The sequence below is a fragment of the Mytilus edulis genome, chromosome 10 (genome assembly GCF_963676685.1).
Source record: "Mytilus edulis chromosome 10, xbMytEdul2.2, whole genome shotgun sequence".
Lineage (NCBI taxonomy): Eukaryota > Metazoa > Mollusca > Bivalvia > Mytilida > Mytilidae > Mytilus > Mytilus edulis.
The window spans coordinates 2686470-2758558 of NC_092353.1; the positions used below are offsets into that span (position 1 = coordinate 2686470).

General features: G+C 31.9%; 3 protein-coding genes and 2 long non-coding RNA genes across 5 annotated transcripts; 1 reads left to right on the forward strand and 4 right to left on the reverse strand.

Annotated features, from left to right (window-relative positions):
- The first annotated feature begins 2058 nt into the window (after positions 1 to 2058).
- Positions 2059 to 21718, forward strand: LOC139492151 (uncharacterized). The gene is made up of 20 exons (XM_071280292.1): positions 2059 to 2083; positions 5028 to 5147; positions 5525 to 5560; positions 6094 to 6234; positions 6698 to 6823; positions 7742 to 7792; positions 9003 to 9161; positions 9902 to 10048; positions 11116 to 11256; positions 12062 to 12109; positions 13131 to 13283; positions 14941 to 14982; positions 15139 to 15291; positions 16041 to 16121; positions 16566 to 16823; positions 17738 to 18001; positions 19103 to 19372; positions 19810 to 19944; positions 20991 to 21012; positions 21527 to 21718. Exons 1-20 carry the CDS (start codon positions 2059 to 2061, stop codon positions 21561 to 21563), a joined length of 2409 nt encoding a protein of 802 aa, XP_071136393.1. The 3' UTR covers positions 21564 to 21718.
- Positions 21719 to 22108: 390 nt separating this feature from the next.
- Positions 22109 to 33695, reverse strand: LOC139492152 (uncharacterized). The gene is made up of 5 exons (XM_071280293.1): positions 33689 to 33695; positions 33185 to 33384; positions 31671 to 31866; positions 31091 to 31193; positions 22109 to 22238 (listed from the first exon to the last, which is right to left on the reverse strand). The coding sequence occupies exons 1-5, from the start codon at positions 33693 to 33695 to the stop codon at positions 22109 to 22111; spliced, it is 636 nt and encodes a 211-aa protein (XP_071136394.1).
- Positions 33696 to 34057: 362 nt separating this feature from the next.
- LOC139492312 (uncharacterized) lies at positions 34058 to 37437 on the reverse strand. Its single transcript, XR_011656786.1, has 3 exons — positions 37059 to 37437; positions 35595 to 35846; positions 34058 to 34339 (listed from the first exon to the last, which is right to left on the reverse strand). It is a non-coding gene; the product is annotated as an uncharacterized lncRNA (long non-coding RNA).
- Positions 37438 to 39908: 2471 nt separating this feature from the next.
- Positions 39909 to 41772, reverse strand: LOC139493148 (uncharacterized). Its single transcript, XR_011656925.1, has 3 exons — positions 41630 to 41772; positions 40979 to 41069; positions 39909 to 40170 (listed from the first exon to the last, which is right to left on the reverse strand). It is a non-coding gene; the product is annotated as an uncharacterized lncRNA (long non-coding RNA).
- A 2246-nt stretch (positions 41773 to 44018) lies between these two features.
- Positions 44019 to 44621, reverse strand: LOC139492153 (uncharacterized). The gene has a single exon (XM_071280294.1). It carries the CDS (start codon positions 44619 to 44621, stop codon positions 44019 to 44021), a length of 603 nt encoding a protein of 200 aa, XP_071136395.1.
- Positions 44622 to 72089: the final 27468 nt, after the last annotated feature.

Consider the following 72089-nt stretch of genomic DNA (forward strand, 5'->3'; position numbering starts at 1 on the left):
GATTACTGTAAATAAAGAATTTGAACAAAACCGATGACATATGCATATATGGGTCATTTTCAAAAAATGTCGAATTTTCAGTACACCCATGCTAAATTTTTTATTTCTAATGGAAATTTCAGTTGTAATGGTTTAAATGAAAGCTTGTCGGATTTGTGATTCAGAACATTAATAATAAACACACCTTACATCTATTTTGATCAGATTAAACTGCATTTAAGACCGATTTTAGGGGTATTTGTCTGCGTACATTGTCAGAAAAACACATTTCAAATGATTTTTTTGCAATTTTCTGATCGCCTTGATATCTGCAAAAGGGACTTTTTAAGAACGTTAAATATTACACTAACGAAAAATCGTAGCTTCTTTATCATTGTATGTAACATATTATCTACAAACTAAATTGAATCAGCGTACAGGAGGTTCATGTCTTTCCTGTTACCGCTACTTAAATCAGCCATTAAATTATTCTCCCTATGAATATTGAATCAGTCAGTGTTGATCTCAAAAGTGCAAAGTAATCTTTACATTTAAAACGCCTCTTTTCTTGAACGGCATTGTAGAGAAAAGAAATTTCAAGACATTAAGTCAAAAAAATAGAGCGTACTTTTTTTCATGTCTATGCTGTTACCACCAATTTTGATTAGTTACACCAACATTATACTTGTAAAAAGTGCAATTACGTGCTGGAAACCAAATTCACAATAGAAAAACATAATCACTTCACCAAAGGGAGTAGTTATTTCACAACAGCAATCAAAAACGAAGAAATTTGTCTATCCTGTTACTATGGTTGCTATGGTTACAGTAACAGGATAGACAATTGTAGACAAAAACGTCGTTAATTTCTTTATCTTAACATATAGCTGCAAAACGAATGAAATATTTCGTTGTTTGAACTCATCTTAAGGTTATAACGTCTTAATCTTCCCAATTAAGCATTCGCAGGTGCAATATTGATATCGGTAACAGGATAGACAAAAAGGTAACAGGATAGACTTTTGTATAGTGATATATCAGAAACGTACGTTCCTGTTACCAATGAAATAAAGAGAAAAGTAAACTAATTTATGAAAGATTTACCTGATGTTGGGTTTATTTGAAAGGGTGAAAAAATGCCGAACAATATAAATTGCTATCTTAGACTTGCATTACTTGTGGTAATTTTTACAACCTTTGAAAACCAATTTTTAGAGGCATTTTTCAGTACAACCTGGAAAATTGGCAAATAATCTATTATATTACAGACTGAATATATATATAAGTTTATTCTCTTGAAAACCATCTAATAGACTACGTAAAACAAGCTTAACATTTGATCTAAACCTTTTCTTAATAACCCAAAATATCTTTTGAAAATGGTAACAGGATAGACAAAATAATGTACCACCGATCAAAAAATGTTTCAAGATATTCTTGTATGACATCATTAAGATTGCATCTTTTAATATGTTGTTCTTAAAGTACTGTTTGTTTTGATTTGCTTATGTAGAGGGTTGTTTGAATAAGTAACTTTTAATAATTTTTTCAATTTCAAAATTCGACATTTTTTGAAAATGACCCATATATGCTTCTTCAAAATGGAAAAAACAATCAAACAACTCATGTATACTGTTCCTATCAGTAATTATCATCTTTTATTTAAATATTTGACATTAGTTATTCTACAAATATAGTTTAACCATACACTGAAAGGAACTAAAGGGAATTAATTGTCATAAGGGCATTCCATAAACAATTAAAAATAGTCCCATCTCAAAACTAATACAAACCATACATACGATCGCATCTTCCATTTTAAGAAATTCGAAAAACAAGAAGATTAATTATTGTAGTTATTAAAGAAAAAAAAAGAAAAATTAAAACCTATTGACAGGTACTATTTCAATGATATATCATTTTTGAAAATTACGGAGACCAGTCAGAGCCATTAATCACAACATTATCAAGCCAGTACGAGTTTGTCAGCAAGGAGTTAAAACTTAAAGGGGGATACCCTCGAATATCACAAAATCGAAATGACCTGTTGCCGGCTGGCCAAACTAAGAGATTCTCAACATGGACCATTATACCAGAGAGAGAGGTAGACATAGCCTTTAAAATGGCCTATAGCACTTATGCCCTTGACCCGTACGATTTTGTCAGCAAGAGATTAAAAGGGGGAGGTGGTACCTCTGTTTACAACGAAGTCGAAATGAACTGTTGCCGGCTGCCCAAACTAAGAGATTCTCAACGTGGACCATAATACCAGAGAGAGAGGTGGACATAACCTTTAAAATGGCCTATAGCACTTATACCCTAGACCCCTTCGAGTTTGTCAGCAGAGGGTTAAAAGAGGGATATGGTATCCTGGTTTACAACGAAGTCGAACTGAACTATTGCCGGTTGGCCAAACTAAGAGATTCTCCACATCAACCATTAAACCAGAGGTAGAGGTGTGTATTGCCTCTAAAATGGCCCATAGCACTTATCCCCTAGACCCGTACGAGTTAGTCAGGAAAGGGTAAGGTGGGTACCTTGGTATATCACAAATTCGAAATGAACTATTGCTGGCTGGCCAAACTAAGAGATTCTCCACGTGGGCCATGATACCAGAGGTAGAGGTACTCATTGCCTTTGAAATGGTCCATAGCACTTGTAATGTCTCGTTAAATTTCTATATATTTTTTTAATTTGTTATTGCTTAGTTTACATTATTTCTCTTATCACAGAATGTAATAGACCATAACTTTGTTTTATATTTATGGAAGCATTAACATTGTTTTTATTACATTTACAATGTTGTTTAAAGACGCAGAAGACCCAAAGTTGATTAAGTAAACGCGGACCTCGAAGAAGACACCCATCGACATGCCTGTTTGAAGCAATATCAAATATAAATGGGAACGTTATTTAATCATAATGATCGTTCATAGATTCTAACAACACTTCTTCGAACGCAAGTCATCTCATGAATATTATTGACGGCTCATGAATATTATTGAAGGCTGGCCTCATGAATATTAACGCCGGCTGCTATCGACAACTAGCTTCACACTAGTGTTTATGCTAAATAAACGTGAGTTGCATTTTTGAAATGTTGGAGAACAGTTAATAAACTGAAAAAATAAAAACAGCATTTACAGCGATTTCGAAGTTTAACACATGTTTCCATCCAAGAGGCATAATGAGAGGTGTTCGAAGGGTTTACATGGTTTATTCACGATTATCTTCGATAATGCATTACACCACGAACGCACTGTTGTTTTCTTTATTCACGCATTTACCATGTTAATCTTATGTACATGTCAGTGTATATATATCATTGTAATTTTATAATTGTATATCAAACAGAGATTAGGGGGATCTTTGTTTGTTTTGTTTATCTGATATAACTTTAAATCAATCAGAAAATATTGTGTATACAAAGTATGTGTAGAAGTATTTTTGTAGGTGGACTTTTATTTATGGTAAGATAAACATTCCGTCACACATCTTTTTGCTATTCTCGAAAAATAAGTATAATTGGTCAGATTTGGAAGGAGAAAGGGGTATTTTCCTTATCCTACAAAACCAATCAATTTCACAATATCACGTCTTCATCTTTGCACTCTAAATGTCTGAAAGCATCATGTTATTAATCATTATGTTGTACTAATCATCTTTATACGAACTATATTTTCATGTATGGACCTTTTATAGCCGACTATAGAGACAGTATGGGCATTTCATATTGTTGAAGGCTGTACACACAGTTGACTATAATTGTCAACATCAACTTGCCACATCTCCTTATTACTATATAGGACATTATCAAATTAAAGTAAATAAATGCTTTGGGTTTTTGTGTCAGCTACAAGTCCATTAATTTTCGTTCTATAGCTTCCAATTATTAACAACACAAAAAGTGCATGTCAAAGTTGCTTTGTTTTATCATTTTTTCTTATTATATATTCTGTATTTACTGTTAAACTCTCTAATAATTTCAAATTGATCTCAGAATTGATGGCTATTTGTTTCAAAGGTCATCGGAAAGGAGATAATCCGAAAGGGTAATAGGTATATGTGATGTGATACACATGTACTCCTGTAGTATCGTTTGTTGTCTAAATAATTATGAAATTTGCATTTAATTTTATCATTGTCATATTCCCAAATATAACTTTTACACTGATTGTGACTTTGCTATTGCGGAGTTTTGCGGTGTTTAGTACATCCAATACTCATGTATTTTTTTATGTTTCCGTTATGGTTTCGTTTGGATGATCTGTTATGTCGTATCATTTGTAGTCTTAATAATTATAAAATTGCCTTCCCTGCCATCATTGTCATGTAAACTGTTTGGACAAATTCGATTATTGTGAAATATTGTATGAAATTCAAAATTGCATGCAAGTTACGAAAGCGCGTGACTGTTTTGATATTCTTTTGTTTTTGTCATTGATAGAATATGATTGTTGTTTTGCGGTTTGCATATTGTGCCGAATATCATATTATTTGTTTGTGCATTTCTTTGTTATGAATGTTCTTGCGTGTGTCTGTGCTGTATTTCTTACATGCACGTAGATTTTTAACGATATTCTGTAATATTGTTATTAAGCGGGTATTTTGGCCCTGAAATCAAGATAAATCCACCATTTTTTCTAAAAGTGTCCTGCACCAAGACAGAAATATGGCAGTTGTTATGAAATGGTCGTTTCTATGTGTTTTGGTGTTTGTTTTTGTTGCACTTCAGTGTTCCTGTTCATTTATTTTCCTCTTATAGTGCTGTAACATGTATTCCCTCGGTGTTGGGTTTTTGACCTGGATTTATTTTATCTCAATCGATAATATGACTTTTGAACACCGGTATACTACTATTGCCATTATATACATTTGTTTTTATGATTTAATAATTTCTATTTTTTTCAGTACGCCTATACACAAGGTAGGAAGTCTAAGTTTTGTTATATAAAATAATCTTTAGCATATGAATGTCATGAGAATAACTCATCTGTTTGTGGATAATAATGAGTCATTTAATTTAACTTACTAATATAATATTATAGACTCAGCTAGAATGTATGAAAAAAGAAGATATAGACGTGAAGTAAATATGAATGATTCAAAATTAACAGACAAACCAAATGTTTTCCCAAGTAAAGAGAATTTTTTACAAGAGCGATGTCGTATGTAGACGAAACGCGCGTCTGGCGTACAAAATTATAATCCTGGTACTTTTGATAACTATTTACACCACTGCGTCGATGCTACTTTATAAATGTTTTGATATGAGCGTCATTGATGAGTCTGATATAGTCGAAACGCTCTTCTGGCATACTAAATTATAATCCTAGTACCTTAGATAACTATTGAACACTTAAAAAATCTAGAATTAATAATTAAAGAAGCACACTGTCAGACATAAACATAGACGCCACTTTCGATTAACATGACAGACAGTTATTCAAAGTTACACCGAGGTTGGGAATATGTGATCATAACACCATATGGTTCTTGTTTCACATTGATTGAACACCTTTAAATTTTATCTTTATTTTTACAGTTACAGATTGTAAATCAACTATACCTCCTAAATCCAGTAAGTAGTCAAAGATGGTTGATGTTTTATCTATTTGTCAATATTCTCGCGCCGTGGCTAAAGTAATATAAGTTAATATATTTTTATTAAAAAAAAACAGTAATGTTTGCATTTTTTTTGACATATGAAAGATTTTTAGTACATTTTTTCCGTATATATATGTACATATATTTAGAAATATTTGATATACTTAATATAGTTCTCTGATGTATTTTCATTTCCACTGATATAGTGCTTCAACTAACGACATGTGATAATATCTGAACCCATTGGTGATTGTGATATTCATTTTATCCAAATGTTTTGATTTTCGTATTTCTCACATTAATTATAGAGATGCAACTATGTCCAATCATATATTATCGTTAAAAATTTTGTTACTGATTTTTTTTGCAATTGAATGCTATATACATTCAAATAAACACATACTTGTACTTTCGAATTTGACAAACTATTTACCGAAATGAAAAAAGATATATAACTGACTGAAACACTGTTACAAGATTTATATGTGAGCTCATTTCCCAATACAGATATAAAGCTTGGTGGTCTATGTACGGAACTAAATGATCACTGCTCAGATACTGATGCTAAATGTGTTGACGATGGCGGAGGATTCTTTACATGCCGGTGTAAGCCCGACTTTCGTCAAATAAATGGAACATGTATTCATCGTAAGTGTTTTATTAAGATAGAATGTGTTGATAAGCACCACACCCCACTAGTTATAAACAGAAAAACTCGCAAACACAAAAAAAAGAATAAAAAACAAAATGAGGAAACATATATACTAGCAATAAAAAGAAAAGAAAAAACAACAAAAGAAATCACACTATCAAATATACACGCTAAATGTAGACTATTAAAGAGTAAAGTAAAAAATCACATTATCAGATAAGAACAGCGCGTGTTCCAAAGGAGATCACAGAAAATAATGTCAGAAATAGATAGGCAACATTCACACTATTACAAATATATTGAAATTTTCTGGTTAAAATATGCGTGTTCATCAACAATAAGTAAGTAGTAAATGATAAGATTTCAAATTCGCGATGATGGTTACTCAGCATAATGCATCTTTGTATCTTTAAACAAAGGTCAAACGTACAATATACAATTATCTGTTATATGTTTCAGTGATTCCTATTGGTGGTCTGTGTATGGGATTTAAGTATCTGTGTGAAGATATAAATGCACACTGTATTGCCGATGGTGGAGGTGTTTTCACGTGTCAATGCAAAGAAACGTTCCAGCCCTCCAATGGTAACTGTTTTCACAGAAGATTATATCTTGTATAGAATATAAGAACCAGAACAACAGACACATTATACCCTTATTGTTTTTAAACCTATAGAATGTATATGTACTTTAGAGTAACAAAAGTACCGAATGCCAAGGGAAATTAAAAGGACCAAGTCCATAAAAACTGACAAACCCATACGCTATCAATCAACACAACACAAGTGAAAATAAACTGCTATATTTCTGACATGAATAATACCTTATAATATCACATCTTCTTTTTCTATTTAGATTATTCATAGTTTATTCTGCTTTTCTGCATTTCTCATTACCTATGGTAGCATGCAACTGCCCCTTTTTAGCGTTTTTTTGTAGATATCTAGATATATTGTGATTGACTTGAAGCATATGTAATGATTTTATAGTTTTCCACTACAATATGAATCCTTTAGACTTTACTTGAGAAATTTCAAAACTCTCCCGAATGTGACCTATCGAATTAGAATTATTACTGGGATTGTACTTGTTAACATGGACATAACGACTTGAGTGTATGTGGAGCAGGGTCTGCTTTCCCTTGGAAAGCACTTGAGATTAAACCCAGTGTTTGTTGTGGTTCGCGTTGCTCAGACTGTATTTTTCTATTTTGAGTATTGTGTACAATTGTTTGTCAGGTTTTTTTTGTTTTTTTTTAGCCATTTCGTTGTCAGTTAAATTTCGATTAATGAGTTTGAATGTTCCTTTGGTATCTTTCGCCTCACACTTTCAAATATGCAATATAATTTGCATGCAGACTGTTATGCATGGATCCAAATCCAACAAAGATTTTATTCGGAATTGCTTACAGATTGGTTTCATACATAACAATGGTAAAACGACGCTAGAGAAAGTTAGAATTGGTTTAACTTATCTTTTAAGTTTTTCTTTTATTATTTCCAGATCCAGCAATATGTACAAGTTCTCAATCAAAACTGCGGCACAATTCAACACGTAAGTTTCACTCAATATGACAGTAATACATAAACATGCAAATTGACGTCCGTTGTATCGGAAGAGTTACTATCTTACATGATGAAATGAAATTATTTGTATTGCTTGTTAGTCATGTTAGTAGTTTCCATTACTTTCCACCTATTATGATATACCTGAGGATTTTATTTCCAAGCTCTTCTCATCTTGATATTTTATTGTAATTGCTTCCATTAAAACAAGAGTACCTTGTTGACATTGTCTTTAAAGATTTTAAGACAATGTCATGTCTAGTTTGATTTTGCAAACTTTTACCGTATTTAAAGATATAGAGGTGAAATTCGATCTAAACAAGACACTTTTACCATTAAAGTTAGGCTACGGAGAGTTAAATGTAATCGTAATTGTATTTCAGAAAATGTATTTTACAATTGGTTAATTAATGGTGCCTGCTAAAGCCAACCACTATAAAATATGTTTTATTTATTTGTGAAATTAACGATATGAGCAAATTTTGTGCTGCACATTTTCAGCCAGTTGAAAATCTTATTATGTTCTGTAGAATAAACAATCAAACAAATTTTGCGAATGATCACTAGCTTCTTTTTTAAAAGGATTAGGTTCAGTAAGACCCCTTTTTGGCCCCAAAATATAGCAGTTTTACAAAATTGTGAAAATGTAATCTTTTAGCTATTTACTGGAAAGTAGAATGCTTCTGTAACATAAATATGATCTGTTTTTGATAATACATTGCACATGTATCGGGTACTAGCATTATAAAGTCATGCTAAATTACAGAAATCTTTACAATGTAGCATTTCAGTTAATTTTAGACGGTTTCCGTCTTAAATGAAAGTGGCCGCATTCGTGTTCATTCATAATATTGAAATGTAAGTTGTATTTGATGATAATACATAACATATATAAAGGTTGAGGATGAACACAGATGCGGCCACTTTCGTTTTTGACAGAAACCATCCCAAAAGTGACGTTTTTTGGCATATTTGATAGATTTTTCATATTTAAGCTTGAATCGGAGCGTTTTTAATGACTAAATCAGTTAAAATCTTTCACATAAATTTATTGAATCGATTGAAATAGACACTTAAGTGTTTAAAAAGTGTCCAAAATCTTTCGTTAGATGAACCTGAAATTTGAGGCCAAAATCGGCCCTTACCGGACCTACTCCTTTAAATTTCACATTTCAATATCCACTTGTTTCCTGATCCAGATATACCACTCTATGGTGAATGTTCTCATTCAAATGACACCTGTGCCGATAGTGATGCTGTATGTATAAATGAAGATGACGATCCTCATGGCGGTGAACACAATTATATGTGTCAGTGTAAATACGACTTTATAGAAATAAAAGGAACTTGTGTTAAATGTAAGATTTATTGCAATATCATGTTTTCTAGATCCGCTGGAAAGTAGAAAACACATAATAAAAAAGACTTTAAACATATAACCATCATTCCCCAAAACCCCGAATTACGATAGACAAACAAAAAAGAATAACTGAGATAAAAACTCTCATAACTAACAAAATATATAAAAACAAACCAAACATTAAGTGGACTATAAAAATATCATGACACTATGAAAACAACCAAACAGATTTTTTTACGTATATCACATGAAACTGAATAACATTAACATACCAGCAAAATAAAATTGAGAACGGAAATGTTGAATGTGTTAAAGAGACAACAACCCGACCATAGAGCAAACAACAGCAGAAGACCACCAATGGGTCTTCAATGTAGCGAGAAACTTCACACCCGGAGGAGTCCTTCAGCTGGCCCCTACAAATATATGTAGAAAGGTTATTTATTACATTCTAAGATATAGGTGTTGTGTTTCGATTGTGGAGACTTATATTTGTATAAAATATGAGAAATGAAAAGTATAATTCAATGCATAGAACTGTCGCATGACTAATTTGAAAAGCTTCTTCGGGATCGTCAGGAATATGACAGTTCTTGTCCATTCGTTTTTGATGCGTTTCAGTTCAGTATTTTTGTGATCTTACTTTTTATTTCACCATGCTTCCATATATGTTATCTATTTCAGTTATTCCTATTGATGGTCTGTGTTTAGGATTTGAGAATCTGATTTGTATTTCAGTGATCCCTATTGATGGTTTGTGTTTAGGATTTGAGAATCTCGGGCTCTGTGCCGATAGTAATGCCCATTGTACAGATGATGGTGGAGGGAGTTTGACATGTCAGTGTAGAAAACCATTTGTACCTGCCAATGGTAAATGTAAACAAAGTAAGATAATGTTCTGAACAAAACCTCTTTTTCTATTGAATATATATCATTAAAACAACCGTTTGTAGTTTATTTTACAATTCGTATTATACCAGCATTTGAACAACTCTTCTGACCATTGTTTTCTTCTCCAAACATCTATATATTGTGTAACCGGCTGACAATAACTTGAATCATGTGATGAGCATTATAAGTTTCTTATTCTCATGAACTTTTATCCGGGTAACATAATTTTCAGACTGTTTCATAGCAAAGTGACTAAACTTATCTAGAGTCCTATTTTAAAGAGTTGATAAGATTTTTTTCAAGCATCATTGCTCCGTCCACGTTGGTCAGGACATCGCACATAACAATTGTTTTAATTGATCCTTAATAGAAGTAACAATGATTTTGGTTGCTGTCAGGGTTCGATTTATATCTTTCCGGAATGAAAATGGAAAATGAGTCATTAAATTGAGAAAGGAAATGGGGAATGAATCAAAGCGACAACAACCCGACCATAGAGCAGACAGCAGCAGAAGTCCACCAATGAGTCTTCAACGTAGCGAGAAACTCCCGCACCCGGAGGCGTCCCTCAGCTGGCCACTTAAAAATGTATACTAGTTCAGTGATAATGGAAGTCATACTAAACTAAAAATTATACACAAGAAACTAAAATTAAAAATCACAAGACTAACAAAGGCCAGTGTAGTGTAGAACGACTCACGTGTGTCTTTTTTTTCTTCAGTTTGGTTTCGAGCTTCAATTCAGCATTCCACAACTTTTTAAGTGTTTTTCACAGTAATTGCTTTCAACTTTTTGTTTACCGAATACTTATATATTCGTACATATATTGATGATTGATGAAAGTTTCGTCTTTTTTGTCTGAGAAACAATAAATCAGAGCTTCCTGGAATCAGTATCACGCTGCTTTTAAATGTTTGTTACATCGTATGAGGCGTTGTCACACTCACGACTTTCTATATTCCGAAAATATATTCTTACACATACTGAACATCTATAAAATTAATGATTGCAGTATCTCATTGAAAAGCAAAATAACGGTACATATCTATACGATATTTCAGTTATTCCTGTTGGTGATCGTTGTATAGGATTAGAGCCTCTCTGTGCCGATAGTAACGCCCATTGTGTGTATGATGGCGGAGCGGGGTTGAAGTGTAAGTGTAGAGATCCATTTACACCTGCGAATGGTACTTGTATTCAAGGTAAGACAGTTGTCTGTAAAGAGAATAAGTTAATCGGAACAATTAAAAGAGGTCATTCAAGTGAGAGGTTTAGCTAGTTAGTTACTTGTTCGCCGATTTTTGTTTTTCTCCTATGATGCAGACTTCGTATAGGGCTTCTCTCGGCTAGCATTATCTTTAAAATTTAATATTTAAACAAACCCGATTTATGGCTCCTTCATATGCATTTTATTACAAACGATAACGTTCTGATAGTATTGATAAAAAAGTAAACAAAATAGATTTCGACTATAAGTAAAAAATGTTATTCTCTGTCGAATTAATCGATAAGTTAACTTGTTTTTTTTCTCTTCTTTACTTACTCAGCATAATTAAGATGACAAAGCACTCCTGTATCATAAAATATTAGTGATACGTCATTTTTGTAATTTTTAGGTGCATAAACATACAAATAATCGTTCGAAATTCTAAGGTTTTTCTACCCAGGCAAAGATAGCCGTAGTCTTATTGTGCACTTTGTAAAATATTTTGTTATGACAGCTCTATAACTTCGATATTGATCTGGCTGCCATTCCTATTATAGGATTGTTCTTTAGTAGAAGAAACACCTGTCTTGCACGTAATATATAAAAACTCCTTCGAACTTACACGTATACTAGTAATATGATACATGTATTAACTGAAAATGCTTAAATTAAATTTAGAAATGTTTACTGTTAAAAAGTGCATTACTTCAAAATAGAGTAGTATTCTTTTCACTTCCTATCATCTAAATCAGTTTCAAATATCAAAAGTTAAATCGAAGTTGTATTTATTCTACTTTCAGTCGTCAGCACAACGACAATGAAGACGACACAACCAACAACAATAACATGTACGTATGTTAGTATTCATGTGATGTACGATGGTCAAAATTCAATAGCTTATACTGAAAATCCAAGATATGTAAGAATAACAATAGAACCGAACCTATTATGTCTGTTTGTTAAATCACACAACGGAATTGTATGCGACTGTCGTACAAGTGAGAGGTTTAGCTAGCTATAAAACCAGGTTTAATCCACCAGTTTCCGCATAAGAAAATGCCAGACTAAATCAGGAGTATGATAATGTTATCCATTCATTTGATATGTATAGATTTTTGACATTTGGTTTTCAACTTTCCGAGTTTTTTGTTAGTCTTATGCTGGTTTGTGCTTTGTTATAAGATGAATGAATCACTAATGAGTGGTACAAGATATGTATGAATGAATCACTAATGAGTGGCACACGATATGTATGAATGAATCACTAATGAGTGGCACACGATATGTATGAATGAATCACTAATGAGTGGCACACGATATGTATGAATGAATCACTAATGAGTGGCACACGATTTGTATGAATGAATCACAAATGAGTGGCACACGATATGTTAAAGGAATATTCAAACTTATAGACCGAAAACAAACTAACAATAGCAAAAACGGAAAACAACGAAAAAACAAGCAGCAATACACAAAATACAGGATAGAAAAAATGACTGAACTTCTCAAACCAAACTAACAACATGAGGTGATTTACTAATGGTACCCATCGTGTTACTCATATAAGTACTAACTCGGTGATAAGTCTGATTCTGAAGGTCACATTGAGTTTCGAGGTGAAGAGGACGGGATTGAGATAATGGCAAATGAAACATATCCGTCGTCAATCAACTCGAGTGTAAAATTTTCTGAGGAATGATTACAACTTCTCAACTTCAAACTCTTGGATCAATAGAATAAATCAAACTGGTTCAATATATTATATCAAATTGGTTGAATAGATTATTTCAAATTGGTTCAATGGATTATTTCAAATTGGATTAATAGATTTAATCAAACATATGCTCTTTTATTTTTTTGATCCAGTAATTCTATTGGGCGAATTTTGTTACCCGGGATGGTCATCTGGAGTGTGTTCCGATCCGAATTCTCGTTGCTTAGGATCAGGAGAGGAAGTGTATTTCTGCTCATGTATTTCTGGATACCATGGCGTAAATGGAACTTGTGTTTTAAATCAAGGTATTTCATTTGGCAATATATTGCATGTAAATGATTATTAAAGAATGATAGCATTGTCATTGTGACTTATCGTACTGCAAACTTCCATTGAAATCAAAAGAGCAGGTTTTAAATCTAATTTTTTTAGTAAAGGATTTTTGCGAAATTTGTTCTTGTTTAAAATATTTCCAAAACATGATGTCATGTTAATGTTGCTAGTTTGTTTTCCTTGCTAAGTATTAGTTGTTAGTTTAATAAAAACAAATAAAGAATACGTATCCGTCAATGACAGAAAATCAGTTCTTGTTTATATTTACTCGAGTATACAAAGTATTCACCTGACTTCTTATCTTCTAAATAAGTTAAGTTTTCGTCTGACTTCTCATATTCAAAATAAGTTTAGTTTTAGTCTGATTTCGTATCTTCTAAATAAGTTTAGTATTCGTCTGACTTTTATCTTTTAATTAAGTTTAGTATTCGTCTGACTTTTATCTTCTAAATAAGTTTAGTTTTCGTCTGACTTTTGTCTTTTAATTAAGTTTAGTATTCATCTGACTGCTTATCTTCTAAATAAGTTTAGTTTTCGTCTGACTTTTATGTTCTAAATAAGTTTAGTATTCGTCTGACTTCTTATCTTTTAATTAAGTTTAGTATTCGTCTGACTTTTATCTTCTAAATAAGTTTAGTATTCGTCTGACTTTTATCTTCTAAATAAGTTTAGTTTTCGTCTGACTTTTTTCTTCTAAATAAGTTTAGTATTCGTCTGACTTCTTATCTTTTAATTAAGTTTAGTATTCGTCTGACTTTTATCTGCTAAATAAGTTTAGTATTCGTCTGACTTTTATCTGCTAAATAAGTTTAGTATTCGTCTGACTTAAATCTGCTAAATAAGTTTAGTATTCGTCTGACTTTTATCTGCTAAATAAGTTTAGTTTTCGTCTGACTTTTATCTTCTAAATAAGTTTAGTATTCGTCTGACTTAAATCTGCTAAATAAGTTTAGTATTCGTCTGACTTTTATCTGCTAAATAAGTTTAGTATTCGTCTGACTTCTTATCTTCTTAATAAGTTTAGTATTCGTCTGACTTCTTATCTTCTTAATAAGTTTAGTATTCGTCTGACTTTTATCTTTTAATTAAGTTTAGTATTCGTCTGACTTTTATCTTCTAAATAAGTTTAGTATTCGTCTGACTTTTATCTGCTAAATAAGTTTAGTTTTCGTCTGATTTTTATCCTCTAAATAAGTTTAGTATTCGTCTGACTTTTATCTTCTAAATAAGTTTAGTTTTCGTCTGACTTCTATCTTTTAATTAAGTTTAGTATTCGTTTGACTTTTATCTTCTAAATAAGTTTAGTTTTTCGTCTGACTTTTATCTTTTAATTAAGTTTAGTATTCGTCTGACTTCTTATCTGCTAAATAAGTTTAGTTTTCGTCTGACTTTTATCTTCTAAATAAGCTTAGTATTCGTCTGACTTCTTATCTTCTAAATAAGTTTAGTAATCGTCTGACTCTTATCTTCTAAATAAGTTTAGTATTCGTCTGACTTTTATCTTTTAATTAAGTTTAGTATTCGTCTGACTTTATCTTCTTAATAAGTTTAGTATTCGTCTAACTTTTATCTTCTAAATACGTTTCAATTGTCAATAGATAAACCCATATTGATTTATTCTTCTTTCAGACGTTACGACAATGAAAACGCCACTATCAACAACAGTAACATGTACGTATTTTGGTTTCCAGATCAAGCAAGATGCAAAATAGAGTTATACAAACAATACCTGAAAAAACTCATTTTCAACATTTAATTGTCAATCTAAATACAGATAGTTACTACAATGAATGAAAAATAAAATGTTCTTTTTGATGTTTGTTCCAGTAATTCCATTGGACGGATTTTGTTACCCGGATTTGTCAACTGGAAATTGTTCTGATGCGCATTCCCGCTGCGTGGATGGAGGAGAGGAAATATTCATCTGTTCATGTTTATCGGGATATCATGACATAAATGGAACTTGTGTTGTAGTTCAAGGTACTCAATTTGACTTATAATCGATAAGTCAGGTATAGCAAAACTATCAGATCTATTTAAAAGTAAAATCACAAAAATAATGAACTCCAAGGAAAATTCAAAACGAAAAGTCCCTAATCATATGGCAAAATCCAAAGCGCAAACACTTCAAATGAATGTATAACAACTGTCATATTCCCGACTTGGGACAGACATTTTCTTATGTAGAAAATGGTGGATTGAACCTGGTTTTATAGCTATCTAAACCTCTCACTTGTATGGAAGTTGCATCGTATTCCATTATATAAACAACGATGCTTGAACAAAATAAAAATACACAATATATAAAATGTTAAAAATAGGGGTACAGCAGTCAACATAGTGTTATAGTCTTAATCACTATAATGTACTGCTTGTTAATATTTAAAAAAAATAAAATTAGAATGACATGAAAATTAAAAATGGCGTGGAAATTTGCTTTAAACATTACTTAAGTATGACGTCCGTTTGTGTTTGCAAATACCGTTGATTTCGAAAGACTCGTCGTCGGTTTTTTGCCTGTTATTCCTCGTGTGTATATACTTTTGGGCCTTATTTTATTGTAAGGAAACAAAAAACATGTTCTGTTGTGATGGTCTGAATTTCGTGCATCAGTTAAGTGCATGGTTCGTGATTAAAATGAAACACTGTAGCACTGAATAATATGTTTATTTAGATTTGTAGAAATAAGGTTAAATTATGATAATATAAAGCTTTTATTTCAAATGTAGGTTCTACAGTGAACCATGTTACAACATCGTCCAAAACAATTATCCATATGAAGACGACGGTGGCTTCTACTGTACCAACAAGTAAATATCATCATAAGTAAATGTTTTATACAAAGCATTGCAATTACACAAATTAAATATATTGGCTCTGATTGTATTCTGTATGATAAAAGCTTTTTAATATGCATTTGAACAATAACAATAGTAAAAAAAGAATTCAGGAATCTTTTGGACAACATTTCGGGCAACTCCAACACAAACTATTACAACGGGTAGACCAATTTACTTTTTACCTTAATTTATTAATATATATATGTTTTAAGAAAGAGATACTATTATTCAAAACACGGCACTATATGAGCCATGCAGTGTTTTGTAAATGTAATCGTAATCGTGTTATGTGTAGTAAGCTTATTCACACGTTACATTCTACTTGTATAATATTTTTTTGAAAATTTAGATGGGCATCTTTCAAAGGCAATTGATGTTCTTTGAATACTGATTATTCACATTTTGTCTTTTTAGCACAAGTTAATCCTCCAAAATTTAGTTTAGACACAGTTCATGCAACTTCATCCATTCAAGGAAGGATTTTGCATCCACAAAATTTTACAAATACTGCTGTCACAATATTAGTTGACGGTAAACCGACATCCAAAATTCACATTTATGGAACTTATTTTTCCATCAACCATCTTTCTCCTGGTATCTGTTATACCGTACAACTTGCTTTGGTAGTCAATTCAGTAAGCAGGAGATCAGAGGTACAAACAAGATGTACATGTAAGTTAATAAACATCGTGAAATTATATAGGATACATTATCAATTTATATTTACTATCATTTGAAAGGTTTTAAACCAATTATGTGGAAAACATGAATATATATATATATTTCCGTTATATGAGGAGCTTAATTTGCAGAAGGGACTTTGCATGATAGCTAAATACATCAACTTTACATGAGGTATTGGAAATGTCAATAACACTTTATTTAATTGGAATCTGCAGAAATATAATGATATTTTTTTTTAAATGATGTAAGGTTTAAGTCTCTGTCACGTCAATCCAAAGCCTACTAAATATAGACATCAATAGAAACATTTGCAGTTGTTCTGATATTAACAGGTCCCAACTTCAAATAATTTGTAAATTAATAGGAAAAAGAAATAAAGATCTGGCATCGACACTAATGCTTATTACTAAAATCCAAAACAATAATCAAAAACCTCATTCAAAAATGACTTATGGTAACCCCCGACAAGTTATAAGACTTCAAACAAATACAATATATTGTGTGTAAAAACAGTTAACGATCGCACCCGTCCCATATTTTAAGCTCATAAATCCATTTAAATGATACAAACACACTCAACCCACTATATTAAAAGAACAAAATCAAATAAAAAATATCCCCCTCACTCTACAAAACAATAAACAATGTGAAAGAACAAAATACAAGGATGAATAACGCATGCGTTGACTGGGAAAGCGTGTTTTGCTATTCATGCATCACTCGCGATCGCCATGCGAAAGACGGAATTGTGTATGAAACTTAACTAAAAACAAAAATGTTACACAGAATATTTGTGACTCTCATTACTAATGGAACTATGAGTTCTTAAAAAATAAATACGGTAAATATAATCATGCTTAACATATAGCATGTTTAAATAGCTTATCTTCTTACTTTTTTAGATCCTGATGCTCCGAATAATGTAAAATTACTACAACAAACTACAGCAAAAATCGCACTCAACATTACAAAAGGATTAGGGAATTTTGACCATTTTATAGTTTACGTGAATGGAAAACAACAGGGCACAACACAAAATTCGACAGGGTCGTTCATATATTACGTTGTAAATGGTTTAGATGCCGGAATGTCTTACACGATGTATGTGGTAGCAGTGGCCAATGGGTTACGTAGTGCAGCATCTAATTCACTGCAAACACATACAAGTAAGTATAATTTATGATTACGTTGTTGAACGTCAAGTGGCAAATATTTCATGCATGCTCAGGACGATTGATTTAATACAGTAACTGCAGACAAAATATAAAATAAATCAAGATTAAAGAAATATCAAACCGTCATGACAGAATTAACAATGTCGTCGACGGCCATTTTTATAAAGGTCATTACTTACAGCTTAAAAAAGGAGAATTTTTTTTTTAAATATTTGAAAGTGAAATAACAAACATACCGAACTCCGAAAAACATTCAAAACGGAAAGTCCCTTCACAGGAGGCAAAATCAGAAGCTAAACACATCAAACGAAAAGGAAGCAACTGTCATGTTCTTGAATTGGTGCTTGCATTTTCTAATGTATAAAATTATGTTTGAAACCCGGTTTTACGGTTAAGGAAATATCTCCCTTGTATGTCAGTCGCAGCAAATTCAATCATATTGACAACAATGTAACGTAGCCTGCGATATAACGGAAACCTCTATTGCTCCAAAAATGTTATTGTTTGGAAACGAAGAATGAAATTATTATGTATATCTTTTGCGGGACAGAATATTCATTTCGCAAAACTTAGACTTTGTCTGAGATATAGGGAATTCATCTTTAAGTTAGAATTTAAACAGTATCTCGTTTAATGTTAATATAAACATACCACATATGAAATTGGCAAATTTTTCGTCATTTGCACTATACTTTCTGTTTATAAGTGTCATAGACTTTCCTGCTTTGATCACTTATGGTGTTACTTACTGTGGTTAATTATTAGGATGTACTTTTTCAGTATCATGATGCCTTGATCGAGTATAATACATGATAATAAAATTGAGAATGGAAATGGGGAATGCGTCAAAGAGACAACAACCCGACCAAATAAAAAACAACAGCAGAGGGTCACCAACAGGTCTTCAATGTAGCGAGAAATTTCCGCACCCGGAGTCGTCCTTCAGCTGGCCCCTAAACAAATATATACTAGTCCAGTGATAATGAACGCCATACTAATTTCCAAATTGTACACAAGAAACTAAAATTAAAATAATACAAGACTAACAAAGGCCAGAGGCTCCTGACTTTTTTTTTTCTGTTTGATATTCAGATCCGGTTCCACCTTCAAAGATAGTGACGATAAGACATGATGACAGTACCATTGATGTCAACATCTTCAAAGGCTCTGGCCATGCCGACTATTACAACGTTTATTTGAATGACAGGAAGGTCAAACAACTCGTAGTATCTACATCCACAATTAATACAGTACTTTGTCATATAGATGGTCTAAGTCCACATACATTGTATAGTATCTATGTTATAGCTGTATCAAACGGGTTTAATAGCACACGTTCACGGGAACTGCATATTCAAACAGGTAAGTGGACATTTAAATGAAGGTCACAGTAACAAACAAAAAAATGATGACTCAATTTGTACTGAAAATCAACGAATATGTCAAATCTTGTTTTTTTCGCAATTTAAACAATCGAGCACAGTCTACAAAAACAAAACGGTTGCAAAACAAGTCTGACTAACCATTGAATTTGTTTTCTTTTGACATAAAAATACATATAAACTGATGCAGAATTATTTTTTCGACGTGTCGACATGCTTAATTAAAAGCAATATGATAGAATGAAAAAAAGGACAGAAATAGCAAATATAGGATCAACTATTGGAACTGTATTCGATAAAACTGCACAATTGATATTCTAATAGACTTGTATAAGTATATTTGCATGGAACAATTTTTTTTTTTTTTAAAGTGGAGTGAAGTTTATTTAGAAAAATATAACTATATTTCTATTCTAGATGTAGCGGCATCAAATTCTCAATTGTCGGCAGGTGTGATTGCTGGTATCTCAGTTGCTTGTATTGTAGGAACATGTTTACTATTAGTAATATCGTGGTTTGTTATCAGACCTAAACTTCTACAAAGACGATCAGGTAAGAAACACATGGACACAAAAACTAACAAAAAATGTTAAGTGGTTGACGTTGTGTCCCTGAGGGTATCATTATCCAAGTAATCAGCAATTCGGTATTGACATGAATATCAATTACTGTAAACCAACTCGTTTATGCGAGCGATTTATTTTCGCGACTTTCGAGAGTAGAAAATAACGCGAATATAAATCGTCGCTATAGTTTAAAGTTGTGATCTTTCCTTATCTGGTTACAGAAAATAAATTTGAATATTACGAAGTGGACTAGTAAGGGTTAAACGCGAAATAAACGTACTGTTTGAAAAAAGTATGAACTATTCGAAATGGTTAGGATTTCTTATCGTAGGCATATTTTCTTAGCCGTATTTGGCACAATCAATTGGAATTTTAGGTCTTTTATGCTCTTCAACTTTATACTTGTATGTCTAATTTCTATTTTGATCTGAGCGTCACTAAAAAGACTTAGATGAAACACTCGTCTGGCTATTAAATTATAAGTCTGGTACCTTTGATAACCATTATGAGGTTGAAATAGTCACTAATTCTCAAGTATTTATACAGTATATTGAGCATTAAATCACACCAAATTGACAATGGTTATGAATAAATCAAACGAATAAAAGATCCACCTTTTAAAAAAACAAGAATGTGTCCATAGTACACGGATGACACATTTGCTATCACTTTCTATGTTCAGTGGACCGTAAAATTAAGATCAAAACTCTAATTTGGCATTGACTTTAGAAAGATCCTTTCATAGAGAACATGTGATCTTTGTTTCATGTTGATTGGAAAACATCTTTATCCAAAAACTACCTTTATCAAATACTAAAGCCTGAAGAAGGCGAGACGGACGGACGAACGAACGATGCACAGAACAGAAAACATAATGCCCATACATGGGGCGTACACATCAATTTAGAATACTCATTAACAGTTCGTACAAGCTTACTTTCTGAATAGATTATTGGAATATTGTAGTTGTCACTTTCGAAGAAGCTTCATATCAATGATATAACATATTGAGTATGCAATTTTAATTTTCAGATCAACAGATCTTACTTGGAAGGTATGAATAAACTGTAGGGATAGATAAGTTCACATAAAGATAAATTATAAATAATTGACTTGACTGTTCTTGAAATAGTGTAACTTCAAGGGAGACTCGCAACCGCAACTAAAAGCTTAAAATAATATCAAAACGTTATTGAGTTACATGAAACCATTATAAGATCTTATCTTTAGCTCTTTTACAAAAATCTTTGCATAGGTCATTTATTGATCCTTAACCTTGTTGAAAACAGAGCATTTGGCAAGCCAAAACTATTACTGTTTAAACTGTAGAACCAATTTAATAACTTGAATTATATAACTCAGTTGTGAAAATCTGAACATGTTTGATTTCTAATAAGTCGTCCAGTGAAATTGAATTTTTATCTTATTTTTTGTTATTATTATTGATAAAAGTAACAAATTTCAAATGATGAATCATTTTTAACAGCTAATCTAAAGGAATACATTCATGTAAAGCCTAGGTGTTTTAATATTCATTTTGTTTATACATTGCATTGTCTTATTCACAGCAACAATTTATTTAACATGAAAGACGATCGATTATGATGGAACAGAACACTATTCGATGCCAAGTTTCTACTATAGATCTGCAATTGAAAAAAAGTGTTGTTGAAATGATAAGATTAACAGGACATGTAGTTTCAATCGTGTTTTACAAGAAACACTACTTTGAACACCTTTGTGATAATGATGATATACTCGATCAGATTCTTGCATTTTGTTATGAATTTGATAAAACATTTGTGTCACAATGTTCTGTGTTATAATTTGCGTTTTACGTTAATAAAATATGGTGACTGCAAAAAAAAAAGAATTGTCAAAAATTTTGATATTGATGATATGACTAAAATAAAAAGCGGATGGAAATGATAAAAAGTTGATAAATACTTTTTGATATAATGTAAGTATGCAACTTCTTCAACTCAACATAATCGGTTAAATATGAAATTCTATTTCATTAATATAATATTTTACAAAAAATGTCTGCCATTCTGTTTTGTTTTGACCTTTCCAGAACCCCTTATGTCAATTACTGTAAATTTAAAATACCTTTTTTGGTGGATCTTGTATCACTTCCAGATTAATATTTCCTAAGCATATTGTATATTTAAGCTATCATTTACAAACATTTGTTCCAGTTTATTTCTTGCTTTGAGTTTAAATCCCCCTTTGGATTCTTTAGCCATCTCTTCTCTAGAAAATGCTAACTTTCCAAAAGCACTAGAAATCAATTCAATTTGGCATGACATATTATTGCTAAAACCATTTGTTACAAGTGGTCATAGTAAACCATATGTCTCTTTTTAGATTTCATTGCCTATGTATTACGTTTGCATATTTTAAAAAAATATTCATCCTCTTTAAAAATAAAAATATGATAAAACAAATGGTTTTGAATTTTTGTACTGTGAAAGGACAAAGGACAAGCTGTTTAACATTTCGTCTACAAAAGACTTAGTAGTCAACAGTAGTCAACACTTCGGTGTCGACATATATATCAATAATGTGGTCATTTTAATAAATTTCCTGTTACAAAACTTTTAATTTTTCGAAAAACTAAGGATTTTCTTATCCCAGGCATATATTACCTTAGCCGTATTTGGCACAACTTTTAGGAATTTTGGATCCTCAATGCTCTTCAACTTTGTAATTGTTTGGCTTTAATTAATTTTAAATTTTTGATATTTTTTGTGTGGGTTGTACATTCTTTTATATTATTCTATTTAACCGACAATCAATGTTTTCATTTTACACGCCACTGCTCAGAAATTGTATTTATGTGATTGTATATTTTGCTTTTACCTTATGTATCTTATTTTTTGTTTATTCATGTTAAGCGCTTAGGGTAATTTTTCAAATTATTTAATGCGCTATATAAATATTGAATAATAATAAAAATAATAATTATTTAAAAATATTTTGATATGAGCGTCACTGATGAGTCTTATGAAGACGAAACGCGCGTCTGGCGTACTTAATTATAATCCTGGTACCTTTGATAACTATTTACACCACTGGGTCGATGCCACTGCTGGTGGACGTTTCGTCCCCGAGGGTATTACCAGCCCAGTAGTCAACACTTAGCACTTCGGTGTTGACATGAATATCAATACTGCGGTCATTTTAATAAATTTCCTGTTACAAAACTTTTAATTTTTCGAAAAATTAAGGATTTTCTTATCCCAGGCATAGATTACTTTAGCCGTATTTGGCACAACTTTTTTGAATTTTGGATCCTCAATGCTCTTCAACTTTGTAATTGTTTGGCTTTATAAATATTTTGATATGAGCGTCACTGATGAGTCTTATGAAGACGAAATGCGCGTCTGGCGTACTAAATTATAATCCTGGTACCTTTGATAACTATTAGTGACGCTCGACTAATAAAAAAAGTTTAAAAGGCAAAATAAAGCACGAAGTTGTAGAGCATTGTGCTCTCTAATTCCTAAAATATTTGCCAACCAATAGCTAAGGTAATTTATTCTTGAGGAAGACAAAGGTTAGTATTTCTAAAAATCAATGTTCATTGGGATGGTTTAGAATAGTTTTCTATGTAAACATGGTTGGGTGTTTACCTTAAAAAAAACGCAACTAGGAATTTGAATTACCTAGCTAAATGGTCACAGATGTGCAGTACCAAAAGTAAAGTTGTAAAGCAATTAGATACACAAACACGAAAACAACACATTTTAATCTTTATTCAAACAACAGCTTATAGAATGAATATTAATATTAGCAAATTGCCGATAAAATAATCTCACAACAGTGTTATTCTAACATTCATTTGTAAGTTTGTTAACTTAAACTGATTGGCACATTCTTCATTTTGAATTCATCAGATATTCATACGAAATTAAGAAATACTACTGACCATAACAATCTATCAAGAATCGTCATGAAAACAATTGACCATATGATTATATTTGTTTATATTTTAAAGCGCAACTGGCTTAATATTTGAACCAAACTCCGAGGAAAATTTCAAACAGAAAGGCCCTGAGCAAAATCAAGAGCTGAAACATATAAAACGAATGTAAAACAACAGCCATATTCCTGACCTGTTACAGGTTTCATTTCTGTAAATATTGACAGTGCAATTTCCCATAGGAACTCCTTTTACGGCTAAAGCTGTACCACTTCTACTATGAAGTTTTGAAAAAAAATATTATCCTAGAATTGAAAGTTCATATGCACTACAATTTTTTTCAAAGGTCAAAATATAGGGCTGTGCGGCATATTTTCAACGTTTATATGTCCTGAACATCTCAGAATTTAAACTAACGCTAATTTTCTTAGCTACCCCTACCTCGAACGAAGGGTTACCACAGTTTTTAATATAAACAATATGCACATGTTTATTTACTGGTAACATTCCCAAGTTATGTCTCTGTGAGATGGAACACAGAGACCATAAATGGGAACCAGTATGTAAACAAAATTAATTTTCTATGCATATTCAAGATCTCCCCAAAAGAGGCGTGGTTTGAGAACAGCTGTATTTACAAAATACAACATCTAATTCTTATCAATTAAGATGTTCAACATAAAGCAAAGTATTTTTTTTTATTAAAGCATTTACTACATAACTTAGGTAGAAATTATCAAGTGAGATTAAAGTATTATTATTGAACTTGAAACATATGGGAGCGAATGAGACAACTCTCCATCCTAGTCACAGCTTGTAAAAGTAAACCATTATAGTTAAAAGTGCGGTCTTCAACATGGAGTCTTGGCACACACCAAACAGCAAGTTATAAAGGACCCCAAATACGGCAAGTGTAAAAAACGTCAAAAGGGAAAAACAACTGTATAACCTATATATAAACGAGAAGCAATGAACCACACCAACATACAACAACTACTGAACATCAGGTTCCTGACTTTGGACAGGTGCACACAAATGCAGCGGGTTTAAGCGTTTTAATAGGTATCATCGTTCACCCTTACCTGAAACAATAATGTAATATCACCACATAGAAAGACACACTATATAATATCAACTGAAATGGCTCAACTCAATCAAAAGACATATAAATACAAGTGGACATACAGTGAAAAAATAAATTTGACCTTTGACACAAAGTAAATAAAAAATCAATAAAATATAACAGCTGAAATGTTAAACTTTATCAGAAACACAATCATTGACAATCAACTTTGAACAAATTGCCGCAAAATAGAATAATGTACATAGGTAAATGAATATAACTTTGTTGTAAGGTATACAGGAAATAGGGAGAACGGATTTTCTTTTACAAAATAAATAAATTTGTTGTTCATAGTACGAGAACAGAAGTGAAAATTTATAGTCATAACAAAGACTTATCAAAGCTGGTAAGTAAATAAACATATATCAAATAACAAAAAAAACATTACAAATTGTATAAACCGGTAAACTTGCCTGGAAGGTACGATTTTAAAACTAGTTAAAAGCTAAAAACAAATAATGATATAAAAATAATTATGCATCAGTGATGTCGATATTAAAAGTAGATGACTTGTCAAATGTTAATTACAGTTCAATCATTATTATGCATGTGTATATAATATAATGATGCAGTGTGACAATTCATATCAAAAATTCATATTTCAAGATTTTAAAGATTTTTCCAAACAAAATTAGGGAAAAAATATTTATTTATAAGCTAGGCGAGGCTCATAATTATATTATCTTTGGTTGTATTCATATCAAACGTCATGGATTTCTTCATATAGGAGAATACTTAAGGATGCAATGATCTTAAAAGGTCATTCGAGTCCTTTAATTGCTTTGAAACATCATATTTTAAACTACGGTGCATATAGTATGCTTCACTGAATTATTTCAGGAATTAGGAATTAACCTAAGTCCAAACTGAAACATACATTACAGATAAAGACATATATATCAACAAATTAATACAGTAATTCAGCTATTGTTTACATGGTTATTTCCAGTGTCTCGTAAACGTTGGCAACTGTTTCTGGTGAAATATCTTCATATTGTTGACTCCTTCAAAACAAAAACTGTAGTGTATTATTTTGTCAAATTGGTTGACGTCTTTTCTATTAAATTCATGTGTTATGGTAAAGAAAGGCAACAGTAGTATATCGCTGTTCAAAACTCATAAATCCATGGACAAAAAACAAAATCGGGGTAACAAACTAAAACCGAGGGAAACGCATTAAATATAAGAGGAGAACAACGACATAACACTAAAATGTAACACACATAGACAAACTCCCACGAGAATAACAAATATAACATATATATATAACATCAAAACCAAATACATGAATTTGGAATAGACAAGTACCGTGACACGTCTTATCGCAATGTGAATTTACACTCAAAAATAAGAGAAAACAAACGACACAACGTTATAATGTAATACACACAGAAACGAACTATAATATAACAATGGCCATATTCCTGACTTGGTACAGGGCATTTTTAAAGGAAAAAATGGTGGGTTGAACCTGGTTTTGTGGCATGCCAAACCTCGCACTTTTATAGCCATGTGAAATATAACATCAAAATGACAACACAGGACTACAATATAAATAAATTGGAGAACACAATTGACAAAGAATCACACGAACAACAGCCAACAAAAGGCAACAAGTTCAAAATTTTAATACGCCAGAAGTGTATTTTGTCCACACAAGACCTACGTGTGACGCCCAGATACAAAAGTTTGAAAGCCGAAACGAGTACAAAGTTGAACAGCATCGAGGACCAAAAGATCAAAAAGGTTGTGCCAAAAACGGCAAGGGTTTTCTGTTAGTAACCAGAAAATCCCTATAATCTAGAATAATTTATACTTTTGCAAACAGTAAATTTTATAAAATGAATATTCAAAAGATGTACATGATAAAACTAATTACAGGAAACAACTGAAATACATTTACATAACCAGACATTTGAAACACAAAAGTAGACACATCCGAATAAGTTTAAACCTCTACGCCAGGTGACGTCCTATTTGAAACTGAAAAATGACAAACAAATGACGTCATTTGAATTTGTAAAACAGATCATCAAAAAATGAAAAATGACGTCACATAAGAATGAATAAGATAGAATTTAGATTGATTTAAGATTATATATTTGAACTAAATACTGATATTGTATTTAATAACAAAGCACATTTTAATACTTATTAATATCAAACTAAGGTAGCAATTAACTATATTATAAAACTATGTCCGGTTTGTTTTGAATCTAACTTCAAACGTAAAATATCGTACTGATTACGTTGAACGAAATCAAATCTGATAAATGAAGGCGGTGATTAATTTTATTTACCATAACACATAAATATAATAGAAAAGACGTCAACACATTTGACAAAATCCGATGAGAATTACAAATATAACATTAAACATTTAAAATAAATACATGAATTTGGGATAGACAAGTACCGTTCCACGTCTTATAGTAATGCGAGTTCACACTCGGCAAAACAGTCACAATCGGGAATAAGTCAAGTTTGGTAATTAAAAGATTAGACGACATTATGACAAAACACAATCTACCATGTGGTAAAAATGTCCTTAGCTAGTTAAGTCAACGAAACATCGTATGGATCCACCAAATCGTGATGGTGTCCATAAAATTTATGGAGTGTCAATTTTAATCTGTCCTCCTTGTTGGAGCAGTTTCTGCGTAAGGAGCACACTCCTGTATATGAAGTCCTTATAGTGTGAAAAAGCACGAGAATAACGTATCAATTGTGATATGTAAACACCATACGAAGGGGCAGAGGGTATGTTACTGCTGAGAAATGGGAAATTGATAATTGGGAAGTTGAAATCATCCCGTTTATCATAGATTTTCGTGTGAAGTCGTCCATCTACGCCAATATGGAGGAAAAGATCAAGGTATGAAGCAGTCCTTCTAGTATCAGTGGTATCCTTAATTTCAAGTTCACTTGGATATATGAGATGTAAGTATTGGCTGAAATATGGGTAAAGAAAATTAATCACCGCCTTCATTTATTAGTTTTGATTTTGGTCAACGTAATTTGTACGATTTTTATGTTTGAAGTTAGATTCAAAAGAAACCAGACATATATATAATATAGTTAATTGCTATTGATTAGTGTTGAAATGTGCGTTGTGTTTAAATGTAAAATCAGTATTTAGTTCTATTATAATCTTAATTCAATCCTATTTCTATCTTATTTTTTAGAAATAATTTTTCAAATATGACGTCATATTTGTGCTGTTTCAGAAATTCAAATGTCTGCATGATGTAATATCGTAACACTTCGTATGTGACGTCATGGTTATGACTTTTTACGTTCAGGCCTGGTGTGTCACTGAGTCGGGTGTGTCTTTTTTCTGTGTTGGTCTTCAATGTATCATGTATTATGGTTTTGTTTTCTGGAATTAGTTAAGACGTCAGTTTTACCATGTAAATCTTTTATATTCATTTGATAAAATTTGCTGTTTTCTAATAGCATAAATTGTGCTATATAATAAGGATGTTCTTATCACAAGCAAAAAACCCTAGCCTTATTTGGCACAACCTTTTTCAACTTTTGATCCTCAGAGCTGTACAACTTTGTCCCCCCCTTTTTTTTTTACTTTCGAACCTTTATATCTGGGCGTCACTGGTAAGTCTTGTTTTTGACGTAATGAATTTTAAACCTGATGCCTTTTGTTATCTATTATTCATGTGTTTCTTTGCCTAATACGTTCTGCTATTTATTTGTATTGTAGTCCTGTATTATTATGTTGTCATTTTAATGTTATATTTAACAATGCCATCAAAGTGCGAGGTTTAGCATGTCACAAAACCAAGTTCAACCCACCATTTTTTTCTTTAAAAATGTCCTGTACCAAGTCAGGAATAAATGGCCATTGTTATATCATAGTTCTTTTCTGTGTGTGTAACATTTTTACGTTTCCGTTGTGTCGTTTGTTTTCTCCTATTTTTGAGTGTGAATTCACATTACTATAAGACGTGTGACGGTACTTTTCTATCCCAAATTCATGTATTTGGTTTTGATGTTATATTGGTTATTCTCATCGGATGTTGTCTAATGCTTAGTCCGTTGCTGTGTGTGTTACATTTTAATGTTGTGTCGTTGTTCTCCTCTAATATTTAATGCGTTTCCCTCAGTTTTAGTTTGTTACCCCGATTTTGTTTTTTGTCCATAGATTTATGAGTTTTGAACAGCGGTATACTACTGTTGCCTTTAAATATCCCTAAATGTTTAAAAAAAGAAAAAAGACTTTTAAAAAAAGATATAGCAATCAATGACATAAAATTAAACTGTGATATTAAGCATAACAATAGACCAAAATATGGTGATTTCATCTAGAAAAAATATTTTCTTTTTTACCTTTATCTTTTTTAAGATTGTTATATTATAGTTCGAATCTGTACATGTGTGTGTTCATTTTAATGATGTGTTTCTGTTGTGTCGTAGTTCTCGTAAATTTGATGCGTTTCCCTCAGTTTGAATTTGTAACCCGGATTTGTTTTTCTCTCTATCGATTTATGAATTGCGAACAGCGGTATATATACTACTGTTGCCTTTATTTAAGTCCTTGAAATAATACAACACATTTTTTGGTACTACGTATGTATATATAAAAAACAGAACTGTTCAATCTACCAATCAATATTGCATACTAAACATGTAGTTACATTGAGAATAGAAATGAGGAATGTGTCAATGAGACAGTAACCCGAGAAAAGAGCAGAAAACATACGAAGTACATACATGTGCATATTCTATGTTATTTTCATTTTCATACCACCTCACTGGTAATGACTTCACCACTTTATTTGTTAATGAGAAATATAACGAGTATCACTTGAACCAGCAATGGATTAGCACGTGTAGATGTATACAAAGATGAATAAATAATATTTGCACTTTAGTGTCGTATACATCAATGCATTGTCAACTTCTACTCAATACAAGCCATCTTCAAACAGAGCGAGTAAAATGTACTCAAAGACACGCTTTATATGAAAAGATAAACTTAACATTGAAAATTTCGAAACCGTGTTTTGCCTTAGTTTCAAGAAAATTTAGAATTCATTGTCGGAAGATGATTGTAATTTGTTTACCTTTGATTGGGTTTTGATGTGTTTCCTATAAAAAGAAAACAGTTATGGTTACAACACCTGAATTATTATCATTTCAACATTTATTTATATCACTATGAATTTCACTGTTTATTATATATATGTGTATTTTGAGACAATACATTCAATATATTAACAAATGATATGCTGTACTTTTGTAATTGTTTATGAATAAGACCAACGCAGTTGTGTCTTTGCAATGTTTGTTTGTTAATATTGTTTGTTAGAGAAGACTAAATATTTTTCCTATTTATCATCTCATTATACTTATTTTTGAGTTTTTTCCTCCTTATAGTACCTTGGAACAATAATGAGTTGTTTTTTTAATTGACGTATTCATTAAACATGCTGATATGTGAAAGAATGTGTGACATCATGTGTTATGTTAGAAATATTACCACAAAAGAGGGGCGAAAGATACCAAAGAGACAGTCAAACTCATAGATCGAAAATACACTGGGAACGCCAAGACACAACATAGAAAACTAAAGACTAAGCAACACGAACCCCCCAAAAAACTGGGGGTGATCTCAGGTGCTCCGGAAGTGTAAAGAAATCCTGCTTCACATGTGGCACCTGTACTGTTGCTCATGATATTACAAACCCGGTAAATAGTCTAATTAGTTATGTGTCTTATTAACGTTTGCACCCTGCATGCATTACATCAAAGGAAGTGGTACATTTGGCTTTCCCAGGTTTAAATTGAAAGCAAACTGGTTAAACAAATTAAAATTACGATTGTCTTTGAACTCTTTAACAAGTTTTAATTAGTTTAGTTTTGTTTGTAATGAGTCTATTCGTATACTGTGTTATATGATATTTCAACATAATGTTTGAATCATGCTTTAAGTCTGGTACCTTTTATTGTTAAAAATAGACGTAACCTGCTGTATACGAATTGCACACGCGTCGAATGAAACTATTAGAAGATATTTCTATATTGCGGGTTAAAAAACTCTTTATACCTTTAAAACGGCTATAATACCATCTGTAAACAAGTCTTCCAATTACCAATATAATAACTGTTCCAACGATACTGCCAACAACAGCTCCTGCAATTATTGGTCCACAAGATTCAGGTGTGTGACCTACAAAAAAGAAAAAAAAGGAAATGATAATTAGTAAATCAAAATATAACTATCTGTGGTTTATTTGCAAAAACTAACGAATAGGCCAATCATTGATTTTAGAACTTCAATTTCATTTTTTACTGGTGACAAAATAAAAGCACAATCTTTGTTTGACCATTTTTACTGTCGCCTGTCAGGAGTTATCGCAAAACAAAAACTGAAAGGACCATGATATAAATTTCATTCGTACTAGTTGCTCTCTTAACTTCACTTGTTTCCCCCTCATGGATTGTTTTAACTGGTTTAAATTCATTACTTGCATGCTTGTAAGTCTAAAAACGTTCTTCTTTAATATGCAACAAAATTTAACCACTCTAATAATAAAACCATCTACTTTTAAGAATAAAACCATCTACTTTAAGAATAAAACCATCTACTTTAAGAACAAAACCTTTCCCTACACTACACCGTTAACATTAAAATTTACAGTCTAACCTTTTACTGTTTTAAACGATGAAGAAAATGCTGGTCCATTTCCTTCTTTTGTAGATGTCCATAGGGTGAACGAGTAATTACTATATTGCTGAAGGTTGTCAATTGTAAATATGAACTTTGTTTGTCGCCATTTGAATGAAATAGTGCTGTTGATATCATTAAAAATAGTACTGCCTGTAAAAGTTTCTGACTTCATCTAAAAATACAATATTATAAAAAATATGGGTATTGAATTAGAATATTGGTAGTTTGTTATATTTCTTTATACATAGTAGACAGGTTATGCAAAGAATGAATTTGATTATCGCTCTCCCCTCAAAGAAAATAAATCTAAATTTTAAAAGTCTGAATTGTGAATCATGAATATGACAGATGTTTTCATATGTTTGATGTTTTTAAGGTTTTTATTTTGTCAGTGATAACGGACTTTTCGTTTTAAGGTTTTCTTCAAGTTTTGTATTTTTGTAATTTTACTGTTTAACACTGCATTTACAATTGAGTATGTCCGATAAGTGCCGATTTTGTCCTCAATTTTCAAGTTCATCTAACGAAAGATTTAAGACTATTCTATTTCAATTGATTCAATTAGTTGATGTGAAAGATTGTAACTGGTTTAATCATTTAAATGCTCCGATTCAAGCTTAAATATGAAAAATCTATCAAATATGCCAAAAAAACGTCACTATTCAAATGGGTTTTGTCAAAAATGAAAGCGGCCGCATCCGTGTTGATCCTCAACCTTTATATATATTATGTATTATCATCAAATACAACTTACATTTCAATATTATGAATGAACACGAATGCGGCCACTTTCATTTCAGACGCAAACCATCTTAAATTTAACTAAAATGCTTAAATTGTGAAGATTTCAGTAATTAAGCATGACGTAATGATGCTAGTAACCGATATATGTGCATTGTATTGTCAAAAACAGCCCATATTATGTAGCAGAAGCATTCTACTTTCCAATAAATAGCTTATAGATTACATTTTCACAATTTTGTAAAACTGCTATGTTTTGGGGCCAAAAAGGGCTCTTACTAAACCTACTCCTTTCCTCAATAAGTATTTCCTAACCTGATTACATATCAGCATTTGTATGTGTTTGCATTTATTATTTTATGAAAAGATGATTTAGAGATTTCTTTTGTCAGTATCAGTTAATCGGTATTTAAACCGAGAAAGAATGGATAGTGCAAACAATGTCGGAGACCAATCATGTACAAGCCATCTGGAAAAACATAACAGTATTTTATTTTATTTACGTCGGGAAGATGTGTTCACGAGTTATAATTCTGTTACCATAGTAATAAAAAGTCTCATAACTCAAAAATTTTGTAGCAAACAAACGATATAGTATGGTAAGAATAAGATGACAAATTCCAATCATGCAAGCTTGATGTCCGACTGTCTCTGGGTACTGTTATGTTGACGACTGACGAACGAGTGAATTAATACTATGCCACACACATTGCAGACAGTGGGAGGACAACATAAAAAAAAATAATCACCTGTTGATGACTAAGATAACTACAATCATTTGCACTAGGACAATCAACACAGGTAAACTTGATAGAAGTTTTTTCATTGTTAGACCAAAACGTTAATGTGTATCCAGCAACTATTCCATTTGGGTGCTGAGGTATTGACCAGAATATTGTTACTGAATTTTCCAATATATGCAAATATTGGTAATCCACTTTTCCCGCAACTAGAATGAAAACAATATAATTCTACAAGACTTCTCATTTTTTAACAGTTGATACTTTTATCATTTCCTATAAACTAATTCAAAGAAAAAGAGAACAACTGTTTCGAATTGTAACGTTTGTAACAATCATTTTATAATGAGTAACACAACAAATATTTTTATACGTGTAACCGAATTAAAAGATCCCGACTCACTACTTTCAAAGAGAGAGCAAACATGGGTTTGATTTGATTCTTGATTTTAAAGTTTATCTTTCAAGTTTCATTATCACGACATGATTTTTGATTTGCTATAAAGTACTTACAGTCCATAAGGAATATAAAAATCCGAAACTGACCTATTCTTTAGAAAACAATGTCGGAAATTTCTGATAACGTGAATTGAATGTAAACTTATAGAAAGTATATATAATTTAACAGATCATGATAGTGTGTTTTCAAAGGATTAGACAATGCTCCGTCCAATTGTGTCGTTTTCTTTCCGCTACAATTTAGATCTCAAAAGCTAAGTCCATTGTCTTTTAAACATCTCTCATTTAATTTAATTGTTAAAAAATAAAATCACGTCTTAGTTGTACTTTCATAAAAAAAATCTTTTTTTTTCGTAATTTGCATGACATAATTAATCATTATAAGTTCCGTAAAAAGTGATCTTTTACATGTCTAACCTGATTCTGGTCTTTTAATTCTACTGTTAAGGGGTGCACTTGTGATGTTATTTGAAACAGCAACTACAAATATCATACAGCAAACCCCTGGTTCAGTCCGAAGTCTTAATGTGTCTTTCTTGTTAGGAATTGTTTCTAATATGTAAGACGATTTAATAATGTCGGATAAAAGACAGTAGCTACTAGAGAGAAGAGTATAAAAATCAACTGATCCTCTTGGAGGTACTATTGTGATATCAGAATAGTTTGTTCCTTGTAAGACAGTTATACTAATAGGTTGTCCAGGAACTGAAAAAGATATATTACAAAATATAGAAACGATCTTGCAGTATATGATAATTTTTACTTGAAAAGCGGTCGACCTACCTTGACAAAAATAGCTTCGTATTGTGTACATCTATTCATAAGTACTAAAACATACTAGCACACAACATGCTAGCTTTTATATCAAATTTTATGATTTTTATGAAATTGCAGAAAAGATATCAATCTCAAGCCACAATCTAAAATCATAAGTCCATTAGATACAGACACCACAATCATCATCGATAAATAAAGATCCTACAGATCATAAGTTTCCCAATCTAAATTTGTCCCTCTCCATCCGTCGTCCCTCTTCAAAATTTAAGGCTAGCATATTATTGATCGCCATAGCATATGCTTTTAACAAAGCCTCGTTATACATGTCCTAAAAAATAATTTCTTTTACGCTAAGTTTGGTTAATATTTGTTCGTTAGTATCAGATGATAATTACTTTTGAAAAGTATAAGAAAGACTCGAAAATTCCTCTAAATCATCATTTAGACCAATAGCAATTAAATTGATTCTGTGGTTTGATAGCAGCAGCAACTCTCAAGGAAATCATGGTTTGAAATGTAAGCGCTTTAGTACAAGTTCATTTGAAAGATGTGTTCGGCAAACAGCATGTTTTGAACTATTCGGTGAGAATATTGAAAACTGACCAGTTTCACGTAAAGAAAACATTTACTTTGTAATCTTAATTTCCCGAAAAGAAATATCCAAATTGGTAAACCTTGCTTGTCTTTGATATTTCTTTGTAATTCCCCACCCATTTGTTTAAGAGCAACGGATAATCTTAAAATGGTGCGGTACATTGGTACCATTAGTATAGAAAAGTAAAATCACAAAAATACTGAACTCCGAGGAAAGTTCAAAACGGAAAGTCCCTTATCAAATGGCAAAATCAAAAGCTCAAACACATCAAACTAATAGATGACTAAATTAACAACTGTCATATTCCTGACTTGTAACTAACATTTTCTTATGTAGAAAATGGTGGATTGAACCTGGTTGTATAGCTAGCTAAAGCTCTCACTTGTATAACAGTCGCATCAAAATCCATTATATTGACAACGATGCGTGAACAAACAAACAGAAATAATAGGTAAATATAACAAAATTAATTTGATAAAAATGTTAATGTATATATATTTTTGTTATTGAAGTTCAGGTCATATAGTATAGATATTTTCAGCAAAGATTAATATAGACACATCATATAGCATGACAACTATTACTTACGGGTTGCAATGTCAAATACCACATCTTTATTTTCAGTATCCGCTGTAACAACCACTTTAACATTATATAATGTTCCAGGCACTAAATTTTGGATTGTGTCATTTTGCGTCTGAGAAATATGAAGAACATCTTTGAATAAATTGCCATCCAGAAAAATTTCATATGATTTTATATAGCGATCAAAACAACTTATTTCCAATGTAACAGAGTTGGTTGTTCTTCCTACAGTTTTAACTTTTAAGCTAAAGTTATCTACAAGACAAATAAAGTGTAAAGATGAATCATTATGAAACAATAATAATAGCAACGGAAATCCAATTTCTAGCACACAGTTAAACAAATAACATATAATTTCAATGATTTGGCTCATTGGTGCATTTTCAGCTGGATTATCCAACTCGTTCGCTATGCCAGCGACTTTGTTGACGTTGAAGATATCAATGAACAGTATCTTTTAAGTCATTAAGTCATGATTTTCAGTGCCATAAAATTTAGTTCTTATGTTTGACTGTACCGGTACATTTAGAACTTAGTTGATAAATTGTATCCTTATTTGAATGATGATGTTGTTTATGAATAACGTAAATTCAGCAAACGACCCAGGTAAACTTATTTATCCTTTACCATCACCACTGATTGTAAGTGGGGTTGATTGATGTTAGTCAGTCATCAGTTTTCTGTTGGTTTTATAAATGGTTGTATTTCTTTTTCTTTTTTTTAACCACCGGATTGTCAGTTTATTTTCGACTTGTGTCCGAGATATATATTTCCACTCTCTTGTTACACTTATTGTTACCGGATTTTATTTTAATACTGTAGTAAGATCTGTGAATATTGTCTTTGACAGTACTTATCTACACCTTTTTCGCGGATAACCTGTTTTATTTCTTAGTTGTTGTCGAATCAGAATCTAGAAAGAGTACCTGACAATAATCAAGCGTGGTTATCGGATAGTAAAAGCAATTTGACTGCAGAATCTGTGAAATTTCTGTTTCATAATATGAACAGGCAAGAAAAATCAGAAACAATATGTTTGACCAAATGGTTGAACTTCCCTAAAAAACACACAAATGGTGACACATAACCTTGTCGAATGCCTGACAGTGACTTAGAGTTTATATGATCTACGTCATTTATTATATGGTGGATAGTTACCTCATTAGCAATCATACCATATCTTTTCTTCCGGGTGATTCAAAGACTAAAAGATCATTGACGTGCTATCATACCACATCTTCTTTTTTTATATAGAAGAAAATTCATAAAAGGGGAATTTCCTCAGTTGCGTGTGATGCACATGTCCAGTTCAGTCATTCAAAAGTGCATAGCTAGTAAACAGTTAATAAATTAATTCTTCATATAGATTTAAAAATTGGCCACTTAACGTGTAATCAGAAAAAGCCTAGAACTGTTATACTATGTTTTCTTAAAACGAACAACGACCCTTATTTGATTGATAAATACCTGTGAACACATTTATTTCTGATGATTTAGAGCTGTTGATTCCATTTGAAATAGCCACTGCGCGTATGTTATAGTGTGCGCCAGGTTTGAGGTTTGTGATAGTGTAGTTTTGGTTAAAAGTTTGGTATGGTATCAAGGGTAACGATGTATTTCTGTTAATGATAATACGATAAAACATGACTTTTCCAGCAGGATTAATTATTTGAAGAGTTGATGATGTTGATGTTTGGCTTACTATCTTTATAAATGGCGTACTTGGAACTGAAAATAGAAATATAAAGATTGTAAGATTTGTCAAGAAATAAGTGAATAATGTCCAGTATGAATTATTGTGTGCGCACAAGACGTTTTTTCGTGTTTATTTTGATCAGGTTCACTCAAAAACTTAACGTTATCTGAAAATAATAAAACTTAAAGGAAAAAAGAAAGCTTCAAAGATCAATAAAACAAACAGTTAATCAAAACTAGTTTAATGTTTAGGAAAGCTTTAGGAAAGCTTCAACTTTACTTTAATTGGAATTAAGAAACCATTATAACAATTGTACAGTTAAAACATGCTAGTACAAAAAAAAAGTTCACTGAAATGCTTAGATTGTACAATTAGAATAACAAAAGCAAATGTCGTGGTACTTAAATGACCCGATCCAAGATTTGCAATTTTAAAAGGGGGTAAATTACTCAAAGCTAAAATTCATACTCCGCCTGCCTGTTATGGCTCTAAGCAATTTGTATGACCGTCATAAAATTTGGATGCAACAAACTTTTGTTTGTTTGCTGAAACTGAATAATTGCAACTGTTCATGTTTAAAAGGGACAAAACTCTTAAAAGTTATTGACTCACTGGCAAAATTCGAACAGAGTCTACCTGTTGTAGTTTTCTTTATGGTGTATGGGTTTAAAAATTACGAATCAATAAAACTTAAGTTGGAGAAACTATAGAAAAGTGACAGATGGAAAGGCGATCCAGTGTACATGTACCATTTAAAACCACCTTTGACTAGAGCAGGGACATAATAAATCTTTACGCGTAAATAGTAGATCCTATGTCATGAACGCTATCAACAAAAAGTAGTAATGTGGTATTCGTAAACAAAACAATCCAAAGCGGATAACAAAGCAGTCTTCTACAGTAAAAAAGTTTCTTCATCATATTTGGAATCGCCACGAGTCTGTAAATACCTTATAAATATTTAAAAACATAAGTCGATGCTTAACTGATATCATAGACAATAAACAAAATATAATAAAAGTGAGAATTGGAATGGGGAATGAATCAAAGAGACAAAAACCCGACCAACGAGCAGTCACCTTCATCACAGCTAGAAAATCGCGTTTCAGATGCGTTCTTCAGTCAGCCCCTAAATAAAAATAAGTTCTTGTTAGGTGATAATGGGCGTCACACTAAACTCCTAAATATCTATATGAAATAGAATTAAAAATATTACAAGACAAACAACGACCAGAGACCAAAGACAGTCGCAATGTTTTGTGGGACCTCAACGCTCCTCCGATTCATCTTGCTTACGTCATATATAAAACTATATATCAGACTGATAATATAGCACGTGAGTCGATGTTGTGTGTGTTGAGTTTCAAGTACTATAAACATTCACATCTGTACTGACAGTTTTTGTGTTTAACATGATCAAAAGCGTAATCATACAACGTAGCAAACGTCTCGACCAAGTGAATGGTTTAACTATCTTAAGGAGATAAGTGCAAAATAACATATATTGAAAAGCAATCATTTAAAAAGAATAGAATCCAAACTGAAAAATGCGAATGAAAAAAAACTATAATATAATGTAAGTGTACTAACAATTATATCACGTGGTATGTTCACATTATATGACGAAAATTATAAAAATGTCTAGCTTTCACTAACTACAACACTTTTGTCATGCGGTATATCTAGAAAATGATGGTGAAAGAAAACATAACGATGTCAAGAATAAGGTGTGTATTTGTGCTTTGCTTATTGTTGTTTCGTAAGATTCTATGACCGTTGGAAGAGACTTTCAGATTTAAGGAGATAGGTGCAGAATGATATTTATTCATATTAAATCATTGAAAAAGAAAAGAAACCAAACTGGAAGACACATTTTATGCAATGTAAGAGAGAACAATAAAACGATATTTTGTTTGTGTTCTTTTAATTAATTTGGCATGATCTTCTGATACAATATCGTATATAAAATAGGGTTTAAATCAACAAAAATTACAATATGTATAAAAGAATATATATGCTACACAAAGTACAATATAATATATATCTACATAATTAAACGCTAAAAAAAACATTTTTCTTTGTTACTGGCTCGTACAAAACAAGCTGGTCGTTTTTTTACTTTTTTTAAAAACAATAATAATAAATCTAATAAAAAGCATCTGTCAGCAAAGAACAAGTAAAACATATATCAAACACTTATTTCTCAACAAACAATGAGACACTAATTGACAATATTCAAATAAGCAATTTCATCTTTGAATCACTGCTCGCTAATGCATTGCATGCTTAACTATAAAGATAGCAAGAAGATAACTACGGAAAATATAGTAAAAAACACCAAATGGTATAGCATACTTATATCAAGTTAGCAATCTCAATCTTAGAAAAGTTTGATGTGTAGTTCTTGTGAAAATGCGACTAAATTGTATGTATAGATATCAATGGAAAGACTATGATTATGATCGTTTTGAAACCATATCATTAAATATTAAAACACATCAGACAATTTAACATGCCCACATTAATAGGTTATTTTGATTGAAAAATAAATTCATCGACGAGACTTAACAATATAAATATTTATTAGAATAGATAAAATGGCATAACAGTTTGTCAACATCGGGAATTATAATTTTCATAAGACAATATGTGAAATGTCAATGTGAACAAAAATACATACATTTGTACAGGGGGACTTATATTTGAAAAGCAAAACTGGCAAAATAAAATCGCCATATCTTTTTTATTTATGAACACTTTTGTTTTCGGTAGAGTCTTCTTTTATATTCAAAATCGTGTCGTCAATCCAATTACATCCATCTTCGTCCAATCGTTAGTATAGTTGCAAATGTTAGTCTTGTAACTAACAATTTTGGCAAATCGCTGTAAAATAAAATACAATAAACTCTTCAAATATAGTATGATATTGCTCTATTATATTTCATTATGATATATTTCTGTTATGAATTAGAAAATACATTGAACCACAAACGTCAACATTATTCAATCACGAGGTTTTAGCGCTATAAACCAGTTTAATCCACCATTTTCTATATTTGAAAATGCCTGTACCAAGTCAGGAATATGACAGTTCTTGTACATGCGTTTTTGATATGTTTTGTCAATTGATTTTGCCATGTGATTATGGACTTTCCGATTAGATTTTTCTCTAAGTTCAGTATTTTTGTGATTTTACGTTTTGCTTAGAAAGTATTGCTTCTTGTATAAGATCAAAATAGTTCAACGAATTGTGTTTTGTACTGAAAACGACTCCAAAAGATTCACCAATGATAATTGAATAATACAAACTTTCACGAGCGTTACGCAATGGTTAGTTTAGATAATTTCAAACGTTCCGTTCTGGAGAAGGGTTCCCTATATATATTTGTCTTATATTTGAACTAATCCGATTCAATTCCTTGATAATCATAGATAATTCGATAATACATGAACGTGCCGTCCTATCTGCATTGTTTGTTATTTGTTTTCCCTTAGTTATGCATTCAAAAAAATTACCATGGCATTGTTCATTGTTTTAAAAGTAGTAATACAGAAAAATTCTAATATAACCTATCCTATGTTCCTGTTTATATAACTAATTCAAGGTCGTCGCAAGTGGGAATACATTAAATTTTCCGCTTTAAAAATCAGGGCTCGTACCCCTACAGGTTATTTTGAAAATAAGACATACGTTCGTGCTGTTCTTCCACTCCATCTTCTTCTTCATCATCAGATACATCAATTAAATCCTTAACACAGTTGTGTATGAAAATATACTGATCCTGAAAGCATAGATGATATCATTCTGGCAAAGTGAATGAAAAGAAAGGATAATGCCTTTTAATATCTGACACAAAGCATCTACTAGTTAAATGAAAAAATTGAAAGCATGGGAACAGTGTATCGTCATTCTTTGTCTATACAGTTCCGAACACATATCAATATGGAGACGAGGTGCGATTGAAAATCAGAAAATAATCGAGCTTTAACACTAGTTAAACATGCCACATTCCGGTTATGTCTGTTCCAAGCCAGGAGCCTGTAATTCAGTGGTTATCGTAACGTTTATGCTGTTTTACATATTTGTTTTTCGTTCATTATTTTGTACATAAATGTTGCCGTTAGTTTTCTCGTTTGAATTGTTTTACATTTGTTATTTCGGGGACTTTTATATCTCACTATTAAGATTTGCCTTTTTTCTATGTTGAAGGCCGAACAGGAACCTAAACTTATATTTGTCTGTGTCATTTTGATCTCTTAAGAGAGTTGTCTCATTGGCAATCATGCTACATTTTTTTATATATTATATATTCATACGTTAGGAACACCATTATACACTTACCTCTGTTTGCACCATGTTTAGTCTATAATTTCGCATATTTAATATCATTCCAAATATGTCCACTTCTGTGAACTTAGATCGAATTTCTTGCAGGAGAATATCAATCATGATAAATGTTCCTGTACGACCAACTCCAGCACTGTTAATATTAATATAAGTGATTTGAAACCAAAAGAACATTCAACGACTGTAAATTTAACTCAATTGTACAAATGTTGTAGGTGTACATATTGTGCTATCTAAAACATACATTACAGTTCAAACATGTCAAAATGTAATGGACAATTGAATAAAACGGTTTTATTCTTATTAAAAGGAAAAACGACAATATCAAGAACACCAGGTGCCTGACTAAGGACAGGTGCAAACATATGCAGCGGGTTCAAAGATTTTAATTGGTTCCAACCTTCACCCTTATCTTAAATAATGGTGTGGTATCAAAACGTAAAAATACACACTATAACATATCAATTGAAACGGCTTAACGCAATCAAACGACATATTTAACAAAAACAAGTGAATAAAATTCTTTGGATGTTTTATATTAAAACGAAAGTTGTGTACGGATTGATAATGTAGTCTTAGTTGCATGATATTTTGTTAGATGATTTGAACTAGGTGTCAGTTAACTGCGGGTACTATCAGATCTGTAACTCGTGTCTATTTGATGGTGAGATGTACAAGTACCCGTCCACGTCCACTCGTATTTTCATCCATCTGACGTGTTAAGACTTTTTCTAATGATTTTTATAGTTAACCTATTTAACCCCGCCACACTATGTATGTATGTGCCTGTCCCAAGTCAGGAGTCTGCAACACCTAGGTAACGTAGGCAAGACATCGATATAATTAAGAAGAGAGCAGTTTACCGATGTTAAAATCCCACAAATCGAAAAGGACGAAACAAATTAATGCAACCATCGAAAACTCTGAGAGCATTTTACATAATTCAAAAAGAGAGAAACCGTTTGCTTCGACAGAGCAGGGCCACTCTTGCTATCAATGCTCCTTCTATTTCTTCTTTATTGAAATGAGGCTAAACAAACCGGTAAATGATGTTTATTCCTGTGTAAATAATACTGATATTTTCTTTTGATATCAGTGAACATATTTAGAATACTTGTTGAAGTTGTATTTTAATCGTCTAAGATAAATTTCGGCATAATTTGTGTTCTACCATAAACAGTAGAGTGGCGCAACTAACAGTTATTTTCTGTCAAAGTTATTAAATCAAAATTGTCTTTTTTTTTTACCTTACATCATATAATAAATACTTGATTGGCTGATTCGGAATAAGTGTCATAGTTTAATTTCGATGCTTTTTTTCTCAAAAAATTGGCAGGAGCGATGAATAACCCTAACAAATTGAAGCCTCTATCGAACAACCCTATTATTCCCGTTGAGTAACCCCAACAAATTGAAGCCTTCATCGAACAACCCTATTATACATCGGTTAATAAACATTGTCGTACTCAATGATCAAGAACTGACTCCCTTTCAAGTGAAACGTCACTTTATGTCAGAGAAACAAAATCAAATATGGAAACGGCCAGGTTATAAGTCCATCAGGTTACGCCCTCTTGGAATAACCCTTACTCGGGTTAACCATTTTGGATATTTACCTACTCAGAGGGTCATAATTGTATATTATTTACAGTGAGTTGACTATAGGTGTTACTGTAAAACTTTACCTATAGCTCAACCTGTTTTTAAAATTGACAATACAATAGGGACATTTAAATTGACCAGTTGGTATTGTTAGATTTAAGTATGACTCCACCTAAGAATCATGCAATATGAAGAAAAAGTGATTTACCCTATGTAACCAATATGCTAGATATTTGGTTATGTGACATACTTTGAGTAAAAATTAACATATTTTCAACCATAATTGTTAATGCCTACTATAAATGTCATTTATACCCTAATAAAAATTCAGATGGGCATGTTTTTCTCACTATATAAGTATTGGAAATATGATGGATGCTATAACATATATCTGTCGTGAGCAGGCGAGTTGTAGTAAACCATTTAGCATTTCAGAAAATATGGAATATCCCAAACAACATATCAAAAAATTATATTTGTAGCCAGGCTATGATCTTCTTCTTCTTCTATTCGTAAATCCTTCCAGTTATAGAACACCTTCTCATCAGCGGATATCATCCAGACGGGAGTTAATTAAAATTTATGCACTAAAAAAAATTCCCTAACTAACTTAAAATTTTTAAATTCACTGTACACGGGTAAAATCTAAAATATTTAAGGACTGATAAAATAATTTACGCAATAAAGGTAAAAATATCTAGGCCCTATTAGATAAAATCTAAAATATGTAAGGACTGATAAAATAATTTACGCAGTAAAAGGTAAAAATATCTAGGCCCTATCAATATTTACTTATAAGATTTACTGTACACAATAAAAAATTCAAGGTTAATCGAGGTAGTATAGTACATTCGAAGAGTTTTGAATTGACAGGTGTAACGGCAATTCCTCTATAGTTGTCCATTAACATTGGATTTTTCCCTTTTTTTAGCACAGGTGTTACGATACCAGATTTAAAGATATCATGTTGATGATGATTGATGAAAATGTTATTGAAACAGTTTGTAAGAAAATGAGTAACTGTTGTTGGTGAGTTTTTAAAATGCTCAGCAGCAAGACCTAGTTCATCTGTTGCTTTGCCAGAATGTAGCTGTTTGATTGCATCACAGATATTTTGAGAACTAAATTGTGGTTCGTCGCTGTTTTGTTTGCAGAGTTCATCAAATATGTTATGCCGGATATTGCAGAGATCTAAAAATTCTGGATCATAACCATTGTCTTTCGGAACAGCCAAGTCTTCAAAGTATCTAGAGAAGCTATTTGTTTGGTCCTTTGCAGAGTAGTGGTGCTCGCCATTTTCTATTATACAGATCGCATCTTTATTTTTGGAGCCTCTGTTACGACGAATGAGTTTATGAAACATATCATTGCTAGGATTGTCCATTAGTTCATTGTAGAATCCATATACTGTTCCTTTCGGAGTTGTTTGCGAAGATTTCGTTGCGCCAGTATTTTGTCTGTTTTAAGATGATCATTTTTCTTGCCATGAGATTTCCAGAATTGATATTTTTCTTTACTAGTTTTGAGCAGCATAAGAGTGGTTGGAGATGCCTTGAAATGTGGACCTTTTAATTTGATGATCTTTGATGGTACAGCAGCTGTAGCAGCTTTTTTAAGACAGTTGCATAGAAAGTTCATGCTTTCTTCTATTGAGTGATTTTCAATATTGTGCTGAGAGAGGTCATTACTGATATGATTATGATATGTTTCATTATCTATATCTTTCCACTGCAGTTTGAATTTACTGACATAGCCTGATTTGATTGCTTTATTCAGTGGTTTTGATTTGACGTTCATTTTTGCACTCACAGCAACATGGCTTGATGTATTGAGATGACATTGGTCATGGATCTTATAGTCCGAAAGAAAAGCATTTGTGGCATTGTGCAAGATATAATCAATTTGAGAGGTTGACATTCCAGAATGATGAAAAAAAGTTGATTTCTCTGAGCGATCAGATTGAAAATCTATTTCATGAACAAAGGCTTGCAGAAGTAAATCGTGTTTGTTATAGTTTCTAGGCTGTTTTAACGTTCCGTTGCAGTCTCCAATAATGACGATTCTATGCGATACTGAGTACATTGATAGAAGAGAGCTAATAACATCAAGACACTCTGTATATTCTAGATATGAGTCCCCAGAATTGTTTGTGGGCATGTATACACAAATGATGCAAATCTTCATTGGTGGTTTCAGCTCAATTGCAATTATCCTGTTGTTTCCCAATGGTATTTCACAGATGGATGGAGTCAAGAATCTTTTCCAAGCTATTGCAACACCACCTTTGCCTCTTGGCCGGTTAAAATTTGAAATTTCCTCATTTGTATCACTGCATCTAGTGAACATGTCCATATTTGGTAGAACATTACATAATGATTGTTTTTGAAATTCATATAACCAATGTTCTTGGATACAAATAATGTCAGAAGATGATTCTAGTGAGTTAATAAATAATGCATTTCCCTTCCCTTCCATATTAATTGTTGTTAATCTGAGATGTTCTTCAGTATTAATATGAGAAGTTGGTTTTAGATATGGTGATTTTGCCGGTCTTCGCTTAGTCCTAGATCGGGTGGTATGTTGTTTTGGATGAGTTGTTAGATGTTACAGGTTCAGGAACATTCACATTTGTTGTTGGAGGACAGACCCTGTCGGTTACAACTGTTGTTACATCTGGTTGAAGAGGGTATACGTAATTTGAGGACGATATGGTTTGCATAGGACTTTTGCCAACAGGAAGACTGACTGCAGAAAAATCACATGGGATATCGCTCGGAGAGTTAAATAGTGGAGAACCCTCTTTACTCTGCATTTGCTGTATATGTGTCAGGTTTTCATTTTCCTGATGCCTATGTTTTGTTATTACTTCTTTGGGAGTTTGCTGTCTATTGCTATTATGACGCCTAGGAGGAATTTGACTTTTGTTGTGATTCTTACTTTGCTGTGGCCTATGGCGCCTGTCTGTCTGATACGCTGTCGGATTAGGTTGTTGCAAGTTAACTCTCAAGTCCCTTTGGATATGCTGGCTATTGTTAGATTGATTTACATTCTGATGTTGTATTTTGCGCAGCATTAAACTGTGGATATGGAGGAGGCTGGAAATGTCGATAATAATGGGGGTGATGATACGAGATCCCAGGAGCAGCATATATAGCATTTGGAGCTGAATTTGGTATTACAATTGGCACATACCCAGGAGGAGGTGGAGTATGCCTTGGAGTTGTCATGTGAGGATAAGTAGAGAAACCAGTAGTGGAATGAAGAAAAGATTGCTGCATCAGCTGTTGTTGTTGCATCATCATTTGCATTTGTTGGTTAGCAAGCATGTTGTTCATTGACATGTTTTGCATCATTTGAAACTCAAGCATTCTTATTCTCTGGTCGTCTATGTTTGAGCTACCAATATTTGACGTTTGCGGATTTGGCAGAGAGGATTGTTGAATATTGTTTGCACTGAAAGATGATGATTGTTGCTGTTCTGGCAAGTTTCGGAGGGTATTCTGAAGTTCTATAGTTGATTTTAGCTTAATTATCTCATTTTCTAGCTTGATAATATATGCTTTGTCTTCAATGTTTATGTTTTTTGATTTTGCTGCTTTAGGAGGTTGACGTTTTGCCTTCCTCTGTACATTCTCTGTTGATGGTTGTTCAGAAGTGGGAGGAGTTTGAGGACTATTTTCATTGCCTTTAGATGATGAGTTGACCTTTGGCGACTTCATCTGATCATGTGTAGCATGTGAAATAAAAATTTCTTTTACAATTGTCTCTTCATTGTCACTTACTTCATAGATTGGCGGAGAGGCCTCTACGTTATTGTCATTGACCAAGACAGAAGAACATGGTACCATTTGCTGAGTTTGAGATTGAGTTTGAGATCTGTCACTAGCTGATGAGTCAACCTGATACAACATATTGTCAGTACACAGAGAGCATATGAATGGTAGTGCATTTAAGGCATCAACAGACGATTGCGATAATCCAGCACACTTATAGTGAATCCATAAAGAGCACTCAGTGCATTCAATAGTGTCTAGAAGTGAGGTTGTGTTGCAAATTGGACAGATGTCTATATGATCATGTTTTGAATCTTGACATTCATCATCCCCAAATTCAATGGCTAAATCAGCAATATTGTCTCGACAGTTTATATTAGCTGCCGGAAGATTTTGATCTGCGCCCACTCCATTTGATATTGAAATATTTGAAGCGATGTTGTCGTTAAGAATTGACAGCATGTGACCATTTATAGCCAGCTCGTCGCATAATTTATCATGAATTTCAGCCAGGTAAAGATCTACTCTTGAGCCATTAATGACCATTCTTGAGCTGGTATGATAAAGATTAATAACAAATGTTAGAGTTATGAGCATGCATCATTTTTCCTGTGAATGGCTTTGTTTTTGTCTAGTATGTAGTCTTTGTATAATGGGTTTGTGACTTGTAGATTGTTGCCAGAGTTCATGCGAGTTATCCGTCTTGTTGGAACACTTGGTGCGGCCATAATTGAATGATATTATGAACCGACTACAAAGGTGAAGTGGTGTGCAGTAGAATGTTGCCACACTAATGATTGTATGATAAAGATGATTATAATGTACCAGTATTTGTTGTTGTAAGATTCTATATTATATAAGCAAGTATGATGCGGTTGAGCAGAATTTTGTAGCCAAGCAATATATGTAGTTAAGCGAAGATTATATGCTGGAGGCAGATATATACGAGATTATGTAAATATAAGTGAATATGAGATGAGTATAACTGTACACATATAGCCTAATGCCCAAGGAGCCAACGCGTCGTGGATATTCCCACCGTTGGAAGGCTCAATGGGTTGTCGGATTAAGCTGAGATTGAGAAGACTTGAAGATGCAGAGGTTGAACCAGGGAGCACGTCGTGGATATTCCCACCGTTGTCTATGATATCAACCCCAGCACTGTCTTTGTATTTGTGTTGCCAGTTTCTTTAGCCAAACTTTTGACAAAGTTGGTTTAGGATGGATTCCGTCCCTGTATAGTTTGAACATATAGTTGTCTCTAAGGGTCAGTTTTTTAGACTTTGATGTTTTTTCTTGGTGGTGATGGTTGATATCTATGGCAAAATTAGGCGATAAAGTGTCTAAAGTAGAGTTGATATAACGGATGTTGTTATTTAATTCCTGCATGTATTTGATTAATTGTTCCTCCTGATTTTTGAAGCTTGATGGATTATCGTGTTTTTGTAGCTGTTGAAATCGATGATAGAATATGGCGGAATTTCGAGAAAGGTAATTTTGCAGCCTGGAAATGATTTTAGAAACTCAACTATTTCTTGATAAATATCAGTGATTTGCTGGATGATGTTTTGCTCACTTGTGATAGATATAAATTTACTGTCATATGTTGTAAGATCACAGGTACCTAACCAGACGTATAAATGTATATTTCCTATACGTTCGATATTTTGTGCTATATTTTGTTGTAGCCACGTGAAGCCCTTCTGTGAGGTACGAGAAGACTTACACCACCACCTGATTTCTAACTCTATTTGTGTGGACACTTGATCCCATAGGCCAAATCCTTTGCTGTCAGTTAGGATAACAGGTGTAAGTAATTTATTACCAATAATAGGAGGTAGTGGTCTTTTTAAATATTTCTTTAATTTGCCTTCCGACATGAATATCTGGAGAAACTATGATATGTACTTTACTACTATTGAATTGACGATGTGATAAAAATTTAATGAAGATGCAAAGCAAGTCTACAGTGATCCAGAAGCAATGTTGTTATCTTTATATCGTTGTTTTTATGAGAATGTGCCAATAATATATGATGATGATGATGCGAAGCAAGTTTGCGGGGTTCAGGCAAAGTTCAAGCAGTGAATGAGTATTTCTTTTACAAGTAATATGCCAATGTTGATAAGCAAATGAATACAATTATGATCGTTAAGTTAAAAACCCAAAGAGCCAACGCGTCGTGGATATTCCCACCGTTGGAAGGCTCAGTTGGGTAACGGATTTAACTTCGGTTTGAAAAGCCAATTTTATTCTTTGTTTTGTTGATTTAAATTTTCCTTGAATTATCTGTATATATTCCAAAAAAGCTTTATTAGCACTGCTAGAGAACAAATGTGTAAGGCAGAGGCAAAGGGATAAAAGTTTTCTAAAAAAAAAATGGCGGCCATTTTTTCCCGGGCAAGGTGTGGAACAAAATAAAAAATAAAAATGTCAAATCTAAATTATCACTTGACTTTTAAAAATGCAATAATTGACAGGGAAATGTAAGTGCAGTGTAATATAACTCAATACTAAAAGTTTTCTAAAACTTTGTGGAACTAAACAATAATATCTAAAATATTATCTCCGTGCGAAAAACAGGTGCGTCTGCTGTGCTGTACAGGTAAACAAGTAACTTTGATTTGTTATGTCATTGATCAATAATTGATCAAAACAAGCAATCAGCTTTTAAATATTTCTATGATACAGTTTTCATAAATTTAAAGAATAAAAATATCTTTATTCAACTTCAATGCTCTCAATATCATTTTTTAGTAGGGCGAACAGACTCTACATGTATAGGCGACTGAACCCAGGGTGAACATGTTATTAGGGCGAACGGACCCGATAGCAATGAAAGCATTCTCAGGTTGTTATCGCTTTGACACATTCCCCATTTCCTTTCTCAATTTTATTTATTACCATGCTACATGTTCATGATGTAATAGGTAGACATGCTAGAGATCAATTGATAGTCACATACTTTCTATGTTACTGTCATTAACACTATACATCCTTCAACAATGAGATAATCCATACTGTATAGTAAGATCTGAATAACCCAGAAATAACAAATGTAAAGCATTCTAAACAGAAAACTATTAAACGGTCTGCTTTATATCCATTTTTTTTATATAAAAAACAAATGTCGTAATGATACATGTACATGTACATACATGATATATATACAATATTTAGTTAGTACATATGTACATAAACAACATGAACAAAGGACAACCACATGCACTGAATTATATGTATTACAGACTTTTAAGGCTGCTTTAACATGTTTAAAGGATTTATATATATGTCAATTTAAGTGTGTAATTTGTGTGCTTTCTTGTTATCGTTTATGTTATATTTTTTTGCCATTTACATGTAGTTGTATAATGGGAATTTATGGATGCAACTCCACAAAGACAATGAAAGACCAGGACTTGGATTGCATGAAACTTTCAGAAATCTTAAATATCTTGATTACTATGTCATGATGCCTTTGCATTGTGAAACTATTTTTCTTAATATGTCAGAGTGAGCAAATGAAATTTTACATATTTTACATACATTGTTTTTACTGTAATATATCACAGTGGACATCACTGACTCTACATTACTCTTTATAATTACTGTTGCCCGACTCACTTTTAGGAATCTTGGAATTGCATTTGTATTTCACGTTTTTTTCTATTCCTAATTAATATAAAAAAAGAACATGTGGTATGATTGCCAATGAGACAACTGTCCACAAGAGACCAAAATGACACAGACATTAACAAATATAGGTCACCGTACGGCCTTCAACATTGAGCAAAACCCATACCGCATAGTCAGCTATTAAAGGCCCCGATAAGACAATGTTAAACAATTCAAACGAGAAAACTAACGCCCTTATTTATATAAAAAAAATGAACCAAAAACAAATATGTAACATATAAACAAACGACAACCACTAAATTACAGGCTCCTGACTTGGGACAGGCACATCCATAAATATTGTGGCAGGGTAAAACATGTTAGCGGGATCCCAACCCTCCCCTAACCTGGGACAGTGGTATAACAGTACAACATAAGAACATAACCCAATATATATACAAAAATATGTTTTGAGAAAAGGTATGAAGGTTAAAATTGAGAATGGAAATGGGGAATGTGTCGACCATAGACACAAAATAGAACAGACAGAAGGTCACCAGTAGGTCTTCAATGCAGTGAGAAATTCCCGCATCAAGAGGTGTCCTTCAACTGGCCCCTAAACAAATATATATACTAGTTCAGTGAAAATGAAAACCATACTGAACTCCATATTCTATATTTAATTTTTTTTGTTTAGCTTAATTTAAAAATCATATGATTATTTATTATTAATCTGTTTTTAAGGTACCTTCTACCAGTCATCCAGTGTCATTTAAAGTTACTAGAGCAGAAATTTAAGCTATGAAGAAAGTGATACATTGTTTACATGGTAATGAACCAATAGAAAATATTATAAAAAAAATATTCTTATATTAGACAAATTAGTTGTTAAAACAAACATACAAATAGAGAACTGTTAGTAGATTGTGCCACTTTTGTTCTCTTGTTCTTATTTTTAAAGCCTTTTTTTCAAATTAACTAGTACTGATCCTTTTGATTTCTTTACACACATTGTAAAAGTACATTAGATTACAACTAGGCTGAAAAAGTTCAATTTCATTGATATGAAATGTAGACCAATATATACATGTAAATATTGCATTTGTAACTCTATATCATATATGTATAAGGTGAATCAATGTGCTTGTAACTTTGAATAGAGTCTAGTGAAATGGTGAAAATCACTGTATCCCGATTCACAGGTACACAGGTTTGTCAATAAATGAAAACTTAAAGTTAGCAGAACTTAAAATACTACCGGTAATAAGAATAAGATTTTTTTTATTGTACTTTATTAATCCAATTATGGACCCTTGCGGGTTTTAAATTTCGTACAATGATTACAATGATTTGTGTTATAACAATGAAATACATCACAATATATAGGTAATACATATATTACAACAGCACTTTAAAGAGTTAATTTTTTTTGTTGAAAACTTGGTTCAGATAAAAAGAAATATAGATTTTTTTTTACTATTTATCAAATCTATTCATCACAATGATAACTGCTGACTGTCTACTTTCACTTTTTCTCTCCCAAAGCAATTAAACTAAATTTAACGGTTTCAAGTTTTGATGTCATATATATGCTTGTTGAGTGAGGGGGGTTAGGAGGGATCCTGATCCCGAAATCCCGGGCTTAAAAACACGATATCCCGAAATCCCAGGCTAAAAAACACGAAATCCTGAGGTCCCGAAATTCGAAAAATAGAATTCCCGGATCCCGAAAGGGTCCATTCCGAAATCCCGAGCATAAAAACACCAGATCCCGGAGTCCCAATAAAGGTCCTTTCCCCCCTCTTGAGTAAACAGGCGTTTATACAATGTAAGTATGACATTTGATTTCTATGATTTTTATTCTTACAATTATTTTAAACATGACCATACATGTACCATTATTAATTTGCATGTATTATAATATTTTCATTTCTGTTTTGTAGATTTTCTAGAGGAACTACATATTGAGTTACATAACAGACATAGAGCGATCACAGTCACATATCGTCGCTGGGCTTCTAAAATGTCGTATAAGACTTTTTTGGATAAAAAAACTTTTTGCCACCAATGGTCTGGGCGGGAGGAAATCTTTGGTATTACAAAATAGCATACAGTTAGACCAATCAAAATGTGTGAAATAAGACATATTACAAAATTGCCAATGTCAGTTGTTTGTAAAGTTTGCTTCCAAAACGTTGTATGAAAACTTGAAAATCGTTGTAGAATGGCTTTGGGAAAAACAATAATTGTACATTTCTTTATTTCTGTGAAAATAATTCAAGTTCTTGGATAATCCAGAAATGTTAAAGTTTTTATTTCACTGCTATTTACAAAAATGTTCAAGTTCACATACGACATTTTGGAAGCATGCATTTTGCCAAAATTTTCAAAGCCTGTTTGTGAGATATTTTTTTCTTGAAAAATTTGTAGTTTACAACAATTTAGAAGCCCAGCGACGATATAATGTCTTGGAAGCAGCATTTTATAAGATATCAATAAGACAGTGGACATACTACCCTTTTGGATGAATTATAGCCTGAAGAAGTTTTGATCTGACATTAAGGACTGGGCCATACAACTTTTGCCCTAATGCTTCAAGTGGTTTGTTTAGAAGGGACTGAATTAACTTGTGTGTGTCTGCATCTTTAAAGGAAAAGACTTGATTGACTATTTGTAAAAACAAAAATTTTATAGAATTATAAAGAAAATAATGCTAACTGATTTTTGTATTGCCTGTGAAAATAGAGCTTTATATATGGGAGACGATTTACTGATTACTATCTGGCTGCAGCAGTGTAAACTATTTGGATACAGCTTTATATTTTAAAGGGGTGAAGACATGGATGCTTCAAACCTTTTATGCAGATACCTTATGCTAAGAAGTTTCCTTCTGTCAGGTGTCCCTTTTCCTTGACAACATTTTAATGTTTAAACAAAACCATAAAAAATATAACTACCAGGTAGTTTGATCTGCTCTTGACCTCATTTTCATGATTCATTGGTCAATGTTAAGTTTTGTGTTTTGGTATGTTTTTCAATTATCATAAGCAAAACAAGATAAAACTACTTTAGTGTACTGAAGTGAACAATTGTAAGGTGTACATGTCTGTCTGACCTTGACCGCAATGGCTCATTGTCATGGATCTTTAAATGTTTAGTTGATGAGATACATGCGTATTCTGATCCTATAGAGCAACCAATTTGTTGTCCTTTTTATACGACCGCAAAAAATTTTATTTTTTGGTCGTATATTGCTATCACGTTGGCGTCGTCGTCGTCGTCGTCCGAATACTTTTAGTTTTCGCACTCTAACTTTAGTAAAAGTGAATAGAAATCAATGAAATTCTAACACAAGGTTTATGACCACAAAAGGAAGGTTGGGATTGATTTTGGGAGTTTTGGTCCCAACATTTTAGGAATTAGGGGCCAAAAAGGGCCCACATAAGCATTTTCTTGGTTTTCGCACTATAATTTTAGTTTAAGTGAATAGAAATCTATGAAATTTTGACACAAGGTTTATGACCACAAAAGGAAGGTTGGGATTGATTTTGGGAGTTTTGGTCCCAACATTTTAGGAATTAGGGGCCAAAAAGGGCCCACATAAGCATTTTCTTGGTTTTCGCACTATAATTTTAGTTTAAGTGAATAGAAATCTATGAAATTTTGACAAAAGGTTTATGACCACAAAAGGAAGGTTGGGATTGATTTTGGGAGTTTTGGTTCCAACAGTTTAGGAATTAAGGGCCAAAAAAGGGCCCAAATAAGCATTATTCTTGGTTTTCACACAATAACTTTAGTATAAGTAAATAGAAATCAATGAAATTTTAACACAAGGTTTATGACCACAAAAGAAAGGTTGGGATTGATTTTTGGAGTTGAGGTCACAACAGTTTATGAATAAGGGACCAAAAAGGGGCCCAAATAAGCATTATTTTTGGTTTTTGCACCATAACTTTAGTATAAGTAAATAGAAATCTATGACAGGAGTAGGTCCGGTAAGGACCGATTTTGGCCTCAAATTTCAACTTTATCTAACGAAAGTTTTTGGACACTTTTTAAACACTTAAGTGTCTACTTTAATTGATTCGATTAGTTTATGTAAACGATTTTAACTGATTTAGTCATAAAAAACGCTCTGATTCAAGCTTAAATACGAAAAATCTATAAAATATGCCAAAAAACGTCACTTTTGTGATGGTTTTTGTCAAAAATGAAAGTGGCCGCATCCGTGTTCATCCTCAACCTTTATATATGTTTTGTATTATCATCAAATACAACTTCCATTTCAATATTATGAATGAACACGAATGCGGCCACTTTCATTTTAGACGGAAACCGTCTAAAAATTAACCAAAATGCTAAAATTTTGAAGATTTCAGTAATTTAGCATGACTTAATGATGCTAGTACGCGATATGTGTGCATTTCATTGTCAAAAACAGCCCATATTTACGTAGCAGAAGCATTATACTTTCCAAAATATAGCTTAAAGATTGCATTTTCACAATTTTGTAAAACCGCTATATTTTGGGGCCGAAAAGGGGTCTTACTGAACCTACTCCTTTACACACAAGGTTTATGACCACAAAAGGAAGGTTGGGTTTGATTTTGGGAGTTTTGGTCCTAACAGTTTAGGAATAAGGGGCCCAAAGGGTCCAAAATTGAACTTTGTGTGATTTCATCAAAAATTGAATAATTGGGGTTCTTTGATATGCCGAATCTAACTATGTATGTAGATTCTTAATTTTTGGTCCCGTTTTCAAATTGGTCTACATTAAGGTCCAAAGGGTCCAAAATTAAACTTAGTTTGATTTTAACAAAAATTGAATCCTTGGGGTTCTTTGATATGCTGAATTTAAAAATGTACTTAGATTTTTAATTATTGGCCTAGTTTTCTAGTTGGTCCAAATGGGGGTCCAAAATTAAACTTTGTTTGATTTCATCAAAAATTGAATAAATGGGTTCTTTGATATGCCAAATCTAACTGTGTATGTAGATTCTTAATTTTAGGTCCAGTTTTCAAATTGGTCTACATTAAGGTCCAAAGGGTCCAAAATTAAACTAAGTTTGATTTTAACAAAAATTAAATTCTTGGGCTTATTTGATATGCTTTATCTAAATATGTACTTTGATTTTTGATTATGGGCCCAGTTTTCAAGTTGGTCCAAATCAGGATTCCATATCAAGTATTGTGCAATAGCAAGAAATTTTCAATTGCACAGTATTGCACAATAGCAAGAAATATCTAATTGCACAATATTGTGCAATAGCAATTAATTTTCAATGGAAGTTATCTTTCTTTGTATAGAATAGTAGTTGATAATATATGTTGGAAATTTGCCAGACATGACTATGATGTCATTTTCTATTTTTATTTGCCAAAAACTTTATGTAAATAACTTCATTGGAAATTTGCCAATATAAAAAGTTGCTGATGAAGCTTTTTTTCCTTATCTTATCTAAAATGTTTTTAGATAATGTATGTTGGACATTTGCCAGACATGACTATGATGTCATTTTCTATTTTTATTTGCCAATAACTTTATGTAAATAACTTCATTGGAAATTAGACAATATAAAATGTTGCTGATGAAGTTTTTTTTATTGTTTTATACAATAAACAATGTATATTCACTTTTACTACCAACCAATCTTTACCATTCAGTGATAACAAGCACTTTATTTTACATTTTAATATTTTATGATGTATTTAAAAGAGAAGTTATTGTTGCAAACTCCATTAGAAATTTGAATTGATATCAGTTTTGGAAAAAGGGAAACGGGGATGTGAAAAAAAAGGGGGGAGGGTTTAAATTTTTCTCATTTCAGATTTCATAAATAAAAAGAAAATTTCTTCAAACATTTTTTTGGGAGGATTAATATTCAGCAGCATAGTGAATTGCTCAAAGGCAAAAAAAAACCTTTTAAGTTCATTAGACCACATTCATTCTGTGTCAGAAACCTATGCTGTGTCAACTATATAATTTTAGATTTAAAAAGTTTGAAGAAGAAATCTTTAATTGATTTGTAAAATCTTGACATTTGTTTTGTGTAAAAAAAACCCATGTAATGTCAAAAATTTGATCACAATCCAAATTCAGAGCTGTATCACGCTTGAATGTTTTGTCCATACTTGCCCCAACTGTTCAGGGTTCGACCTCTGCGGTCGTATAAAGCTGCGCCCTGCGGAGCACCTGGTTAGAAACAGTGTTGAGCTTTATCTTGAACCATTACTACTATATTGATAGGGTTCATACCCCCCTTTTCTTGTCCAAATTTCACATTCACATTGAATTCTCTAGAAAAAATTAAGGAATAAGTTCATTTTTTAATGATTTAAAGGCTATTTCTTGCACTACAAACATATCTGAAAAGCTTTCATTGATGAAATATAGAGCTTAACTGTCAGGAGGGGGGGGACAAAAATCTTCAAACAATTGTTTGAAAAATTTAAGTATAGCATCAATATTTAATATTTTTGCTCCTTTCAATGATTTTGTACAGAAAATGATAGTTTGACCAAATATTGTTTAAGTGATTTTAAACGAAAATTTTGTAAATGTAGGCATTTGTCTCCATGATGACCAAATTCCCTTTATTTCATTTTTTTGATTAATTTGATGTTACAATGTATAACATGGAGAAAATTTAAAAAAAAAAAATGCTTGATTAAAATTTTATCTTTATAAAGCATACATTTATCAAAAATGTGTAATTCTCAAAATTGGTGTGTTCTATTTCCATGGAAACTGGTAGTTTGATTTGAGGATAATGATAAATAAGTAACTGTTTTCTTTACTTGTTTCAATATTTAGGTGTCATACAAGCTAAAAAGACACAATCAAATGAATTGTGCTATACACACATGAAAATAATTAAGCTTATTGTAAGAAAAAAAAATGTAAAAAAAAAAAAATGAGACAAAAAAAACTTTTTTTTCTGAAAAATCTAAAGGAGGCTACAAACGATTATTTTTGATATGTTATAGACAAAGGTCCAATGAACAAATGTAAACAAACAGGTTATCCATAGGACCCTGCTATTGGAAGAAAATAGCATTTGAAAAACGTAATTTGGACTCCTTTTAAGAAAATGAAAAACTGCAACAATTGGTTGCCATGGAAACAAGAGTTGCCATAGTTGTAACTTTGGTTTATCAACTTTAATTTTTAGAACAAATGAGGAACTCTGATAACATATATTTGTTTTATCGAAATTAATTAGCAGTTTATAAAAAAATCTGTGATGAAAAACAGAAATTTTTAAGGTTTTTATACTGAAATTAAAGGATTGATATGGTGCCATCGTAACCATAGCAACCAAATGTACAACACATGTGTAATTGTTATTTTTTTTAGTTTCTTATCAAAATAGAACATATGAAGCCCAAAAAAGTCAATTTGACAACTGTCACTGTATCACCCTCTGCATGATTCTTAGGTGGAGCCATACTTAAATGTATCTTGATGCTACCTGTAAAAAAATTTATTCACCTAACCCAAAGTTTCAGCATGCTTTTTTCCTGAACTTTTTCTTACCTAGGATTATTCTATTGAGAGATTTTTATTTTACTGTCATTCAAAATATTAGGAGTGATCATACGGAAGCCAAACAAGAATGACTATATCATATATGTTATTCTTGCAGTTTATTTAAAATTGCATGGCCTAAAATGCACTACATTTCATCTTAATGTTTGCATAGCCACTACTAGCAGTGTTTAATACCCTAAATAATCCAGTCGTAATATTTCACTCACTTTATGAAACATCAAAATCATATTTGAATAAACAATTTCATTTATTTTTTTACACTAATATTTGGCATCTCATCCAGAATTCCAAAGTTTTTAAATAATTCCCAATTTTATTCATTTTTCACTACTTCACTCGATTTTTTTCTAAATCCATAGTATAAATTCTGATTAACTTCCCATGATATACATCCTAATTTAACAGGTGCAGAATCTATACATAATTCAGAATCTTGTGAAAAAAAAATTATCATTTCCATTACTATATTCCAAATAGTTATCCTCACTTTACAAATATTTTGTAATATTTATTTATATTTTTACTATATATCACTTGATTTTTCTATATCCACAGTAAACATTTTATTTCATTTCCTATTATAAATTTCCAAATTAAACAATATTTGATCCAGAATTTTATAATGACTATTTCCAATTTCACATTCACTTAAAACATTTCCTCACGTTAGGAATATTTTAGAATATTTTAGAATATTTTACTTTCATTTTTCACTTTATCACTAGATTAGACTATATCCACTCCATTAATTCAACATTTTATTTCATTTCCAAGATCCCATTTAAATAGTAAATCATCTTAAGTTTGTAATAGATCCCAAATTAATAATGAATGTTTTTAAAGCCACAGAAACATGTTGGATGAACTCACACTATATCTCCTACTTGAATTCCAGTTTTGAAATTTTTTAATCTTTAACATAACTAAATCCCATCGTATGAAAATTTGAATTTCCTTGAGCGAACACAGCATTTCATGCACAAAAGTCCCACTAATATTATAATAGATTTCAAAGAAAAAACACAGCAAGGTATACTCCAAAATTATTTTCGAATTTTACATGTACAACATCATATGTACGCCCCACAAAACAGTTTGAATGAATTATTTCCTCCTTGATGTCCTTCATGACAATCTTGAAAAAAACACATCACATTTTAAGAAGCAAAATTGCTATAAAAAATCTAAGAAGTGAATTAAAATAAAATAAATCCAATATTGTATGCACAATGACACCAAAAGATTTCAAACATTGCAAATAATAATCCAAAATGAGAATCTTGAAGGGACATGTGAAGAAATGAACAACATATCCATCTGATAATTTAAACTGTAAACACCTGAACAGCTATTTCTTGTTTCACTGGCAGCTGGACAATACTATATATAAGGGTTAGAATTTTAAAGAAGCATTTAGTGTGTAAAAACAGTTTAATTTTCAAACATAGTAATACATATATAATTTAATCTTTTACTGATTTAGAATTTTAGGTAAAAAATAGAAAAATTATATATATCAGGGATTTAAAACAATGAAAACCAAAACTATTTTCTTCCCTATCAATTTTTAAATAGAATAATCCTAGGTAAGAAAAAGTTCAGGAAAAAAGCATGCTGAAACTTTGGGTTAGGTGAATAAAAATCTTTACAGGTAGCATCAAGGTAGATTTAAATCTAACAATACCAACTGGTCGATTTAAATGTCAATTTTAAAAACTGGTTGAGCTATAGGTAAAGTTTTACAGTAACACCTATAGTCAACTCACTATAATAATAATACCGTTGATAAATGAATAAGATTTCGTTTTTGATAATTACCCTGCATCTTTCTATTAGCTGAGTCAGCATAACTACAATGCTGACATTCTGTTCCCACATCATCCTCCACATTTCTTCCTTAGTGGACGGTAATGGTCCCTGCGTTGCTATGGATTCTCTTTTTGAATTTTCCCCCTGAAAAATATTAACTTAGATTATAAAACAAATATGTTTATATTCAGTAATTTATTTTGCGTTTTATTTACACAAGGAAACGATCAGATAAATTTTCTATCTGTAGAAAGTCTAAAGGGACTGTGTTCAATGGATGTTTTGTCGGAAGGGATTTAGATAAACATTGTTTAATCAGTCATATTCCGGAAATCTTACTGAGTTTCCAGATCCGCTATTTAAGATGAATACAAACTGATAAAATCTACGAATGATAAAAATGCATTTATGAGTGTTATTCGGAGATTTAAACTTTATGCCAAAAACTGCTAAAACAAGGCGGCAGTATTTAACAGATGTCCAAATCTCGAAAATCCAACAGAAAGAAACCAATCAAGATAAAAAAAAAAAAAAAAAAAAAACTGGCTCTCGTACTTTTGAGTTGATTTGACCTGTTGACATAATTTGTAATGCTTTTTTGTTATTCAGTGTTTGGAGAAAAAAGGGCTATGATTTGTGCGCTTCAGTTTTGAAGTTCCTATCCACCAACAAAGAAGGTTCCGATTTTCTGACATCTATAGTAAACACAAATTGAAACACAGTCTTTAAACGATGAAGATTTTACTTTAAGAGAGAGCTATCATTTCTAAATTAGATTAAATGAGATTAAACATTCATAAGAGAAACCAACGCAAAAAACTGAATAACAACTGGAGGTATGTAAATTGTCTTCACCAATAGACAGATCTCCTTTATTAAAGCTCGTAATTATGTAAAGATCAAATAAATAAAATTGAGAATGGAAATTATACTATTTAAGGTAGATTCATGGTATACCGCCATCTTGGATTGTACAATCACAGTAGGCCCGAGACCACAATTAATTCCTCTATCATTTCTTTATAACGTTTTGTCGCATTAAAAAAAAATTTGCCTATTCTTTTTGTCTAATTTTTTGTGTGTGTAATGTACAGTACAAGTCCAAAAATGTATGCAATTTTCAGAAAAATTGCATCTTTACATCATACAAATTTGGCCAATACACATCCATACCCCTATAGGCAAGTCAAGAGATGTTCCGAAAAGTGTAAAAATAACCTTTTTGCACCTGGCCTAATCACTCTTTCCTTATTAAAATCAGTTAAAATAAAACATCCAAAAGTTTATTTCAGCTCTCTTCTTTCATTTCCACCCCAGAAAAGCTAAGAAATGAATGAGAAAGGGAAAGAAAAAAAATAAAGAAAAAATACACTATAATTAAAGGGAACTATATTCGTGAACAACGAAAAGCGGGGTCATTAATTGTGGTCTTGGGCCAGTATAAAATTGGTCTGGTTATTTGCTAGATCTGCAAATTCGGAGACAGATTTGCAATTTAATGGTTGGACTGTTTATTAATTAAAAAAAAAACTTGTTAATTTAATTGTATTGTTCAAATTATTTTAACAAATATCATTTTATTTTGTTTTATAAAAACATTTCTTTCAAATGAGCCATCAAGGGGAGATAACTCTTTTAGTACAAAATTTATACTGGGCTAATAGGGATATTTTTAATTTTTACTTGTAGCAAGAAAACAAGTTCGGTGACACCATGTTTTCTTTATTTTCTTAAAACATATTATGAAACCTATCTTCTCACAAATTATTTCAAAATTCTGTCTCATAGAATTTTTTTTAATGCCCACTAATGTGTTTTTTTCATGAACAAACTAACCAAATTAAGCCAATTTTCAACAACTCATAGATTGAAAAATAGCACGGTGACCCATACTTTTTATTATATTTTTGAAAAAAGCATAGAAAAATCCTCATTTTGGCAAATTTTAAGAAAATTCTGTCTCCAAAAAAATTTCTTATGACTTACCTTAAGAAAACATAATTGATCAGTGATCCTCAATCTGCGTCAAATATCTATAAAACATATATGTCTCTTTATATTTACTCTTTATTCAGTTGTTGCAAAGAATCGACATACCCTTTTAAGCGAAATGCGCCAAATATAATATATATGCAAACAACTTTGGTTCAAGTTGGTCGCGTACTTCCAAATGTTAAAATTACAATTGAAAACAAACGAGAAAGTGAACCAACAAACAACAAACAGCTGCGCCCTGAGCGCATGATACGCCCTTCGTCTTATGTTAGAAGTTTTATGCAATAATTACTAGTAGGTTTTGAGAAACCGCGCGACATTTAAAAACACCCCTTTTAAAAAAAAATATCTAATAACTCTAAATTAAAATTTTGAGTCATCACGAAAACATAAACAGATCTTTAGATTATATAATATAATTAAGAAGTGTGTAAAGTTTTAAGCAATAATCATTAAAAAAAATTGAGATACGGGGCGACATGTAAAAACCCCCCTTTTCTTAACAAAAAACTCAATTACTCTAAAATAAAATTTTGAATCATCAAAAAGTATACAGATCTAAAAATTAATATGACTAAGATGTTTGTAAAGTTTTAAGCAATAATCATATATCGTTTTTAAAATACAGCGCGACATGTGACCCCCTTTTTTTAACATAAAACTCAATAACTCTAAAAGAAAATTTTGAATAATCACCAAAAAGTATACAGATCTGTGGATTATTATAACTAAAAAGTGTGTCAAGTTTAAAGCAATAATCATACATCGTTTTTAAATTACAGCTCGACATGTGAAAAAACTACACCCCTGTTATAGTTAGAAAGTCCCGTAACTCAATACGTTTAAATCTTATATTCACCAAAAAGAATGCAGATCGTTTGATCATCTTAATAAACCACTGTTTTAAGTTTCATGACATTTGGATAAGCGGTTCTCAAGGTAAGGTGCGACAAGTTGACGCAGGACAGACGGACGGACAAACAGACGGATAGACGGACGCCGGACATTTGTTTACCATAATACGTCCCTTAAAAATTTTGACGGCGTATAAAAACGAACTTCGAGGAAAATCCCAAACAGGAAGTCCCTAAGCAAACGACAAAATCAAAAGTTAAAACATATTATCAAACAATCGCGAACGGATTATGCATATCATATTCCTGACTTTGTAAAGGTATGTTTTGATATAGAGAATGGTGAATTCAACTTGTTTTGAAGCTAGCTGCACCGCAAACTTGTTTGAAAGATGTATAACTATGCTTATGTTAACAAATTATAATATTGATCTTTGAGTTATTTTGTACCTACATGGAAGTATGTTCGTATATCTGTTCTTTGGTCTGTTTTCTTGTATTTGAGATATATCAGTTGAATGTTTTGGACTTAATATTCTCAATTCCTATTAATATAATATGTTATAAAGTATTCACCAATGTTACATGCCGAAGTCTATATTTTAAATTGTGCGTATTTAGATATTTGCTTATTTTAAAATGTTAATGCAAGTCATCACACCCTTTCACTGAATGCATCTATAACATCTATAGCAAAAATGAACCTTTAAATCATGTTAAACAAATCTGAAAACATTGAACTCTGTATGAGATATATGGGAAAATAAGCGTTTTGTTGTCTTTAGTATTACTTTATCATGTGTGTACAATGATTGTCGCGTCTCTCATTTATAGAACCTTGTTTTATTTCAGTGTTGTTTCAACTTTGATCACAACATAATAGGGCCAACAAAATGCACTTAAGAACAATACTTAAATAATAGAAGTAACAGTCAAGCATCAATCTAAACAGTAAATTTCAAGCATACATGTTATTTTTCTATGTTTTTGTCACTAATGATAGCATTGAAACATTCAATTTACTAATCAATTTACCCTTGTGTTATAAAACTAAACTCGTGTTTTTTTAGGATTTTCATTTAGAACTTTTATACGTGAAATGTACTTCTATATACCTTAAATTCCTCTGAAAATTTCATGTGTGTATTTCTGGACATCATTCCAACATGTCTGTGAAAGTCTGAAAGCTTAACGGGTCTGAAAAAATAAAATTGTTTTAGAGTCAAATAAGTATTAATAAGCATGATTTTTATCATGATATTTTGTTATTGTCAGTTCACGACAATCAAGCTGCTTTTTAAATATTTTAAACCTTGCATTTCACAAGGGTCTTGACATTATGTTATTATTGACACACTTGAAGAATTCAATTTGTATATTATGGCTTTCAGCAGAATATCATTTCAGTATGGCTGTTGTTCATAAACGAAACAGAAATGTCGAGATAAGCTTTTCAAAAGGGGAAGAGAGAGAGAGAGAGAGAGAGAGAGAGAGAGAGAGAGATACAAGAGGGAAATTTAAACAAAATAAATGTTTTCTATGCTCTTCATTTTCGTGTTCTCGATACACAGATTATTGAGGCTTTTAAAAAAGAAAACAAATATTAGCCGTCCGATACAATGTCACGCTTTTTTTTTATTGGCTGTGTCTTCTCGACAAACAACGTTTCCTGTTGTGGGTCGCGGCTGGTATTTTATGATATAAACGTGTGAAGAAAAAACTCGATAAACATGTGCTTGTGATATCAACCGAACAATGATCTAGTGTATCGAATTCTTTATTGGCTTTTCTACTATTATAAAATACCTGTACCAAGTCAGGAATATGACATTTGTTTGATATGTTTAAGCTTTTCCATTTGATAATGGACTTTCCGTTTTGAATTTGAAAATCGGTATTTTTGTGATTTTGCTTTTTATCCTGTACTCTATTCACCACAGTCACTGATAAATCAGCTTTCCTTTCGAGAGATGTTGTTACCTTTTACGTATGGAAATCCGCAATGATTCCCCGAATAATATATTGATTTTAATTAGAAATGTACGGGGTTAACTGCTGTTTTCCATACATATGAATTGAACAAGAATGAGTTATCAAAATACAGGAAGATTTCTAGTATCTACATTTATGATCTCTATACATACACCTCAAACATATAAAAAAAACTTAATATTGAAAGATACAATTTACACGTATCAACACAAAGCATATAACATAACATATATCCCTCACCAGTATGATGCGAAATAAATCTTGACAATTTGACAATATCAACGTACTTTCAATTCAACCAAACAATGTTTTATAATTCATAAATTTCATAAATTGCAAAGTTCACACTAATTTGAGTGACAGTGTTTTTACAAAGAAGAAATCTAACTGTGGCGGTTAGCGTCATGTTTCGCAACATGAAAGGAAGGTAATGCTGACATTTATAGTCACTACGACGGCTGTCATACGTTTGTAAAATTGCTGCTCTTCTTTTTTTATTTACAATGAACAGGTTTCAGGGTATTTGTTGTCTTGCTGCTAACATTGCAAAATATGCGTATTCCGTACCGATGGAGTGACTGTTAAAAGTTAGGGTATTTGGAATGGTGTTGCAAGTAAGGGATCATTTGTTCCCAAAACCCCTTGCAAGACCACACTGATGAAGAGCCTGATGTAGAGGATATATCAGCTCTCACCAACACGTTTTGATTCTTTTTTGTTTTATTAAAGCTTAAATAAAACCAGTACGGATGTCTTTGGAAGATGTGTTCTTTTATTATTTCTTTTCATTCCCACGAATGAGGTGTGACAATTTGTTTAATTTATTATGGTAAGTCAGCACACACGGGACTTTTTTCTTGAATTATTTCTCTGAATATTGTAAAAGTACATTTAAGCCGATGATGATAGCACAACAAGAACCTCCGTAAATATCTTTTCTTTTGTAACCCTGATTTTTCATTTGAAAAACAATGTTCTAGTAATCGACATTCGAGATATTCTTGCCATACTTTGGCAGATCACAATCGAGCGACTATAACAATCATTGACAACAATATTTTTTGGTTTATAGATAGGGAGGAGAAAATCAGTCAGGATAGATTTTTGATCAGAAAATTAAAAAGGTTGCCACCTGATCGGATCAATGAATAGGTGCAGTTCAATCGCGCGGTGCCAACCACCACAGCTATATGTGTTCGTATCATTTGGTTAACATTAATAAGCAGCTTGTACTGAAATAATAAGTTTAAGTATCATCCAAATAGATTCAGAGTGTTCCTACCGCTGTTCGAAATTTATAAATCGATTGAGAAAAAAACACATCCTGGTTTCAAACTAAAACTGAGGGAAATACATCAAATATAAGAGGAGAAAAACGACACAACAGAAACAAAACATTAAAATATGTAACACACATAAAAACGAATGACCATTTTCCTGACTTGGTAAAGGACATTTTAATAAACAAAATGGTGGGTTGAACCTGGTTTGTGCCTAGCCAAACCTCCCGATTTTATGTCAATGTTAACTATAACATTAAAATTATAACATTACATGACAGGATCACCAATAATTTAATACGCCAGACGATCATTTCGTCTACACAAGAATAACCAGCTGTGAAAAAACAGTTCGAAAACTAAAACAAGTACAAGTTTGAAGAGCATTGAGGACCAAAAGTTCCATAAGTTGTGCCTTATACGGCTAAGATTTTCTTCCTGGGATAAGGACATCCTTATCATATAGAATAATTCATACCTTTGCAAATAGTAAATTTATATAAAAGACTATATAATAGTTATACTTGATAACAACGAAGTGGTAACTAACTAAAGAATCAAAACACGAATACATAAAACAACCTAAACCAGCACATAAAAAGTCACAGCCAAGTTAGCCGAGGAGATCGACGAACAAAGTGACGTCATATTCGAATTTCTAAAAATTTCTAAATATATATTAATAACAATGAAAATAACAATACTAATAAATCACAACTGTGGTAGCAATTAGGTAATGTATGTCGGTGTTTCTTCTAATTCAAACTGTAAACAAAATATATCGTATACATTCAGTTGACCCAAACTGAAATTTACTAATCAATTTACCCTTGTGTTATAAAATTAAACTCGTGTTTTTTTAGGATTTTCATTTAGAACTTTTATACGTGAAATGTACTTCTATATACCTTAAATTCCTCTGAAAATTTCATGTGTGTATTTCTGGACATCATTCCAACATGTCTGTGAAAGTCTGAAAGCTTAACGGGTCTGAAAAAATAAAATTGTTTTAGAGTCAAATAAGTATTAATAAGCATGATTTTTATCACGATATTTTGTTATTAAAAGTTCACGACAATCAAGCTGCTTTTTAAATATTTTAAACCTTGCATTTCACAAGGGTCTTGACATTATGTTATTATTGACACACTTGAAGAATTCAATTTGTATATTATGGCTTTCAGCAGAATATCATTTCAGTATGGCTGTTGTTCATAAACGAAACAGAAATGTCGAGATAGGCTTTTCAAAAGGGGAAGAAAGAGAGAGAGATACAAGAGGGAAATTTAAACTCATAAATGTTTTCTATGCTCTTTATTTTCGTGTTCTCGATACACAGATTATTGAGGCTTTTAAAAAAGAAAACAAATATTAGCCGTCCGATACAATGTCACGCTTTTTTATTATTGGCTGTGTCTTCTCGACAAACAACGTTTCATTTTGTGGGTCGCGGCTGGTATTTTATGATATAAATGTGTGAAGAAAAAACTCGATAAACATGTGCTTGTGATATCAACCGAACAATGATCTAGTGTATCGAATTCTTTATTGGCTTTTCTACTATTATAAAATACCTGTACCAAGTCAGGAATATGACATTTGTTTGATATGTTTAAGCTTTTCCATTTGATAATGGACTTTCCGTTTTGAATTTGAAAATCGGTATTTTTGTGATTTTGCTTTTTATCCTGTACTCTATTCACCACAGTCACTGATAAATCAGCTTTCCTTTCGAGAGATGTTGTTACCTTTTACGTATGGAAAGCCGCAATGATTCCCCGAATAATATATTGATTTTAATTAGAAATGTACGGGGTTAACTGCTGTTTTCCATACATATGAATTGAACAAGAATGAGTTATCATAATACAGGAAGATTTCTAGTATCTACATTTATGATCTCTATACATACACCTCAAACATATAAAAAAAACTTAATATTGAAAGATACAATTTACACGTATCAACACAAAGCATATAACATAACATATATCCCTCACCAGTATGATGCGAAATAAATCTTGACAATTTGACAATATCAACGTACTTTCAATTCAACCAAACAATGTTTTATAATTCATAAATTTCATAAATTGCAAAGTTCACACTAATTTGAGTGACAGTGTTTTTACAAAGAAGAAATCTAACTGTGGCGGTTAGCGTCATGTTTCGCAACATGAAAGGAAGGTAATGCTGACATTTATAGTCACTACGACGGCTGTCATACGTTTGTAAAATTGCTGCTCTTCTTTTTTTATTTACAATGAACAGGTTTCAGGGTATTTGTTGTCTTGCTGCTAACATTGCAAAATATGCGTATTCCGTACCGATGGAGTGACTGTTAAAAGTTAGGGTATTTGGAATGGTGTTGCAAGTAAGGGATCATTTGTTCCCAAAACCCCTTGCAAGACCACACTGATGAAGAGCCTGATGTAGAGGATATATCATCTCTCACAAACTCGTTTTGAATCATTTTTGTTTTATTAAAGCTTAAATAAAACCAGTATGGATGGCTTTGGAAGATGTTTTCTTTTATTATTTCTTTAAATTTCCACGAATGAGGTGTGACAATTTGTCCTATTTATTATGGTAAGTCAGCACACACGGGACTTTTTTCTTGAATTATTCCTCTGAATATTGTAAAAGTACATTTAAGCCGATGATGATAGCACAACAAGAACCTCCGTAAATATCTTTTCTTTTGTAACCCTGATTTTTCATTTGAAAAACAATGTTCTAGTAATCGACATTCGAGATATTCTTGCCATACTTTGGCAGATCACAATCGAGCGACTATAACAATCATTGACAACAATATTTTTTGGTTTATAGATAGGGAGGAGAAAATCAGTCAGGATAGATTTTTGATCAATAAATTAAAAAGGTTGCCACCTGATCGGATCAATGAATAGGTGCAGTTCAATCGCGCGGTGCCAACCACCACAGCTAGATGTGTTCGTATCATTTGGTTAACATTAATAAGCAGCTTGTACTGAAATAATAAGTTTAAGTATCATCCAAATAGATTCAGAGAGTTCCTACCGCTGTTCGAAATTTATAAATCGATTGAGAAAAAAACACATCCTGGTTACAAACTAAAACTGAGGGAAATACATCAAATATAAGAGGAGAAAAACGACACAACAGAAACAAAACATTAAAATATGTAACACACATAAAAACTATTGATCATTTTCCATACTTGGTAAAGGACATTTTAATAAACAAAATGGTGGGTTGAACCTGGTTTGTGCCTAGCCAAACCTCCCGATTTTATGTCAATGTTAACTATAACATTAAAATTATAACATTACATGACAGGATCACCAATAATTTAATACGCCAGACGATCATTTCGTCTACACAAGAATAACCAGCTGTGAAAAAACAGTTCGAAAACTAAAACAAGTACAAATTTGAAGAGCATTGAGGACCAAAAGTTCCATAAGTTGTGACTAATACGGCTAAGATTTTCTTCCTGGGATAAGGACATCCTTATCATTTAGAATAATTCATACCTTTGCAAATAGTAAATTTATATAAAAGACTATATTATAGTTATACTTGATAACAACGAAGTGGTAACTAACTAAAGAATAAAAAAACGAAAACATAAAACAACCTAAACCAGCACATAAAAAGTCACAGCCGAGTTAGCCGAGGAGATCGACGAACAAAGTGACGTCACATTCGAATTTCTAAAAATTTCTAAATATATATTAATAACAATGAAAATAACAATACTAATTAATCACAACTGTGGTAGCAATTAGGTAATGTATGTCGGTGTTTCTTCTAATTCAAACTGTAAACAAAATATATCGTATACATGCAGTTGACCCAAACTGAAATCTATTAATTGAATTGGGTGATTTATTATCTTTACAATAACACATAAAACTCCAGCTATAAAGCCAAATTAATCTTTTGAACTGAAAAAAAACCACTTTAAGATCAAAACAATTTTTACAATCCGTAATGGATTAGTTAGGTGTCAATCTTACAAATAATACGTATGCCCTTACTTACTGTATATCATATGATTACCAGAACCAATCAAGTTAAAAAAAAACACACACACACACACAAAACACAAAACAAAAGAAACAAACTGATATATCTCAACCGTTTCTTATTCCATTTAATTATTGTAGACAATCAAATTATCCCGCACGTGTTTTGCAGAATTTGCATACTTACCAGTCTCTCGCCTTTGAACTGTATACGTTTGAACTTCACTGCTGACATTATTAGCTACAGCTGCTATATTCAATGAACAACAAGCTCCAGGTTCGGTTATTAATCTTTTCCAAAAGTCCTACAATCTTACTTAAACAAAATATTACAGGAAGTATATTCTCCACATCTCAACGTACTTAGCGATATTTTCGGAACTGCAATATATCTCACTGAGTATATAAGGTAATATGAAAAAATAATGCAATACCATTACGAGTAAGGTATTATAAATGCCTTATATAACCGACGAATTCCATGGGGGTGTAGCAGTGGGGACTTCTGATTGCCGTAACAGTGATTCTAAACAATCAACTTAATTGTTTCAACAACATGGAGGTCCATGCTCCCCCTTATGAAAGAAATCCGCTTCTGATTTTGTCCCTGTAAGTGATTATTTTTTAGGGTATGCCCTACATCTTTAGAATAAAACTGAATTGAAAATTCAAATAACGCACCCCCCCCCCCCCCAAAAAAAAAAAAATACCCCCACACACACACATAACGAAAATGTGGTTTTGCATGCTGTCTCTTCATTCCTTGATTCGGTTAAAACTAACGGTTACAATTGGCACCGCGCGGTGTATTTTTACAATTTAAAAAAAACGTGCACGTACAGAGTTAACAAAAGAAAATAGTACCATGAATTACATGTGTGTAAAAATTGAGTACTTTTCGGTATTTAACAACGAGATTGGGAATAATATAACTACTCACTGTTATCTCTTGATTTGTTGATTATACGTGATTTGAAAATCACGATGATCGTTAATATTTACTTATAATTATTTAGCAATAAATAAAGGAATAATTAGTATTTTATTACTGATATACATATTGATCAATCAAATTGTAGGTAACATATTAATGTTCTACCAAAAACGCAAACTTTCGACTGATTTTTAACTATTTTTGAAATTTAAGGTAGCTCTATATGTACCTTAGACTTAAGTGTTATCTTAGGCGTTTCCTTAGTATAAGGAGTTTAATGCATACCACTTAAATTTTGTGGGCGTGACTAAAAACAACTAAGATTTTACTAATGAAATACTTAGTTTAATATTATTTATGCATACCACTTAGATAAAAAGGGCGGAGTTTCCTTAACTTAAGTGATTATTAAGGAAAATCTTAACTTAAGTAGCTTTATGCATACAGGCCCAGGCTCCTGATTTGGAACAGTCACATACATAACTTTGTTAAATGTATATTTCGAAATTTTTCAAAGGGGAAATGTGCATTTTTTGAAGGCCGTACAGTGACCTATAATGGTTTACTTTTATAAATTATTATTTGGATGGAGAGTTGTCTGATTGGCACTCACACCACATCTTCCTATATCTGTGATAAATGTATGAAAGTAAATCTTATAACCATTTCAGTAAAACATGATTGCAAAAACATTTTGCAGCATAGTTTTAAGTAATATTATTAGTTAATAGATGACTAGTTTCTTGAACTTGTTTGTAAAGTAAATGATAATGAGAATGAAAAAGGGTCGACGCGTAAACTCGTTTGAAATAACTTGTGAATACGTCTGAAAAAATCAAGTGAATGTAGGAATTGCGTTTTCAACCGCACACTTAAAGAAGGGTTTACTTCTGCAATCGTCTCAGCTATACCATTATTGATTTGGTGTATTTAATTTTTTTTGTTCTTTGAAAAGACATGTCAGCATATCAACTGCTTACAGTTAATTGATAGGAACATAAAATTTAATTGTTTGTGCTTCTTTTAAGCATTTAG

Bases quoted from the DNA above. Each gene is read 5' to 3' on its own strand.
- LOC139492151 (XM_071280292.1), top strand. From the start codon at position 2,059: ATGGACCATTATACCAGAGAGAGAG. The intron at 5,148-5,524 runs GTATGTAGACGA...TTATTTTTACAG, and splicing joins TTTTTTACAAGAGCGATGTC to TTACAGATTGTAAATCAACT. The intron at 18,002-19,102 runs GTAAGTATAATT...TTTGATATTCAG, and splicing joins TTCACTGCAAACACATACAA to ATCCGGTTCCACCTTCAAAG.
- LOC139492152 (XM_071280293.1), bottom strand. The intron at 31,867-33,184 runs GTGATTATTTTT...TTGTATTTTTAG, and splicing joins GTTATCTTAGTCATCAACAG to ATGAAGTCAGAAACTTTTAC. The intron at 22,239-31,090 runs GTATTATAGCCG...ATTGATTTCTAG, and splicing joins GGAAGACTTGTTTACAGATG to TGCTTTTGGAAAGTTAGCAT.
- LOC139492153 (XM_071280294.1), bottom strand. From the start codon at position 44,621: ATGGACAATCCTAGCAATGATATGTTTCATAAACTCATTCGTCGTAAC.